The sequence below is a fragment of the Leptodactylus fuscus genome, chromosome 4, assembly GCF_031893055.1.
Source record: "Leptodactylus fuscus isolate aLepFus1 chromosome 4, aLepFus1.hap2, whole genome shotgun sequence".
NCBI classification, from domain to species: domain Eukaryota; kingdom Metazoa; phylum Chordata; class Amphibia; order Anura; family Leptodactylidae; genus Leptodactylus; species Leptodactylus fuscus.
In genome coordinates this window covers 168,115,490-168,187,578 of record NC_134268.1, presented here as the reverse complement: position 1 = coordinate 168,187,578, position 72,089 = coordinate 168,115,490, and positions in this window count along the sequence as shown.

Below are 72,089 nucleotides of genomic sequence, written 5' to 3'. Positions count from 1 at the left end.
ATGAGGGTATTTATAACCCCAATATATTCTTTGAATTCCCAGTCAGACAATGGCACTGTATACCAGTAGTAAAAATTGTGGGTGCACGTAACCCCAATATATTCTTTGAATTACCAGTCAGAAACTGGCACTATATGGCAGTAGCAAGAAATGAGGGTATTTATAACCCCAATATATTCTTTGAATTCCCAGTCAGACAATGGCACTGTATACCAGTAGTAAAAATTGTGGGTGCACGTAACCCCAATATATTCTTTGAATTACCAGTCAGAAACTGGCACTATATGGCAGTAGCAAGAAATGAGGGTATTTGTAACCCCAATATATTCTTTGAATTCCCAGTCAGAAACTGGCACTGTATACCAGTAGTAAAAATTGTGGGTGCACGTAACCCCAATATATTCTTTGAATTCCCAGTCAGACAATGGCACTATATACCAGTAGTAAAAATTGTGGGTGCACGTAACCCCAATATATTCTTTGAATTCCCAGTCAGACAATGGCACTGTATACCAGTAGTAAAAATTGTGGGTGCACGTAACCCCAATATATTCTTTGAATTCCCAGTCAGACAATGGCACTATATACCAGTAGCAAGAAATGAGGGTATTTATAACCCCAATATATTCTTTGAATTCCCAGTCAGACAATGGCACTGTATACCAGTAGTAAAAATTGTGGGTGCACGTAACCCCAATATATTCTTTGAATTACCAGTCAGAAACTGGCACTATATGGCAGTAGCAAGAAATGAGGGTATTTGTAACCCCAATATATTCTTTGAATTCCCAGTCAGAAACTGGCACTGTATACCAGTAGTAAAAATTGTGGGTGCACGTAACCCCAATATATTCTTTGAATTCCCAGTCAGACAATGGCACTATATACCAGTAGCAAAAATTGTGGGTGTATATAGCCCCAATTCTATTGCTAGGGGACTTGCAGGGTATTTCTGAGGTGAAGGTGGGGGGGCACACCGTTGGAACGGTGATTTGGGGTGTATATATGGGGTATACGGGAATACACTGTCAGTGTGTTCCATTCAGGATCCTGGGAAAGCTGGGTTGCGGCGATTGAGCCCGTCAGTGCCACGTTACACTGACAAGCTTCTCCCTGGAATTGAAGTTATATGTAAGCCCAATATATTCTTTGAATTCCCAGTGAGACAATGGCACTATATGGCAGTAGCAAAAATAGTGGGTGTATATAGCCCCAATTCTATTGCTAGGGGACTTGCAGGGTATTTCTGGGGTGAAGGTGGGGGGGCACACCGTTGGAACGGGTATCGGGGGTATATATCGGGTATACGGGAATACACTGACAGTGTATTCCATTCAGGATCCTGGGAAAGCTGGGTTGCGGCGATTGAGCCCGTCAGTGCCACGTTACACTGACAAGCTTCTCCCTGGAATTTAGCTCTTACAAGAGCTGTTGTGGTTGTCTTCTCCTTCCTATCCTAGCCTGTCCCTGCCTACCCAGAATCTAAGCCCTAGCTAGCTGGACGGAAACCTCCGTCCTCGGTGAATTGCAAGCTCAGAATGACGCGAACCTGGGCGGCGCTGTTCTTTTAAATTAGAGGTCACATGTTTTCGGCAGCCAATGGGTTTTGCCTACTTTTCTCAACGTCACCGGTGTCGTAGTTCCTGTCCCACCTACCCTGCGCTGTTATTGGAGCAAAAAAGGCGCCAGGGAAGGTGGGAGGGGAATCGAGTAATGGCGCACTTTACCACGCGGTGTTCGATTCGATTCGAACATGCCGAACAGCCTAATATCCGATCGAACATGAGTTCGATAGAACACTGTTCGCTCATCTCTAGTCCTAATCAAACATCCACATAACATAGTCATATATACATGCATATGTACATTCTGCTAGTTTACCAAACACCGATCACATGGAAAATAAAAACTTCATTCACGTCATCAGAAATTGGGAGAATACAAACATTTCACCGGAACAGAACACTCATATAACAGGGTTCTCTTTTGGGATGCAGCACATACTATATTTCAGCATATGGTTGGGCAAACTGTTTCTCACATATTTTCCTAACACAATCTGTGCAGACTTCCTCTGTGAAAATAAAGCTTTTAATTCAAAACAATAATAAAGGGTCTTTCCGTCAAGGGAGTGTTACTTCTAATCACCAAATACAGTAGAAATTATTCTGAAGCACCAGTTACACTAAAAATCACTTCCTATTTTCTCCCCTCTTGCGTATGTAAGATGTGATGCTGGATCCGGGATATCTTTTAACTTTCAAAATGTCATTAGAATTATGGGAAAGACTCTAAGGTTTCCCTGCCAAGATATTCAGCACAAAAAAATCTGCAAATTATTTAATTTTTGATTTTTAATTTTGAAAATTTTCCATCAACGTAAAAGTACAGACTATGTAACGCTCAGAATTCTCTAACGTTCTAATTTAGACTGATTTGCTTTTGTCTAGAGTAAATCTGATGCATAAATGCAGTATAGATAAAACTTCATAAATGCAACAGAAATACAGTAACAAGAAAACATTTGGAATTTTCGGGATTTCTGCTTTGACTACTAATTTGATACGGTCTGATTGTTATCCAAGCCATAGTTATGGACAAATACAATCGAAACAGTATAAATAACACACGATTATTATGTTAATGTTTGTTACTGAGTGCATTGGGGCAGGTTTATTATTAGAGATGAGCGAATACTGTTCGGATCAGCCGATCCGAACAGCACGCTCGCATAGAAATGAATGGACGTAGCCGGCACGCGGGGGGTTAAGCGGCCGGCCGACGTCAAAGCGGAAGTACCAGGTGCATCCATTCATTTCTATGGAGCGTGCTGTTCGGATCGGCTTATCCGAACAGTACTCGCTCATCTCTATTTATTATGACTTGTTAGTTTTCTAGCATACAGGGCTTAAAAAGTCAAAAAAATTTGGTACAAAATGCCCCCAAAATTGTGACTTTCTATTTCTTTTAAAAAAATTGTGAGCAATAGTTTACTGCTGCTTTATCGTCCAAAATGGGGCATGGTGAGGACAGGTAGGGGGCAGGGACATTGGCCAAGCCAGATTTATCCAAGAAATGTGGAGTTGCTTTCCCCTCCGTGTCCATCCCTAGTAACACCATTCTTCATACATGTGCCCCACTTAGTACATATCCAGAGTGTAGAGAGAAAAAGTGGATCCTTCCATTTTATGACCCATAGATCTTCCTATAATAGCACTCACCTCCACCAAATGTTGTACAATTGTACACGCAACAATTGTACAACATTAAGAAGGAATTTCAGACCCTCTTCTAAATGTTTCACACACTTTATTAGTAATCAAAGCAAAAATTGAAGTTCAAAGGGTTCACTTACTTTCTATTGTACCTGTACTTCATCATCACCAGTTGTTCTTCTAGTAACTAACAGCAAGATTGTTCCTTTGTGCCACAGTTTATGATTATTTTGATTTCTACTCTATCCATTCTCCCTTGTGTTTTATCACTTTTTTTGGATCCTCACCCATACAAAGTGGGGTGCTTTTTTACGCTTTACAACTTGAGATACCAAGACCTTGTGTAGATAGTTGTAAGATCCTATGTGGACTGCTCACTACAGATGTCATAGACTTCTAGGTTCACAGGTTACAACAGCAGCTCAAACATGCCCAGTTTGACATGTAAGACAGATCTGCAGGAAATTGCCAATACCCACCTAATTAACCCCTTAATGAGCACATGGCATAATAGTATGTCATGATGTCTCTGGAGCTCAGCAGGCAACTGCTGCTAACAGTCACAAAGGTTTCTAAAGCAATCACAGATGTTAACTCTTTAGATGCCTTCATCAATTGCGACCAAAGCATCCAAAGAATGGATGTCATGGATGCAACTGCATTGGACCAGCTACGGGGCCCCAGAACATCATTGGTGGGCATTGATATCTGTTACTATGACAGCCTGTTGGAGGCTTCCATGGTTGTCATCAGTTAACTTCACACTACTACAGTAGTATTACAGTATAATGTATAGGTCATAATAACCCTAAATATAAAAAAGTACCTAAAAGTAAAAACATTAAAAAAAAAACATTTTTAAAATCTAAACAATAAAAGTAAAAATTCAAATCACATCCTTTCCTATGTCCCATGTAAAAATAAATATAACAAATATAATACATTAGGTATTCCAGCATCAGAAAAGAAAGCAAGGGAAAGAAATGTTGGCAACTTTTTTAAGGTTTTACACTTTTTTTAAATAGCAAACAGGTAAAAAAAAAACTATAGAAATTTGATATTTCCATTATATTACTAACCTGCAGAATATAGGCATTAGAGATGAGCGAACACTAAAATGTTCGAGGTTCGAAATTCGATTCGAACAGCCGCTCACTGTTCGAGTGTTCGAATGGGTTTCGAACCCCATTATAGTCTATGGGGAACATAAACTCGTTAAGGGGGAAACCCAAATTCGTGTCTGGAGGGTCACCAAGTCCACTATGACACCCCAGGAAATGATACCAACACCCTGGAATGACACTGGGACAGCAGGGGAAGCATGTCTGGGGGCATAAAAGTCACTTTATTTCATGGAAATCCCTGTCAGTTTGCGATTTTCGCAAGCTAACTTTTCCCCATAGAAATGCATTGGCCAGTGCTGATTGGCCAGAGTACGGAACTCGACCAATCAGCGCTGGCTCTGCTGGAGGAGGCGGAGTCTAAGGTCGGACCTGAATGGAGACTGGTGTGGAGCGATCTTAGACTCCGCCTCCTCCAGCAGAGCCAGCGCTGATTGGCCGAATTCCGTACTCTGGCCAATCAGCACTGGCTAATGCATTGTATTGGCGTGATGAAGCAGTGCTGAATGTGTGTGCTTAGCACACACATTCAGCTCTACTTCATCGGGCTAATAGAATGCATTGGCCAGCGCTGATTGGCCGAATTCCGTACTCTGGCCAATCAGTGCTGGCCAATGCATTCTATTAGCTTGATGAAGCAGAGTGTGCACAAGGGTTCAAGCGCACCCTCGGCTCTGATGTAGGAGAGCCGAGGGTGCACTTGAACCCTTGTGCACCCTCAGCTCTGCTACATCAGAGCCGAGGGTGCGCTTGAACCCTTGTGCACACTCTGCTTCATCAAGCTAATAGAATGCATTGGCCAGCGCTGATTGGCCAATGTATTCTATTAGCCTGATGAAGTAGAGCTGAATGTGTGTGCTAAGCACACACATTCAGCACTGCTTCATCAAGCCAATACAATGCATTAGCCAGTGCTGATTGGCCAGAGTACGGAATTCGGCCAATCAGCGCTGGCCAATGCATTCTATTAGCCCGATGAAGTAGAGCTGAATGTGTGTGCTAAGCACACACATTCAGCACTGCTTCATCAAGCCAATACAATGCATTAGCCAGTGCTGATTGGCCAGAGTACGGAATTCGGCCAATCAGCGCTGGCTCTGCTGGAGGAGGCGGAGTCTAAGGTCGCTCCACACCAGTCTCCATTCAGGTCCGACCTTAGACTCCGCCTCCTCCGGCAGAGCCAGCGCTGATTGGCCGAAGGCTGGCCAATGCATTCCTATGCGAATGCAGACTTAGCAGTGCTGAGTCAGTTTTGCTCAACTACACATCTGATGCACACTCGGCACTGCTACATCAGATGTAGCAATCTGATGTAGCAGAGCCGAGGGTGCACTAGAACCCCTGTGCAAACTCAGTTCACGCTAATAGAATGCATTGGCCAGCGCTGATTGGCCAATGCATTCTATTAGCCCGATGAAGTAGAGCTGAATGTGTGTGCTAAGCACACACATTCAGCACTGCTTCATCAAGCCAATACAATGCATTAGCCAGTGCTGATTGGCCAGAGTACGGAATTCGGCCAATCAGCGCTGGCTCTGCTGGAGGAGGCGGAGTCTAAGGTCGCTCCACACCAGTCTCCATTCAGGTCCGACCTTAGACTCCGCCTCCTCCGGCAGAGCCAGCGCTGATTGGCCGAAGGCTGGCCAATGCATTCCTATGCGAATGCAGACTTAGCAGTGCTGAGTCAGTTTTGCTCAACTACACATCTGATGCACACTCGGCACTGCTACATCAGATGTAGCAATCTGATGTAGCAGAGCCGAGGGTGCACTAGAACCCCTGTGCAAACTCAGTTCACGCTAATAGAATGCATTGGCCAGCGCTGATTGGCCAATGCATTCTATTAGCCCGATGAAGTAGAGCTGAATGTGTGTGCTAAGCACACACATTCAGCACTGCTTCATCAAGCCAATACAATGCATTAGCCAGTGCTGATTGGCCAGAGTACGGAATTCGGCCAATCAGCGCTGGCCAATGCATTCTATTAGCCCGATGAAGTAGAGCTGAATGTGTGTGCTAAGCACACACATTCAGCTCTACTTCATCGGGCTAATAGAATGCATTGGCCAGCGCTGATTGGCCAGAGTACGGAACTCGACCAATCAGCGCTGGCTCTGCTGGAGGAGGCGGAGTCTAAGGTCGGACCTGAATGGAGACTGGTGTGGAGCGATCTTAGACTCCGCCTCCTCCAGCAGAGCCAGCGCTGATTGGCCGAATTCCGTACTCTGGCCAATCAGCACTGGCTAATGCATTGTATTGGCGTGATGAAGCAGTGCTGAATGTGTGTGCTTAGCACACACATTCAGCTCTACTTCATCGGGCTAATAGAATGCATTGGCCAGCGCTGATTGGCCGAATTCCGTACTCTGGCCAATCAGTGCTGGCCAATGCATTCTATTAGCTTGATGAAGCAGAGTGTGCACAAGGGTTCAAGCGCACCCTCGGCTCTGATGTAGGAGAGCCGAGGGTGCACTTGAACCCTTGTGCACCCTCAGCTCTGCTACATCAGAGCCGAGGGTGCGCTTGAACCCTTGTGCACACTCTGCTTCATCAAGCTAATAGAATGCATTGGCCAGCGCTGATTGGCCAATGTATTCTATTAGCCTGATGAAGTAGAGCTGAATGTGTGTGCTAAGCACACACATTCAGCTCTACTTCATCGGGCTAATAGAATGCATTGGCCAGCGCTGATTGGCCAGAGTACGGAACTCGACCAATCAGCGCTGGCTCTGCTGGAGGAGGCGGAGTCTAAGATCGCTCCACACCAGTCTCCATTCAGGTCCGACCTTAGACTCCGCCTCCTCCAGCAGAGCCAGCGCTGATTGGCCGAATTCCGTACTCTGGCCAATCAGCACTGGCTAATGCATTGTATTGGCTTGATGAAGCAGTGCTGAATGTGTGTGCTTAGCACACACATTCAGCTCTACTTCATCGGGCTAATAGAATGCATTGGCCAATCAGCGCTGGCCAATGCATTCTATTAGCGTGAACTGAGTTTGCACAGGGGTTCTAGTGCACCCTCGGCTCTGCTACATCAGATTGCTACATCTGATGTAGCAGTGCCGAGTGTGCATCAGATGTGTAGTTGAGCAAAACTGACTCAGCACTGCTAAGTCTCTGCATTCGCATAGGAATGCATTGGCCAGCCTTCGGCCAATCAGCGCTGGCTCTGCCGGAGGAGGCGGAGTCTAAGGTCGGACCTGAATGGAGACTGGTGTGGAGCGATCTTAGACTCCGCCTCCTCCAGCAGAGCCAGCGCTGATTGGTCGAGTTCCGTACTCTGGCCAATCAGCGCTGGCCAATGCATTCTATTAGCCCGATGAAGTAGAGCTGAATGTGTGTGCTTAGCACACACATTCAGCTCTACTTCATCAGGCTAATAGAATACATTGGCCAATCAGCGCTGGCCAATGCATTCTATTAGCTTGATGAAGCAGAGTGTGCACAAGGGTTCAAGCGCACCCTCGGCTCTGATGTAGCAGAGCTGAGGGTGCACAAGGGTTCAAGTGCACCCTCGGCTCTCCTACATCAGAGCCGAGGGTGCGCTTGAACCCTTGTGCAGCCTCGGCTCTGCTACATCAGAGCCGAGGGTGCGCTTGAACCCTTGTGCACACTCTGCTTCATCAAGCTAATAGAATGCATTGGCCAGCACTGATTGGCCAGAGTACGGAATTCGGCCAATCAGCGCTGGCCAATGCATCCCTATGGGAAAAAGTTTATCTCACAAAAATCACAATTACACACCCGATAGAGCCCCAAAAAGTTATTTTTAATAACATTCCCCCCTAAATAAAGGTTATCCCTAGCTATCCCTGCCTGTACAGCTATCCCTGTCTCATAGTCACAAAGTTCACATTCTCATATGACCCGGATTTGAAATCCACTATTCGTCTAAAATGGAGGTCACCTGATTTCGGCAGCCAATGACTTTTTCCAATTTTTTTCAATGCCCCCAGTGTCGTAGTTCCTGTCCCACCTCCCCTGCGCTGTTATTGGTGCAAAAAAGGCGCCAGGGAAGGTGGGAGGGGAATCGAATTTTGGCGCACTTTACCACGTGGTGTTCGATTCGATTCGAACATGGCGAACACCCTGATATCCGATCGAACATGTGTTCGATAGAACACTGTTCGCTCATCTCTAATAGGCATGTGTTATTTTTACTGCATGGCAAAAACCATAAATACAAAATCTGCAAGAAAATAGCAGAATTGCATTTTTTTCTATTTCAATCAGCTCAATTTTTTTTCTAGATTCTCAATACATTGTACAGGGTATGTAATTGTGCAATTATGGAATGCAATTTGGCCCACAAACTATGGCTTTTGGAAGATGGAGATCAGAAAATAAAAACACAAAAAGGAAAATAGTTGGGTCCAAAGTTAATAGCTAAGATGTATTTTAAATAAGGCAGTGACCACCTATACCTAGGTATGATAAGGCAGTGACTACCTATAACTAGGTATAATAAGGCAGTGACCACCTATACCTAGGTATGATAAGGCAGTGACTACCTATAACTAGGTATAATAAGGTAGTGACTACCTATAACTAGGTATAATAAGGCAGTGACCACCTATACCTAGGTATGATAAGGCAGTGACTACCTATAACTAGGTATAATAAGGCAGTGACCACCTATACCTAGGTATGATAAGGCAGTGACTACCTATATCTAGGTATAATAAGGTAGTGACTACCTATACCTAGGTATAATAAGGCAGTGACTACCTATACCTAGGTATAATAAGGCAGTGACTACCTATAACTAGGTATAATAAGGTAGTGACTACCTATACCTAGGTATAATAAGGCAGTGACTACCTATACCTAGGTATAATAAGGCAGTGACTACCTATAACTAGGTATAATAAGGCAGTAGCTACCTATACCTAGGTATAATAAGGCAGTGGCTACCTATACCTAGATATAATAAGGCAGTAGATACCTATACCTAGGTATAATAAGGCAGTGACTACCTATACCTAGATATAATAAGGCAGTGGATACATATACCTAGGTATAATAAGGCAGTGACTACCTATACCTAGGGACAATAAGACAGTGGCCACCTATGCCTAGGTATAATAGGGCAGTGGCTACCTATACCTGGGTATAATAAGGCAGTGGCTACCTATACCTAAGTATAATAAGGCAGTGGCTACCTATACCTAGGTGTAATAAGGCAGTGGCTACCTATACCTAGGTATAATAGGGCAGTGGCTACCTATACCTGGGTATAATAAGGCAGTGGCTACCTATACCTAAGTATAGTAAGGCAGTGGCTACCTATACCTAGGTGTAATAAGGCAGTGGCTATCTATACCTAGGTGTAATAAGGCAGTGGCTACCTATACCTAGGTGTATTAAGGCAGTGGCTACCTATACCTAGATGTAATAAGGCAGTGGCTACCTATACCTAGGTGTAATAAGGCAGTGGCTACCTATACCTGGGTGTAATAAGGCAGTGGCTACCTATACCTGGGTATAATAAGGCAGTGGCTACCTAGTCTCCCCCCGTACATAAGTCATGTTATTAACTGTACAGGGGACTATTACAGTAATAGTGCTCCCTCCAGAAGTAATAATCCCCCCTCTCCCCACTTGCTTTCCTGTCTACTTTGAACTATAATTATATCCTACTCGTTGTTCACTTATGCGGAGCCCAGAACCCTGGAGGAAGGGGCACAAGAGACAGTGAACCCTGGTCTGAAACCACCCACTGTCCCTTCTGAAACCACCCACTGTCCCTTCCTGCTTTCCGGTCCTATCCTAGGTAATAGGCGACAACTGGACGACAAAACCCTTCCTAAATACTTGACACACAAAACGTGTACAAGACAAACAACAACAAGGGAAGTCAGCTAGCCAGGGGTCAGTAACAGTCAAGCAATGCAATGTCAAAATTGGTATCCAAAAGAGTTGTCAATAGGGAAAGCCAGAGGTCAAGGATAAGAATAGAAGAAATAACAGCTAGAGAAAAGCCAGCACGCACAAGGCAATAGCAAGCACCAATGTGAATGTGAGCCAAGCATATAAAGGTAGGATGAACCCACCCTGGACCTGATAGGAGGGCCAGCTGTCAATCGCAGGGCAAGACTAAATTTAACCATTAGAGGAGCAGAGGGAAATGAAGGTGAAGGCAGACGGGTGTGATGGAAAATCAATTACAGAGATTGCATAGTGTGAACACTGCTCAACGAAAAACACTAAGCAAAGAATCAAACTGGACATGCCTCCTGCGCCGCAGTGTGAGAGCGGAGGGTGGCGCAGAGACCAGAACAGGCAAAGGCGTTACAATATGTTAACAGTAAGTAGGATATAATTACAGAGGGGAGGGAAGGGGGGGATTGTGCTCAGAGACATCTCAAACATTGTGGGAGCGGAGGGTGATGCTGGGAGAGAAGTGCAGGCTACAGCTCAGATGCAGACAATGGTGCAGCTTGGCATTCACTGTCTGCATCCGACCCGCTTGTCCCCAGCCCCTCATGGAGCCCTGATGAGACAAGTCAACCTTTGACATACCACCCCATATTCTGTGATTGCTGCTGCACTATGGAAGAAAAAATGCCTCCCACTTTTAGGCCCTACACGGATGTTACACTGTGTCTTTTTATGCCCAGGCATGTAATCTGATGCAAGGTGGGAAGGGGTAATTATTGGGAGTACACTAGTATTACTGTAAGTGAGGGCAATCTGGTGACATTGCTAATGAAGATGCCCTGGTAGTACTGTAATAGAGTTACTCTGATGGCACTCTAAATATGGGAAGTCTGGAAATACTCTAAATGGAATAAATTGATGAAAATTCTAATGGGGCACCGGGGGCACTCTGATGGTAGGATCAATGGAGAGCACTGCTATAGCTAAGAAAAAGGAGGGAGTTCTCGTACTGAAAAACAAAACATTATGACTCTCAGACACAAAGATACATGATGGTTTTTTTCAAAAACCTCTTTTATTGCATTTATAAGAATTTACTGTATAAATTTATACACATTGAGCTCTGCCAAACTTGTACTGGCCTGCAGAATAATGTTAATACATCATATGTACTGTATGGTAAGTATCGTAAAAACAAAACTGAAACTACAAAACAGTATTGCAGTTTTTTTTTCCATTCCCCGCCCCCCAAAAATGAAATGAATGAGTTTTCTATACGCTATGTTATATCATTTTGCTATTAAAATTACACTTTAACTTGCAAAGAAACAAATCCTCATATATGTCAATGGAAAAATAATAAATAACTTTCTTACTGCCCAAAAAAGGGAATTAAAATAGAAAAAGAATGAAGATAAAAAAATAAGAACCAACTTATTAAAAAGACCTATTTGTTATTATGTTAGATCTTTTAAATTTTCTTAGTAGATAGTAGAGTAAATCCAGTAAATCATTTACATCAGAAAAAATAAAAATAAAATGTAATTTTAAATATGACTTTATGCTACATTTAATCGTATTATTTTGTGTTATACATATACTATTTTTTATTATATACATATTATAATATATATATATATATATATATATATATATATTTAACAATGTAGTTGCTACTTATTTATATAGTTAATTTTAATTTGTATTATTTAATGATGTATTATTATAATATTACGCATTACTGTACAGACTATATGATGCCGATGATAAATATCTTACAGGATGTTGTTGTGGCTATACTGTATTTTGTATATTTTGTTATTCACACTTCTTTGCCAGCTTCACATGCATACAGCTGTCTTGTAAGTCAAATGGAAACAAAGCTGATGAGCACCCAATGAAAGAGGCTGTACATAATCGAAACAGCATATGGTGGGAATGGAGAACATCTTTTCTTTTGTTGAATTTTTTTCCCTTTTTTTGTATTTCTTTCTGGCATTCTACTTTTCTGTTCCTGAAATGGGGCTAATTACAAAAAAAAGTTGGAACTGGTAGCTAGATATCTTTAGAGCCATTGCTTTTAAGAATGAACAAAAGAGACATGGTCGGAACCTGATAAAAAGAAAAGAGAAAAAAATCTAATGAGGATGTTGCAATAAGTGCTAGCAAGGAAAGTTGACATAAAAGAGCTTTTAGTCTCCGATTCATAAATAGATCAGCATCAGATAGGCACAGAATATCCTGACAGCCATATGCATGAGATTCATATTCAGGTTTCACTCGTTCACCTAATATCTTGTAATATATAAAGGGATATTTAATGAATACATGTGATCAGTTCTGAGAAGGTGGATGATTCAATTACCACGGTGAAAGTATACACTGGATTGTACATTATTTGCATCTGCCCTGATGAGCTCATCTCTTAATAATATATAGCAAGACATATAGGGGAGAACAATGCAAGGTGTTATTCAGATATTAAGAAATGGAGAATAGTGATGCGCAGTCAGTAAATTGCTTTAATGGAAGGAAATAGGATGATTATTGTACAGTTCTGTTTATTCGCTAATCTGGTAAGACTGAAGAATTCCTTACCACGGTTTTAATAAAATGTGCTGAGATGTTTTTAAGACTATTTCAGTCTGAGATAAACCTTAACGCAAGAAGAAAGGTGGTGCTTTAGGAGAATCTGTCGCCAAGGCTGAGTCCTGTAAATAAGATCATCTGCTCTATAGGAAACAGCTGGTACTATAGCATTCCTGCTTAAGGTGTGAGCTAGAAATGTGCTATATGTATATTACTCTGCCCCCGGTGGTTGCACTGACAACTCCTTCAGGCAAAAAAGTGATGAAAGATGATGTGCAGTGATTATCATGTAGTGTATATACGAATATTAATCTGTCACCCCAAGACCAAAGCTGGGTCGGAAACTAAAGGGAATGCATAACCAAGATTTATTCCAATTAAAACCAGATATTGATACATATTTATTGTCTTCTAATCATTCATTGATATATTTTGCAGCATTCATATGGACCATAACAACACGGAGTTCACTGAATTCTTTGGGAGAATTTTCTATGCATTCTTTGTGTAGGGGGGGGAGGGAGGTTGTGAGCTATCTCCTATTGTAAATGGTGGATCATGTGTTACCTATATATAGGTTGTACCTTCATTGTAATCGTGCCTGTGAAGAGCTAACTACTGGAAACTGATTTCTAGAACAGAAGAACGGCCTGACTTTTAGGAGCTGCCCCAAAATCATGGGAACAGAAAAGGAGGAGGAATCAGAAGTGGATGTCTGCCCTAAATTCCTCTTAATTTATTTCCCACCAAAAGAACATACCCTTATAAGGCTCAGTGGCCACTGCAAAGGCTGCAAGATTTTAATTTTATTTTGGGCAGTATAAAAAAAAACTAGCTTTTTTAAAACATCTTTGTAAGCCCTTGTGGGCAGGGTCCTCCATCCCACTGTACTAGTTGGTCACTGTTAGTAGTGCATCATGGAATTAATATAATAATGTACAGCACCATGGAATTAATATAATAATGCACAGCACCATGGGATTAATATAATAATGCACAGCACCATGGGATTAATATAATAATGCACAGCACCATGAAATTAATATATTAATGTACATCCCCATGGAATTAAAATAATGACCAGCACAATGGAATTGATATAATAATGTACACATGGAATTAATAAAATAATAACCAGCACCATGGGATTAATATAATAATGTACAGCACTATGGACTTAGTATAATAATGTACAGCAGCATGGAATTAGTATAATAATGTACAGAACCATGGAATTAGTATAAAAATCTAAAGCACCATGGGATTAATATAATAATGTACAGCAACATGAAATTAATATAATAATGTACAGCACCATGGAATTAATATAATAATGTACAGCACTATGGAATTAGTATAATACTGTACAGTAGCATGGAATTAGTATAATAATGTACAGCGCCATGGAATTAATATATTAATGTACATCCCCATGGAATTAAAATAATGACCAGCACCATGGAATTGATATAATAATGTACACCACCATGGAATTAATAAAATAATAACCAGCACCATGTAATTAATATAATAATGCACAGCACTATGGAATTAGTATAATAATGTACAGCAGCATGGAATTAGTATAAAAATCTAAAGCACCATGGGATTAATATAATAATGTACAGCACCATGAAATTAATATAATAATGTACAGCACCATGGAATTAATATAATAATGTACAGCACCATGGAATTAATATAATAATGTACAGCACTATGGAATTAGTATAATAACGTACAGTAGCATGGAATTAGTATAATAATGTACAGCACCATGGCATTAATATAATAATGTACAGCACCATGGAATTAATGGCTCTATATAATTAAATAATAATAGCAACAACAACATAAAACTTATGTTATTCTCTGACGATATGTTCCTTTAAGCCTATGTAAAACCACTCATTGAAGTATCTCGTGTAGAGGGTCTAATTGATGCTCTTAAACAGGTCTGTTTTGTAGACAGATTTCCTGTTATGGCAGCAGATGCTTGTAGTTTTGGCCTTTTCATATATTGAACTATCACTACCGCTCACAATTGCTTATAATCACAGATCCATCTGTTGTTTTATTTATGCAAAGACTGGATATATGCTGAGGCTAATTGGGGTGTTATTTCCACTTTGCATGTATTTATTCAGACAGGCCACTTTTTTCACTTGGACCAACTCTATTACATTGGGTATAAGCAGTACAGCTTTTCATAAGTTTCACCCTCCATAACCTAATATTTGTGTACAATTACTTTTTTTATAGTGATGGTCTGGGATGACATATCAGTAGACTATTCCATCATTTACTGATTGGTGAAGGCTGCCAGGACCTCACTGAACCTCAAAATCAACGAAGAGCTGGGCTAAGTTCTAATGCTTCTTTACAGACTTTTTTCCATGGCAGTCATCGTGCATACTCACTGTTCAGGCATCTTACCCTTCATTCACATCTGCTTTGGTATTTAAATCTGGGGGAGTCCGCATGGGGACCCTTCGATCAGAATACCAAACGCAATTTCAAGTGTTGTGCAGTAAATGCACACGGACCCCAAACTATAATGAGGTCCATGTGCTTGCCACGCGCTGCCTGCACGTATCATGCGGACAGGAAAGTAGATTGTGAACTACTTTCCTGCCCACTTGATTGCTGTGGAGATCTGGCGGCAAGTACACATACCCCATTATAGTCTATGGGTCCGTGTGCTTTCAATGGCACACTGCTTGCAGTTGCGTTCGGTATACCAACGCAGATGTGAACGTAGCCTAACACCGATCCATCATTTGAATTTTACAGAAGCCCCTCATTTCCTATGTTTTTGGACCCACACAGTTCATCCAGAATAAAAATAAATTTAGAATTAAAATAGAAAATAGGTATCTATGAATCCCTTGTAACGTCTGCGCCATAACAATATGTGATGATAATTTGATCAGGATCTACCACACAAACAACTTAGGGTGGGTTCACACCAGCGCTTGAACTCCATTTGGGGATTATGTTCTCCTTTCCATTTGTAAAATGTGGAGAGAAAAGTGTTGCTTGCTCGCATTTTTCCCCCTTTTTGGGTGGAAAATGGAGGTTTCCGCAGGTAACCACTTTTTTTTAAGCGGAATAGGTTTGCATTCAGGCGGTCCCCAAGTGGACCCCCGAATGGAAACCCAAACGCAGATGTGAACCTAGTCTTACAGATGTGTGAAATATAGTTCTGACACTTCAAATGTGATTATTATAATGTAACTAAAATATAATATCTAGAGATGAGCGAACACTAAAATGTTCGAGGTTCGAAATTCGATTCGAACAGCCGCTCACTGTTCGAGTGTTCGAATGGGTTTCGAACCCCATTATAGTCTATGGGGAACATAAACTCGTTAAGGGGGAAACCCAAATTCGTGTCTGGAGGGTCACCAAGTCCACTATGACACCCCAGGAAATGATACCAACACCCTGGAATGACACTGGGACAGCAGGGGAAGCATGTCTGGGGGCATAAAAGTCACTTTATTTCATGGAAATCCCTGTCAGTTTGCGATTTTCGCAAGCTAACTTTTCCCCATAGAAATGCATTGGCCAGTGCTGATTGGCCAGAGTACGGAACTCGACCAATCAGCGCTGGCTCTGCTGGAGGAGGCGGAGTCTAAGATCGCTCCACACCAGTCTCCATTCAGGTCCGACCTTAGACTCCGCCTCCTCCGGCAGAGCCAGCGCTGATTGGCCGAAGGCTGGCCAATGCATTCCTATGCGAATGCAGACTTAGCAGTGCTGAGTCAGTTTTGCTCAACTACACATCTGATGCACACTCGGCACTGCTACATCAGATGTAGCAATCTGATGTAGCAGAGCCGAGGGTGCACTAGAACCCCTATGCAAACTCAGTTCATGCTAATAGAATGCATTGGCCAGCGCTGATTGGCCAATGCATTCTATTAGCCCGATAAAGTAGAGCTGAATGTGTGTGCTAAGCACACACATTCAGCACTGCTTCATCACGCCAATACAATGCATTAGCCAGTGCTGATTGGCCAGAGTACGGAATTCGGCCAATCAGCGCTGGCCAATGCATTCTATTAGCCCGATGAAGTAGAGCTGAATGTGTGTGCTAAGCACACACATTCTGCACTGCTTCATCACGCCAATACAATGCATTAGCCAGTGCTGATTGGCCAGAGTACGGAATTCGGCCAATCAGCGCTGGCTCTGCTGGAGGAGGCGGAGTCTAAGATCGCTCCACACCAGTCTCCATTCAGGTCCGACCTTAGACTCCGCCTCCTCCGGCAGAGCCAGCGCTGATTGGCCGAAGGCTGGCCAATGCATTCCTATGCGAATGCAGACTTAGCAGTGCTGAGTCAGTTTTGCTCAACTACACATCTGATGCACACTCGGCACTGCTACATCAGATGTAGCAATCTGATGTAGCAGAGCCGAGGGTGCACTAGAACCCCTGTGCAAACTCAGTTCACGCTAATAGAATGCATTGGCCAGCGCTGATTGGCCAATGCATTCTATTAGCCCGATGAAGTAGAGCTGAATGTGTGTGCTAAGCACACACATTCAGCACTGCTTCATCACGCCAATACAATGCATTAGCCAGTGCTGATTGGCCAGAGTACGGAATTCGGCCAATCAGCGCTGGCTCTGCTGGAGGAGGCGGAGTCTAAGGTCGGACCTGAATGGAGACTGGTGTGGAGCGATCTTAGACTCCGCCTCCTCCAGCAGAGCCAGCGCTGATTGGCCGAATTCCGTACTCTGGCCAATCAGCACTGGCTAATGCATTGTATTGGCGTGATGAAGCAGTGCTGAATGTGTGTGCTTAGCACACACATTCAGCTCTACTTCATCGGGCTAATAGAATGCATTGGCCAGCGCTGATTGGCCGAATTCCGTACTCTGGCCAATCAGCACTGGCTAATGCATTGTATTGGCGTGATGAAGCAGTGCTGAATGTGTGTGCTTAGCACACACATTCAGCTCTACTTCATCGGGCTAATAGAATGCATTGGCCAGCGCTGATTGGCCGAATTCCGTACTCTGGCCAATCAGTGCTGGCCAATGCATTCTATTAGCTTGATGAAGCAGAGTGTGCACAAGGGTTCAAGCGCACCCTCGGCTCTGATGTAGCAGAGCCGAGGCTGCACAAGGGTTCAAGCGCACCCTCGGCTCTGATGTAGGAGAGCCGAGGGTGCACTTGAACCCTTGTGCACCCTCAGCTCTGCTACATCAGAGCCGAGGGTGCGCTTGAACCCTTGTGCACACTCTGCTTCATCAAGCTAATAGAATGCATTGGCCAGCGCTGATTGGCCAATGTATTCTATTAGCCTGATGAAGTAGAGCTGAATGTGTGTGCTAAGCACACACATTCAGCTCTACTTCATCGGGCTAATAGAATGCATTGGCCAGCGCTGATTGGCCAGAGTACGGAACTCGACCAATCAGCGCTGGCTCTGCTGGAGGAGGCGGAGTCTAAGATCGCTCCACACCAGTCTCCATTCAGGTCCGACCTTAAACTCCGCCTCCTCCAGCAGAGCCAGCGCTGATTGGCCGAATTCCGTACTCTGGCCAATCAGCACTGGCTAATGCATTGTATTGGCGTGATGAAGCAGTGCTGAATGTGTGTGCTTAGCACACACATTCAGCTCTACTTCATCGGGCTAATAGAATGCATTGGCCAATCAGCGCTGGCCAATGCATTCTATTAGCGTGAACTGAGTTTGCACAGGGGTTCTAGTGCACCCTCGGCTCTGCTACATCAGATTGCTACATCTGATGTAGCAGTGCCGAGTGTGCATCAGATGTGTAGTTGAGCAAAACTGACTCAGCACTGCTAAGTCTCTGCATTCGCATAGGAATGCATTGGCCAGCCTTCGGCCAATCAGCGCTGGCTCTGCCGGAGGAGGCGGAGTCTAAGGTCGGACCTGAATGGAGACTGGTGTGGAGCGATCTTAGACTCCGCCTCCTCCAGCAGAGCCAGCGCTGATTGGTCGAGTTCCGTACTCTGGCCAATCAGCGCTGGCCAATGCATTCTATTAGCCCGATGAAGTAGAGCTGAATGTGTGTGCTTAGCACACACATTCAGCTCTACTTCATCAGGCTAATAGAATACATTGGCCAATCAGCGCTGGCCAATGCATTCTATTAGCTTGATGAAGCAGAGTGTGCACAAGGGTTCAAGCGCACCCTCGGCTCTGATGTAGCAGAGCTGAGGGTGCACAAGGGTTCAAGTGCACCCTCGGCTCTCCTACATCAGAGCCGAGGGTGCGCTTGAACCCTTGTGCAGCCTCGGCTCTGCTACATCAGAGCCGAGGGTGCGCTTGAACCCTTGTGCACACTCTGCTTCATCAAGCTAATAGAGTGCATTGGCCAGCGCTGATTGGCCAGAGTACGGAATTCGGCCAATCAGCGCTGGCCAATGCATCCCTATGGGAAAAAGTTTATCTCACAAAAATCATAATTACACACCCGATAGAGCCCCAAAAAGTTATTTTTAATAACATTCCCCCCTAAATAAAGGTTATCCCTAGCTATCCCTGCCTGTACAGCTATCCCTGTCTCATAGTCACAAAGTTCACATTCTCATATGACCCGGATTTGAAATCCACTATTCGTCTAAAATGGAGGTCACCTGATTTCGGCAGCCAATGACTTTTTCCAATTTTTTTCAATGCCCCCAGTGTCGTAGTTCCTGTCCCACCTCCCCTGCGCTGTTATTGGTGCAAAAAAGGCGCCAGGGAAGGTGGGAGGGGAATCGAATTTTGGCGCACTTTACCACGTGGTGTTCGATTCGATTCGAACATGGCGAACACCCTGATATCCGATCGAACATGTGTTCGATAGAACACTGTTCGCTCATCTCTAATAATATCTATTGATAGAATTATTATGACAGATTTTTGCACATTTTGCATGCTATTTTAATTTTATTTTAATTGTTGAGACTAATGCAACACTAAGAACATTTACTAATATTAAGCCCTAACAGAATATTTATCATAAATGTAAAGATTGAAAATGAATAATGTGACAGATATAACAAAAGTTTCGGGGTGACGATACTCGGTTTTTGTTATACACTTTCATATCTCACCTTTGTTGTAAAAATTAATTGAACTTAACGGATTTCAGTAAATGATTCATTTATCTAAAGTGGCGCCGCTTCATCAGTCGCATGTTTGATTAAAACCATTTCAGTGTTCTTCCATAAAGTCCTTCTGATTTCCCGAGAACAGACTGTTGTAGTCTTGGCCATTGGTGACACTGGAGCCCCGGTGGGACATCCGTTATTTCCTTCTTGTTTCAGCGTATTTTCTGTCACTGCTAATTCCTCTCTGTGGCTTATCCTTCTGTGACTGAGCATTATCAAGTGTTTTACGGCTCTCTGCATTAGTCTATAAACCAATTAGTGCTCGCAGTACATGATACATATAGCTATCAGAGCACAAGGTTCAAAGGCAGGTCAATATTCTCTAGGCTTTAGTCAATAGGAAATATAGACCTACACAATGTCAGCCATATTGATTTGGAAAGATGACTTTGTCTTTGTCACTCTTTGCGTTACAGAACTTACTTTGATTTCATGGTTAATAACTAAGACCAATATTAAACATGTAATGAAAATGTTTTTAATCACTGAACCTTTTATGGATTTTTATGTGTAAATATGAAACTCCTAACTGGTTGCTCTGAGCTCACATCCTGCATCGATCAATCTCTACTTGTGACTTTACTGTGCTTGCTACTGACTAGACAGCCAGGCCTTAGCACAGAATTTTGCTTTCTGAAATATTATTAGAACAATTTAAATATATGTGACTAGAAAATTTTGTAATTTCTGGAAACCTGATCTGAGATCTGAACTGATGATCTGGATGAGCTATATATATCAATGGTCATGTTTTCACTACTGAACCAAAGGTTCATCCCATTCCCTGGTAGAAGCTAAGCTGCAAAACCTGTTGGAGTTATGGTCCCTATTTAATGCTCATCCCTATACGTTTTATGAAATATTTGCATGTAATTTCATATTATGTATTGTATACAATATTTTAGGTGTATGGGCTAAATTTGGGACAGTATAAAGTAATCAAATTTACTAGTTTTGGGCTTGTAGTTTTTTGTGGGTAATATTTGTGGCTGTTTACGTGAAAAGGGCCCAGATCGTCGATACTAATTATAGAGAAAATAGTCCAAAACATATTTGGGTAAAAAAATCACAATTTTGTTTTATGCAAAAATTTTATTTAAAAATATGTCAATTGTGCTTTCAATAAAAATTTTTTTGCTGTTTCGGACAATGTTACACCATAACCGTTACAATGATACCAAGAACTCCATATCGACAATGTGGGCCCTTTTCACATAAACAGCCACATTTATTTGTCTGGTTTTATGAGCTTATATGGGTTGAAATAAAGATTAGAGATGAGCAAGTAGTACTCGATCGAGTAGGTAATCGATCGAATATTACGGTATTCGAAATACTCGTACTCGATCGAGTACCACTCGCTATTCGAATGTAAAAGTTCGATTCAGAACCAGCATTGATTGGCGGAATGCTATACAGTCGGCCAATCAACGCTGGTTCTTCTCCTACCTTTAGAAGTCTTCTCCGTGCAGCTTCCCCGCGGCGTCTTCCGGCTCTGAATTCACTCTGCCAGGCATCGGGCCTGGGCAGAGCCGACTGCGCATGTCTGCTTGTAGTGCGGGCATGCACAGTCGGCTCTGCCCAGGCCCGATGCCTGGCAGAGTGAATTCAGAGCCAGAAGACGCCGCAGGGACGCTGCACGGAGAAGACTGCTCGGAGGATCCAGCCCGACCCTCACTCGTGGACTTGGTAAGTATAATTTGATCGAACGTTACCTACCCCTGACACGAGCATTTCCCCCCCATAGACTATAATAGGGTTCGATATTCGATTCGAGTAGTCGAATATTGAGGGGCTACTTGAAACGAATATCGAACATTTTACTGTTCGCTCATCTCTAATAAAGATGTTTTATGACGTATGGCATCCTGTGTTTTATTATTTGGTGGATATCTTTATAACGGTACAAAGGCGAACTTTGGTGTGTATAAGCCCATTGATATATTTTGATGTATTTTATTAACCCTCTTCACCAGGGTACTTCACCACTAGTATACCAGGATCTAATGGGAGTATTGAAATGGCAAACATAGGGAACTGATGGGAATGCCAGTCACCATGACAAACCCATTAAATGCTGCATTTAAGTGGTTAAACAATAGGAGTTGTAGTTATCTATAATCCAAACAGTTACAGTATGACCCTTACTATCAGTTACACATAGGCATGTATCTATAGTATAAGCACAGGCACAGAAGATTCACCTACCAGTTACTGGCAAAGATTGTTCAGAACCTATGCTGGCTGTGAAACGATAAAATGTTCTTGTTGTCTAAATTGCCAAAACCGAAAATCTCTTCTTACCGTGTCTAACACAGCTGCATGACTTTTTAGTGTATATTCACACATAAATTTGTGGCAGAAATGTCTACAACTAAAAATGTGTTACATTGCATGGGGATGTTTAATGTGAAATACATCAAATTCTGCAAGCTCCATTTAGATAATTAGGACAGTTTAAGAAAATTCTGCTGCAAATGAATATACCCTTAAAACACAGCAATTGTTATAATCATTTGCCAAAAATCAGTAGTACATGTGTCTATAGGAATCTGTGTAATACCGTATATCTTATCATGGAAACGTGGCATCCTCATCATCTTCCAGTCACTTGAGATGACCTATCCCCATATTTCCGTCCATCCTATAGACTGTGATTCGAGCAGTAATCATGCACTATGGCTCCAGTCACACAGAGAACTCAGAGATCAGTGAGGATCCCAGGTCATTTTAGAGATCGGTGAGAATCCCAGCAGTCAGACATTAATGAACATATATTTATCACCTATACACCTATGGAAAGCCCCTTTAATCTATGTTATGTGATCCCAAACCTGGGTTAGGGCCCCTTCACACGGCTGAAACGCGCACGTTTTTTGCACGTTTTTTTTACGCGTGTAAAAATGAAAACGTCGCGTTTACGCGACGTTTTAATAGACGGCGCGTAAACACGGCGTTTACTGTGCGTCTTTTGACTGTCTATTAAAACGTTGCGTAAACACGACGTTTTCATTTTTACACGCGTAAAAAAATGTGGAGGAGAGAACCATAAAAACCACCAGGTACTAAGGTTTTAGACAAAAATGCAAAAATTTTTTATTGTATAAAAAACTACATATAACAATACAACATATAAGAAATACATAAAGGGGCAACTGAAATACCCAATAGACGGAGTGAAGATGGGCATAAAGGTAAGTATGCACAGTACAAAACAAGTTGGTATAACTAGTATAATAATAGGCCAATAAATATAGGTATATATAAAAATAAATGTGCAAACGGATATACCACAACCGCAGCAAGGAAAGGGCAAAGTATAGTGCTAGAATTGCAGCAGCCACATATCACAGTTGCAAGTCACCCGTCAAGGTATAACAAACCTAAAGGCCCATAAATGATGGAGAGGTAAAGAATTATGAAAACAATTGCATACAGACTGTATAGGCCCGAGGGTCAAATGTCCCACTCCACTCCACACCCGACGCGCGTTTCGCCCGTTAGGGCTTTGTCATCCCTTGACGCGCGTTTTGCCCGTCTGGGCTTTGTCATCCCTTGTGTCTAGCCTAGAGATGAGGTTCAATGGTTACTGATACAGTTATTACCCAATAAGTCTGATCCAACTGGAACGGGCACTAAATACTGGAGTCTATTCTACCTTCACCAAATCACACTAAGGCTAAGGTTATGTAACATCTCTGCCTGTTCTTGTCTCTGCGCCACCCTCTATTTGCACACTGCATCGCAGGAGGCATGTTCAGTTTGGTTCTTTGCTTAGTGTTTTTAGTTGCACTGTGTGAACACTGCTCTATCTTTGTAATTGAATTTCCACCACACCCTTCTACTGCATCTTGTTTCCCTTTGTTCATCAAATGGTTAATTCTAGCCTTGCCTGTGTGACTGACAGCCTGTCTTCCAATTAAGTAGCCTAGGGCGGGTCTTGGGCTTTCTATATATAGGAGATCAGCCCTCATTGACTTGCTGGCTATTGAGACTCTGTCCTTAGACCTTGTCCATGCTAAGCTCCTCTGTCTGCTACTATTGTATTACTGACCTCTGGCTTACCCTATTGATTATTGTCTTGGATTCAGATTCTGTACTGCGTTGCTCGACTGTTAATGGACCCTTGCTAGCTAAACTCCCTTTGTTGTTGTTTGTCTTGTCTTTGTTCTGTGTTGTCACTTATATAGGAAGGACCTGTTGACCAGTTGCCACCTATTGCTTAGGATGGGAACAGCAAGTAGGAAGGTACAGTGGGGGGAATTCAGCTTAGGGCTCACTGTGTATTGTGCTCCTCATCCCAGGGTTCACCACCAGCTACTGAGGAATTGCTCTGATTTTCTTATAGGTTACATCTGCACCAAAATCACCAGAAAATAGCGGAGAGAAAAGTCCTGCACGTACTTTTCTCTCCACATTTTCCGTATAAAACAAGAGAATATTGCAAATGCAGTTCTAAAAGGGAAACATAAAAAGTTGTAGGTAAATGTTATACATTGAAATGTATACAAGTAAATGGGAAATATCCGAATTTTATTTTTTAATTATTTTTTTCATATTTTTATCTGTTTATTTATTTATTCTTATATAATATTGACATACACCACAGTGCTGTAGATAGCATGAAGAATTCTGTCTTGGCACCAAGTTGATTATAGCACATTTTCTTTTCAACATTTTATATATTTCTAATTATTGGCACAAAACTCTAGTTTGTAACATTTTTATTTTATTTTTCTCTTTTAATTCAGTGCTCTAGAAAATCTTCTGCTCTTTGGAAATTAAGCTAATGTCTCCCAGCTGTATAGAATAAGTGTGAACAACTCTGTCAAATGAGCTACCCCGTCCTTTTTTACATAGCAACTTGTATTCTGGCAGTCACATCACATTTACCATTTCAGCAACTGTGATGTAGATGAATTTTTCTTGCCTATAGGACAGATTTTCTGAGCAGTAGAAAGCAGGTCTTTCTGCTACTAGGACAAAATGGTTTTATTCACAGGATTTTGTTGCTGGTGAAAAAATAAGGATTGCTGACAGAATACCATGGGTACATACATCCTTATCTATGGCCTAAAGGTGGCTAATTGAACTAGTAGCATTGAACAGGGATGTGTTCTGTATCTTGTCAAGTTTCAAATAGTAGGAAATAAAATATTAAGTGTGAACTTGCTCAGGGTCATGTCCTTTAATTGCCGCTTAGTTTCTATGGATGATAGTTGAAATATAGAATCTAAGATTCTTTTTTTTAAGTAATTTTATATACTAGACTTATTTACAGACTAAACCCTTAGGCTCCTATGGTTCTCATCTCTTGCTGTAGATTACTAGATGATACATCTTCTATATATTACTATATGTTTTATTTTATATTCCACTTTGCAAATTGTATTAAGTACAACACAAAACGTGCTATATTGTATTGGTCCATACATGAAGGTTTATAACAGGTTATTGAAAAACATAATAATTAACTGCTATTTTCAGCAATATTAGGTTTTTGTTAACAATAACAGGGCAGATTTACTATTGTGGTTATGTCGCAACTATGGCATAAAATGCATGTTGGTATATCTACTTTTAGATGAAATTATTCTATCCTACTCATCACTTAGGTATAGTTATTAGAGATGAGCGAACACTGTTCGGAACAGCCGTTCAGAACAGCACGCTCATAGCACGCTCCCATAGAAATGAATGGAAGCAGCCGGCATGCGGGGGGTTAAGTGGCCGGCCGTTGGCAAAGTCTGCGTGCCAGATGCTTCCATTCATTTCTATGGGAGCGTGCTGTTCGGATCGGCTGATCCGAACAGTGTTCGCTCATCTCTAATAGTTATGCAAGAATCATGGCTTGAATACCCCCATATTATATTTTTGTCCAATGTAAGCCAACTAATAAGTTGTATAAATGTAGATTAGACATCCTAAATATACACCAGGTTCATTATCCAGCATTAGCCAATGTAATAACTTTAATTTTCAGTTTTGCACTGTTTGGTAGTAAATATGAGTCAATGTTTTTCATTCAGTTGCACAGTTTATATGTTTAAATGCAGAATTTCCTAAATATAATGTGAATGGAGCCTATTCATAATCTATTCTCATGTGATATATGGCACAAGGATGTCAAAATTATATATACAGTACTTTGCACCCCCTCCCATCCCACCAGAGCTACAGTCCTATGAAAAAGTTTGTGCACCCCTATTAATCTTAATCATTTTTAGTTCTAAATATTTTGGTGTTTGCAACAGCCATTTCAGTTTGATATATCTAATATCTGATGGACACAGTAATATTTCAGGATTGAAATGAGGTTTATTGTACTAACAGAAAATGCGCAATATGCATTAAACCAAAATTTGACCGGTGCAAAAATATGGGCACCTCAACAGAAAAGTGACATTAATATTTAGTACATCCTCCTTTTGCAAAGATAACAGCCTCTAGTCGCTTCCTGTAGCTTTTAATCAGTTCCTGGATCCTGGATGAAGGTATTTTGGACCATTTCTTTCTACAAAACAATTCAAGTTCAGTTAAGTTTGATGGTCGTCGAACATGGACAGCCCGCTCTCAAATGATCTGAAAACAAAGATTGTTCAACATAGTTGTTCAGGGGAAGGATACAAAACGTTGTCTCAGAGATTTAACCTGTCAGTTTCCACTGTGAGGAACATAGTAAGGAAATGGAAGACCACAGGAACAGTTCTTGTTAAGCCCAGAAGTGGCAGGCCAAGAAAAATATCAGAAAGGTAGAGAAGAAGAATGGTGAGAACAGTCAAGGACAATCCACAGACCACCTCCAAAGAGCTGCAGCATCATCTTGCTGCAGATGGTGTCACTGTGCATCGGTCAACTATACAGCGCACTTTGCACAAATAGAAGCTGTATGGGAGAGTGATGAGAAAGAAGCTGTTTCTGCACGTACGCCACAAATAGAGTTGCCTGAGGTATGAAAAAGCACATTTGGACAAGGCAGCTTCATTTTGGAAACAAAAATTGAGTTGTTTGGTTATAAAAAAAGGCGTTATGCATGGCATCCAAAAAGAAACAGCATTCCAAGAAAAACACATGCTACCCACTGTAAAATTTGGTGGAGGTTCCATCATGCTTTGGGGCTGTGTGGCCAATGCCGGCATCGGGAATCTTGTTAAAGTTGAGAGTCGCATGGATTCCACTCAGTATCAGCAGATTCTTGAGAATAATGTTCAAGAATCAGTGACGAAGTTGAAGTTACGCCGGGGATGGATATTTCAGCAAGACAATGATCCAAAACACCGCTCCAAATCCTCAGGCATTCATGCAGAGGAACAATTACAATGTTCTGGAATGGCCATCCCAGTCCCCAGACCTGAATATCATTGAACATCTGTGGGATGATTTGAAGCGGGCTGTCCATGCTCGGCGACCATCTAACTTAACTGAACTTGAATTGTTTGTCCAAAATACCTTTATCCAGGATCCAGGAACTGATTAAAAGCTACAGGAAGCGACTAGAGGCTGTTATCTTTGCAAAAGGAGGATCTACTAAATATTAATGTCACTTTTCTGTTGAGGTGCCCATACTTTTGCACCGGTCAAATTTTGGTTTAATGCATATTGCACATTTTCTGTTAGTACAATAAACCTCATTTCAATCCTGAAATATTACTGTGTCCATCAGTTATTAGATATATCAAACTGAAATGGCTGTTGCAAATACCAAAATATTTAGAACTAAAAATGATTAAGATTAATAGGGGTGCCCAAACTTTTTCATAGGACTGTATTAGCTAGAACAGAGAGACACTAAGTAGATGGTAAATCTGGCTCATTCTTGTATTAAGCCTTGTTGACATCTGCATCGTAAAGGAGCTTCACTTACACATTCTGTAATGAATTACAGTCAAAATAGTATTTTGGACACCATCACCTAAACCAAACAGAAACCATCATAGTCAATGAGGTCTATCAGATGATGTTGGTGTCCACGACAGATTGCTGTTTTTACTCCCTTTTTTGTTCCTATAACACAGGAATGTGAACTTACCTGTAATGTTACATTTCATCTAATGCAGGGGAACTATATTTGTTGCTACAACTGGTTGTCAGGGTCTTCAGAAACCAGACCCATCTCAATCAGCAAAGTTTCATACCAAAAGGGGCTTGTCATTGCAGGACAGTATTTTAATCGAGTTGGAAGAGATGATTGATCATCAGACATTGTTACATTTTAGATAATAATAATAATAATAATAATAATAATAATAACTTCATACTAATCAAATCTATTAAAACATTTGGGAGAGGGTCTGGCACTTTTCCTAGATGTTGAATTTCTGTAAATCAGATTTTCTAATTCATGGATTGCTTTCTTCCTCTTAGCCACGTCTCTTTTCCAGATACAGTTCACAGCTGTTGAGGAGGCATCAACGGTATTTAAACTACATTAAAAAATTTTCCACACCATGTATACCCCATTTTTGGCACAATATAATACAGAGTTATGGTGCATTATGCTAAGTAAATGTTCCCAACAGATAACTTGAATATGAATATTCATATCCAATATCATGAACGTTTATTTAGTAGTTCAACTTTTTTCAAATTCACAATTTAGTGACTTCCTCTACAAGCTGACCACTGAATGATCAGTCGTGTTACCCTTCCATTTATGACTGGAAAAATCCATCAGTGAAGCTTAAAGGGGTATTCCCATTTACATAATCATATCTATATTTGTAGATAATTGAAAGTTAACCATTTTTGCAAATATAAGTAACTAAAAATTCTGCAAAGTTTTAAAGATTTGCTCTGACTTTCTTAGTGGTGACAGTCTGTTATCTTGATCGGTGGCCATGGATATGACCACTAATGCACAAACTTTCTGTGGTCTGGGACTTGTCAGGAACCCAGCAATGATTTTATTATTGTAGCCGGGTTATCAGACAGGGACACTACATGTATGAGAAGATATCCGACCACAATAAAGAAATCATGGCTGATTTTCTGACCTTAGAAAGTTCCTGCATTCATGGTCATATCCACTGGCAACCGATCAAGACCACAAGACTGTGACCACAAGATATTTAGAGAAAATCTTTAAAACTCTGCAAAATGTTTAATTACGTATATTGGAAAAAATGTTTAACTTTTAATTACATACAAATTTAAAAATAATTATGTACATGGGAATACCCCTTTAAGCTACTAGACTCATTTAGAAGAAAGACAACACTATAGACTTATTTACTCCTATTAATAATTCTTCAGACATATTTGTATTAAACCCTCATTAAGAAGATAATAAACAAAGAATGAAAACAATCTTTTATGCAGGATTATACAACCTTACAGATATTATAAGCATGCCACAAACAGTATGGCAGTCACTAAACTGAGACATATTTACACTAATTAATGAAATATTTCTCCAATTATTTTTTACATATATATATATATATATATATATATTACATTAATATTATACATAAATCTTAAACAAAATTATTATTATTAATAATAATAATAATAATAATAATAATAATAATAATAATACATATTGGTAATATTTTTTTTTATAGAAAAGATGAGTTTGAAGTACATTTCAATTTAAGTTGGCAAATTCTGAGCTAACTTTCCAATCCACTTGACTAAATACTTTTCACATTTCAGCGTTTTCTAGTCTAAACTCATTCTTTTTACACATCTTTTAATTTGCTTTGGTTTACAGATTATATCCAATTTAATCAGATTATGGTCACTTGACCCCTGGGGCTCCACTTTAATTTGCTTCCACATTCTGGGATGTTGGTTAACCAGATGTAGACATGAAATGTTCCTGGCAGGGTTCCTTACACATTAGTTAGAAAAACCATCATCTGCTATATCCATCAGCCCAATCATATCCTCATGACCGCATACAGAAAGAAAATGAAAATCTGTATAGCAAAGCCAACACTATTAATATTGCCAATACTGATTATTAAGGCTTCTATCTATCTATCTATCTATCTATCTATCTATCTATCTATCTATCTATCTATCTATCTATCACATAGCATGCAGTATATCGTCTTACACAGATATTATTATTAGGATTCACTTTAGTGTTTTACAATTACTAGTCTAATTATTCACATTTTACAAGTATTTGAATTGAATATAAAAATGAACATGTCACCATTAAGTACTTTCTCCAAATAAATACAAATACTGAACTCAAATATTTGACTTGTTCATAGATGTGATAGAAAAATTATTGCTAGGTGTGAAATTTATAGCGGATGAAAGTGATTCATATTTGTAGACCACTTTTTATTTACTGTATATTACAATTTATTATTATAGGTATACTACAACCAAATGATTTGCTACCTTGAACCCACCAACCTGCAGAGTAGTTGGTGATGACTGATCTTATCATCCAAATATTTTTATCTTTATTTTTGGCTTGTGTATATAAAATACAAGACACTTTAGGGCTAGTTCACACGTGGGCAAAGGGGCGGATTTTGACAGCGGATTTCGCTTCAAAATCTGCCCCTTTACAATGGTAGTCTATGTAAACCATTGGGCTTTTTTTTTCCGCTAGCGGCCTGCGGCTTCCACCTCCGGCAGCTCCCTCCTATGTCGGCTCATTCATTTGAGCCGACAGTGGAGGGGAAAGCCGCGACCGCGATGGTCGCGGCAGGCGGGTTTTGACAAGAGAGAGACGCGGCTCGCCGCGGCTCTCTCGGTGTCAAAACCCGCGCGGGCAGTTCACGTGTGAACTGACCCTTATAGTTTAAAGAGGATCTTTCACTGATTCCAAGTTCAGTTATTTGCATCATTTAATAGATACCACAGATGAATACAAAGTTGAATTTTTTTCTCTAGCTCCTACTGTTCCGAAGCAGTCAATGCTGTTAGTGTTGGTACCTGATGTGCTATTTAGTCTCTGTACTGTCAGGAGGGCGATGTCAGGCAGGAGCAGGCAAGGGGTGTGATTCTGAGCTCTGACACTGGCTGCCTCTGATTGGAGCTTTGAATCACACCCCCTCCCTTCTGACATTATAGAGATTACATAGCACATCAGCAAAACTAACAACATTTACTGCAAGAAAAATGTCCGCTTACACAGTAAGTAAGCGGCCATTTTCTTGTGGCCTGTGGGCATGCACAGACAGTTCTGCACAAGGCCTGAGGCCTACAAGTTTCAAAGACTGCGCTGGAAGAAGACACAGAGAGATGACGTTCCTGACGAAGATAGAGACAGCGCTGGAGAGTTCTCTGGCAGCATTGGGGATGCCCTCAGTGCTGTTTGAGCACTGGGGCCTGCTCCCAGTACTGCGAGATAACTCATTTGCATATTGACAAAAACTGGTATTTCGGGGCTACACGGTGGCTCAGTGGTTAGCACTGCAGCCTTGCAGCACTGGAGTCCTCGGTTCAAATCCCGATCAAGGGCAAAAAAACATCTGCAAGGAGTTTGTATGTTCTCCCCGTGTTTGCATGGATTTCCATCCCATACTCCAAAGACATACTAATAGGGAAACATGTACATTGTGAGCTTTATGTGGGGCTCACAATCTACATTAAAAAACAAACAAACAAAAAAAAAAACTGGTATTTCAAGCGAACGGTGGCCCGTAGAAGACATCTAAAGATAGGAGAGAAAGAGTCTTTCTTAAGGCTATTCCGACATGGTAGGGAGAAAAAAATGTGTTTAAATGATAGGATCCCTTTAAGTCACTTGGCTATCACTGGTCACAGCAGTCATGCACTGTACACGCAAGCATCAATGCTGAGGCCAGTGACTGATTGCAACTGTCATGAGAATGATGTATGCTATCTACATAATCACTGACAGGAACCACTGGAGTGGCAGCTATAGAACAGCAAATGGATAAGAAATAATTCATTTTTTATACCATTCCCTTAGCGCTCTTAGGCAATTTTCTTACAATGTTGGACAACCTCTTTAGTATCATCCAAATTATGACACTAAAATATTACAAATCTAAAATATTGAACAAATCTGTAAACAGCAACTCCTCAACCATTTCTGGGTATACAGTCATGGTCATAAGTGTTGGCACCTCTGACATTATGTTGTGCCAACTTTCTTTCCTTTATCTGGTTTTAGGTGTGATTTTTTTTTTATTGCCCACACCTGTTACTTGCCACTGGTGAGTTTTAACATACCTTGCTCACTGTGTAAAATAAAGAAAAAAAATCTTTTATAATTCAATGTGTCAGATCAATACTATTGATAAAATCGGTATGCGACCTAGCCAAGACAAAGCCAAATACATCAACAGAGCAAATTTAGGTATAGAAAAAGGACGTCTGTCATGAGAACCCAGTATATCAATCAACCCAGCCACAAAGATAGATTAGGGTCTCCTGAAAGATGTTACTCCCTTGGGAATTGTTGTTTCCACCACTGAGATGTTGCCAATTCTGTCAATATACACATGAGCTCATTGGAGCAATGAGGGTGTTGCTGTTACCTCTTTGGAGCAACAGCAATGTTTTGCTGCTCCAAAGAGCATACTGTCAAAAACAGCAGTATCTCAGCAATGGTAGAACCAATTCACAAGGGGAAAACAGTGTTTTATTCAGCTGGCCGAATCTATTTGCCGGGCTGCGTTAATATGCTGGGTCCTGGTATTAGACCCATTTAAATGTGTCACACTGTAGTCCAGGCTGCTTAGCTCACAGAGCATTATCCACTTATCATAGGAGAATAAGAGCCCTCCATACATTATGTCATTTGGTGTGAATCAGAATATTATCATTCACTCACAGCAGTGATCTTGCAAATGGCAAGGTACTGAATCACAAATGTATATTAAAAATGATTATTTAAGCTTTATTATCATAAAATCAGAAATGGCTAGTAAAATGAGAAATGTGATTTTTGCATGGATGCATAGGAAACATTAACACATAATGCACAATATACAGTAACCTACATGAAAGTCTTTTTGCTGTGTTTCATAAGAAAGCTAACAATAGCTTTCTGTTACTTTTAATATTAGCTGTCTATTAGCTGACAGTTGAGATTCTTGGAGCAGTTGTCTTTAGTCATGGTGAGATATCCCTGCATTTATCATTGCAAGACAAAGCAACAGTGATATAGTGTATCCTACAGATCCGTATATAGCCTCTAAGATAGCTCGGGGTCACCATGACATTTTCATCAGTATCTATGTTGACAGCTCTGTAGTTAATGTAAAGGAAAGATGAGTAGACACGTTACATGACAGTCTCACAGCTTCCATGTGTCCTTTTAAATACTCTTTATGCCTTTTCTACTATTGCTATAATTATGAAATATCTGCAAGTCTAATATTTCAGAACCAATGCATATAAGGTGGAAGTGTTGCCTATAGCAAATAACCAGCAACTGTTTTGCTGTTTGATACATTTCTCCCATTGTTTTCTATAAGGTGTCAGAGATGTGTCCATTGGTGGTTGTCTATGTAGTCACAATCTTTTAAAAGACATTGTAGAATTAGCTTTACGTAAAAGTGTTTAAGACAGTGGTTCTTAATCAGGATTCGAGCAAACCCTATGCCCGGTTCATTTTGTGTACCAGTATAAAAAACATATACCTATGTCTTGAATTTGGAAAAAATCATATTTGATCTATCACTAAAGAAGGGTTCGGTGAATGTGCATATGAAACTGGTGGGTTCGGTACCTCAAACAAGGTTAAGAACCACTGGTTTAAGATTTTAGGCAAGGGCCCCACATGGGGAATCACTGCAGAAAAAAATGCTGCTTTTTACAGTAGCAACAAAGTCAAAAGATTTAATGTCATTTAATTCACATATTGTGGGGGAAAAAAAACTGCAGAAAGAAATATGTTGATTTTAGCTGCAGAATTGCAAGTGTTTTACCTATAGATTTAATAGAGCTGCCACCAGATGAAAACACAATTGGGATTAGCAGAAGCTGCCACACAGAAAACAGAACCCAATGAAGTCAATGGGAATCTTTATTTTTCAACGCTGATTCTTATGGAAGTTATCATGCCAGAATCAGCACCAACTTCCTCCGTGTGAATTCCCCCTTTATTGTTTGAATGGGCCATAAGCTGCATCACTGCCAGTTCATTTATATGGAATTGCAAAGGAAAACTATAGTGCTTGACTGTCTCCAGCAGTTCTACAGAGAACCATTGCCCCATTTATGTGGAGTTGCACATGAATTTGCCCAGACACATGGAATTTATAAGTAAAGTTCAGATGAAAACCCTTATTAAGAGCAAGAATAATTCTAATTCTCCCCACGAACATGGGGAGAACATACAAAGTCCTTGAAAATGGCCGCGGGCATGAGCAATTGGCCCTGAGGCCCGACGGCAGATCCAACTGTGCATGCCTAGAAGTTTGAAGCCAACGCTGGAGGAAAATGCAGGGAGAAACTGTACCAAACGAAGATGGAGGCGGCGCTAGAAATTTCTCTCGCAGCATTGGGGACACCCTCAGTGCTGTTTGAATGTTCGGGACAGCCCCCAGTGCTGCGAGAGAACTCACTTGCATACAGAAGAAAAAATTTCTACTTCACGGGGGCGCGGAGAAGACATCTAAAGCTATTGCTACATGTTAAGGACTAAAAATAGCATTTTAATGATTGAATCCCTTTAAAGAACCAATAAGCACTAATAGTCATACCAATAACGCCAGTAGGGAGCTCTAAAATGGAATATTTAAGGACCATTGTTAGTCCCTAGCTGCCATAGCCACCCAATCATATCAAAGGGTGGCAATGGCCCCCTATGCCCATATGTGTGCCATAGCTTCTTCTGGATATGGCATCTAGGGATTAATCGGCCAGGATAGGAGCCATTTGTGGTCCCAGCTGGTCCAGAAGTTGTAAGTCCAACACTGCAGATAACATATATATGTGATTTATATTTAGGGATTGAATAAATACTTGTTGCAAGCTATCATAGTCTTTGATGCTTTAAGTTTTGTTCGCAAAACAACCGAATGTAGAGCCACAACTTAAGGCAAATAAAGCGAGTGGGGAAAAAAAAGTATTATTGTATAACAAGTCAATAGTATTGCTACCACTATGTTTCTTAGAAGCGGAAATGTGGGTTTACCAGATGGGGCTTCTCTCCTACAGCCTCACAAACAGGGTTATTTCCCCTGACTCATACCTATGACGCTTAGTAACTAGGGCATACTGTGGAACATAACAGGTGCTTTGAAATCTCTGAACAAATAAATTACACGTATTGTGAAAAGAAGTTTAAAGGTTCATTAGAAAATAACCTTATATTGCCATCATACTAAGAAACTGGAATATATTACCTTTACATCACAAGACATTGCATCTGCAGTGTGTTCACAATATTAAAAACGCAACAATAAACATTATATGACAACTAAAACAACTGTCATAAGGATCCTGGGAAGTTAACCCTTGTAGAAAACCTTTTAAAGCAGGGGTCCCATGAACACGCTGTGGTTTGGACATGGTGGAAACACAGCTGCAAAAACCCGCAGCATTTTACAATCCCTGCAAAGTGGTGAATTCCATCTATACATTGCAGAAAAATATGCGTAATGGAAATGCTGTGATTTCCAAAACCATTGCGCTTTGGAAATGTCAATTATAGCTACATGCTAAATGCTGGTGGTTTCTCTATAGATAAAATTGAAGCAGAAAGTTCGCAGAAAAAGGAACCCATTGAAGTCAATGGAAGGCTGAAGCCGCACATTGCGGAAACGCAGCTTTTTGTTGTTGCAGATTTTGTTGCGTTTTTTTGAGCCAAAGTCAGGAGTGGATTGAGCAGAAGGGAGAAGTATAAGAACTTTCTACAGAGTTCCCATTCCTTTTATAGCCATTCTTGGCTTTGGTTAAAAAAACACAACAAAAAAAGCTGTGTTTCCGCAATGTGGGGTCTCAGCCGAAGGCTTTTTTTCAGCACTGAATCTGAGGCGGATTCCACACCAAATTCAGCAAATTGCCGCTGTGTTTCCACCATAACCAAACCTCAGCATGTTCACTGCGTGGGACCCCTGCCTTAAAATGTTTTCTGCAAGGGTTAACTTACCAGGATCCTTTATGACAGATTTTCTAGTTGTCATATTCACACGGAGGAAAATGGTGAGGAATTTGGTGTGGAATATCAGCGCTGTAAAAAAAAGCCTCCCATTGACTTCAATGCAGAAAAAAAAAACATTGAAGTCAATTGGAGGGTTTTTTTCAGTGCTGAAATTCCACACCAAATTGCTCACCATTTCCCTCCTTGTGAATGGACCCTAAAGTGAACTAAATTGGCTGAAAATCCTTTGCAGTATTGGCTATTCATGATAGAGTAGAAGGAGCTGAACAGATTGGCATAGCTCCGCTGGCAAAATATTGTAGACCAGGTGGTAAAGATACTAAAAGGGGTTATGCCACAAAAAGTATTTGTACATAGGACAGAGCAGGGGTAGGGAACCTTCGGCTCTCCAGCTGCTGTGACACTACAACTCCCAGCATGCTCCATTCACTTCCATGGGAGTTCCAAGAACAGCAGAACATGTATGCATGCTGGGAGTTGTAGTTTTGCAACAGCTGGAGAGCCGTACGTTCCCTACCCCTGGAATAGAGTATAATACCTAATTAGTGGGGTTCTGATCTCCTGAGACCACACCAATTCCAAGTATGTAGGGGGTCTTTTCCCCTTCTGTGCATTCAGCCTGACCGTAGTCAGACTGAAAGTAGTCATATTAGGGTCAGTGTACACAGAGCTTTTTTGACCTCAAAATCAGCCTCCAAAAAAAGCCTCCCTATAGAACTCTATTGGGAGGCTTTGTTTGAGGCGGATTCAGCCTCAAAATCAGTGCCAAAAAACTCCATGTGCACTGACCCTTAGGAGGTGGATGGCACTCCCATTCACTTCAGTGGGAGCACTGTAGATAACTATAGTACTATGGAGGATAAATACTTTTTATGGTAGAACCCCTTTAGGCTAAAGCCCCACATAGCGGGCAAAAAATTATGCGAAAAAGACTGTATCGGAATCGCATAGTGCCTTTTTCAATGAAAGTCAGAAATTGCCAGGTTTCTTGGTAAACTACCAATTGGGAGTAATGTTCACTAGTCCCAGATTATACACACTATCACTTCATTGGAAAAAGCTTTATTCACTTTAAATCTTCATCTATATTTATTTTTCTCACTTATAAACCCCCCATGCATAACAGCATACATTTATCCTCTTTATTCTCGGGAGTTTCCTTAGTATCAGCTTTTTGGATCAGATATTTTTCATTACAGTATTGTAAAGATCCATTTATTAATTTAATATGTTGCCATTGTTTGTGAGACAAGATGTTAAACCACTGAATAAATATTTTCACACTTTTATATAGCACCTCAAAAAAGCCAATAATCTCTTTATACAATCTGACACTAACAAAATGCAGGGATGTCTTCATTTTCCAAACATAGGAAAGCACAATACATTAGAATTAGAGATTGGCAATCAGTTCGCAACTAACTGGATTTGACCCGAATATTCGAAACTGTTTGTTTTAAACAGAACTGAGCAATTTGGGATTCATCTTTAACACGGTGACATGCATTGCAGTAAATTATTATACTCTGGAGTGTCTTCATACTAGCTGCTGAATATTAGATACCAAAAAATTATACAAAAGAAAAGAAGAAAAAAGTGCCCTCTTACTTCAGCCATACTGTTCCCCTCTTTTTAGGCTGAGGCCTCATGTGGTGGAAGTAAGGGTGGGTTCACATCTGCACCCAATGTCTGGTTTAGCCAATCCGGCGGGTTTCCGTCTTCTGCCCCGAGAGTTTGGACAGGGGACGGAAACCCAGCAGTCACTTTTCAAACCCATTCACTTGAATAGGTTTACAACGTGACCGCCCGTGAGCGTCTTGTGTCCGTCCGCGGCAAAACTGTTTTTTCAACCGGACACAAAGTCCTGCATGTCTGACTTTGTGTCCGGCTAAAAATAATGGTTTCACCGCAGACAGGGAGAAGACACTCACAGGCGGTCACTTTGCAAACGCATTTAAGTTTGAAAACTGACCGCCAGGTTTCCATCTCTTGTCCAGTTTCTCAGGGCAGAAGACAAAGACCGGCCAAATTGGCTAAAGTGGAGACCGGGCGCAGATGTGGACCTGCCCTAAAGTGTTTTTAGCTGTTGTTTTATAGTCTCAGCAAAGTGAATGGTATTTCATTTAATTTGATCCAATCACTGTGGATAGTAAAGCTACAGAAATAATGTTTACAAAAAAAAATGTATGTTTTTGTAAAATGCAGCATTTTTTAAATTTTTTTCCTGTGTAAGGCCAGGGCTCCACATAGCAAGCCGCAGCAAAAAATGTGGAAATGCATCGTGATTTTTCTGAAGCATTTTTCACAGAAAGTCCACAGAGTTTTCTGCCCCTATTATAGCTCTATGGAAAATGCCAGTATATCCGTAGGCATAATTGATAAGCCGCGATTTACAAAAGCGTTTTTGAAAACACAACTTTTCCGCTGCAGAATTTTTTCTGCAATGTGTGGATGAGACTAGGCAGAATCCTATCCACTCTGGAGGTAATGTAAAACACAGCCTTTTTTGCTTGCAGCAGGTCTGATGCAGCCAAAACTCAGTTTTTTGCAACGTGGGGCCCGGCCAAAAAGCGTTTTCACCTTAGACATATAAGGGGGAGGCAAAAAAAAAAAAATACAGTGGAAGAGCATTAAAAAAAACCAAGTGTTTTTTCTGCAATTCTTTCTGCTGCATGTCTAGTTTTTCCTTCTGCATTTTTTTTTTTTTTTTTAGATGCATCAGGCTATGGTCTTAGCCTTAGGCCCAATATATTCTGAGTACAGCTCTGTTCACACCATGGTGGTTTGTTAAGCTCATTTAGCATATACAATGAGAATTCTGCCAACATACTGTGTACGCTAAGCTTGTCTATAGGCTGAAATGTGCCATAAGCCTAAAACAATGCTCCGAGTGTCTAAACTTCTCAATATAGAGGGATTTTGCTAAATAAAGACGCTGTATGCTTCAGACTAAATATCGTAGAAGTATTCACTATATATATATATATATATATATATATATATATATATATCTAACCTACCTAAAATAAATGCCATATACAGTGAATAACGTGAATAGAGCTCATTGTACAAAACTTTGTATTATCACCTTTAAATATTTGTTCTCAATTTATAATGGCTGAACAGCTGTGACTTTACTAAGATTGACAACTCATTGATTTATTTATTTTGCTTATATAGTGCCACCATATTCCAAATCACTTATACAGATACTGTCATCACTCGTTCTCACAAGAAGGTCTCATATTCTAAATTCCCAATCAATATGTTTTTTTATACTGTGCAAGGAAACCCATGAAAACATGGGGAGCACATACATACTCCCAGGGGTGACCTAGTCTTTCTATAGAAAGGTGCCCCCCCCCCCCCCCAAAAAAAAAAAAAAAAAAAAAAAAAGATACTTTCCTGGTTATCTTTGGTTGTGAATTTGGGCTCCCCTAATTAGGACATGCCCCCTATTGGCAGATCAAAAACTCCCCTTACTTGGACCCAACTTGGTATAAAAGCCCCTTTTTTTTGTCCCCCACTCGATATACAACCCTCTTCTTTTTTCCCACCACATGATACATGACCCCCATTTTTTTTTTTGCCCACAACACAATACATGACCTCCTTTTTCTGGCCCCCCCACACAGGATATCACTTCCTTTTTCTGGGTACCTGCACAGTATATAACTCCCTTTTGCTGGCCTTCCACATGGTATATGAACCCCTTTTTCTGGTCCCCCACATGGTATATGACATCCCTTTTCTTTGCTCCTCCACACAGTATATGACCCCCTTTTTTGTCCCACCATGCAGTACATGACGCCTTTTTTTGCCCCCCCCCACACAGTATATGACCTCTTCCCCCCCCCCCACGGTGCATGACCCTGCCTTTTATATCCCCTCAGGGTATATCACCCCTTTCTTATGTCCCCCTCACAATATATGACCCCTTTTTTGCCCCCACACAGTATATGACCCCTTTTTTTAAAGCTATCACTCAGTGTATGACCCCCTTTTTTACATACACTGTAAAACCACTAAATTTAGAACCCAATTTTTCCCCACACAGAGAAACGGACGATCATTCTTACTCACCTGTCCTGGCCAACATCCACTGCCTTGTTGACGCTGAAGAACGCCAGTACGCTGTATGTAGCATCTTTGAGTTCTTCATCATCATGACGTAAGTATAGCACCACCTAGAGGTGCCAGCGGAGGGCAGCCAGAACGTGTGAATGGACAGGTGAGTAAAAATGTTTGCCTGCTTCTTATTGCAATAACACAATAAGTAGCAGTTGATTAAAAAAAATGTCGCCCCCCCCCAAGTTTATTTCATGAGGTGCTGCCTGTGGCCATCGCCTCAGGTCGCCTCATGAAAGATGCATTCCTGCATACTCCAAGTAGATGTTGTTTTTGGTTGTACTTGAAGCCAGGACTATAACACTGCAAAGCAACAGTGCTAACCACAGAGAAAATACATAAATTATGAACATAGCTTTACATGGTTACCTATAGGGATTAGTTCTCAATCCAAAATGGTTAAAAAGCTACTATACATAGCTTACAAGAAACCCATGACTTTGTTAAAGAGGTTTTTTGGGCAAATTTTAAATTTTTTTTAAAAAAAGGTCTTAGTGCTATTAATGGGTTAATAAGTGCACCCCTATACCTGTAGCAGTAATTTGAGTGATTTCTGGCTTTCTCTAGGAGCTCCTGGCATCTTATGCATTTATCTACATGGTGTAGTTTCCTGTGCTTCCATCCTACAACTACCATAATGCTTTGCTACCTGCCCATCCCTCCCTACCTGCACACCCCCTCCCTGTCTCCCTAGCTAGCCCGCCCACTACTAGCCCTTCTCAAATAACTAACTCAGCTCACTGACCAACTGACTCTTACAACAGGATGAAAAAAAATATTTTCATAGAAGTGACATAAAGTCATAAAACTTATTAAATGAGTTTCCCATCTTAAGAAAACTTATATTGCTGCATTAATATAAATTAAATATATGGTGGAGTGCAAAGGTTTTAGGCAGGTGGAAAAAATGCTGCAAAGTAAGAATGCTTTATAAATAGAAGTGCTAATAATTTGTTTTTGTCAATTAACATAAGTATATGAGAAAAGAAAAATCTAAATCAAATATTTGGTGTGACAACCTTTGGAGGAGTCCAGGAAGTCATAATAGGATTCTTTCAGAGCCCTGTTCTCAACATCATCAAATCTGTCCACGATTTCTTGAAGAAGTTGAGTAAGCCACATTTACTAAGGTGGATGAACCTTGAACGTGGCCAAAAATACGCCTTATCCTGGTGCATTTTTGGAGTACGCGGTCCAACTCAACCGCTGCACACACCTAAATACTGGGGCAGGAATCTAGGTGGGTCTGGGGGGCGCACCAGATTTACTATAGCTCTTATAACTTTTGTACATTCACTTCATGTTTTAACTTCTTTGTTACAAAGTAAACTATAAAAACTTCTAATTTTGAAAGCATTCCTAATTGGCAGCATATTTTACATATCTGCCTAAACCTTTTGTATGGTACTGGAGATCCTTTCTGTCACATTTCATCAACCAGTATGTAAAACTCACTGTATTGTGAGAAAACACAATTAAAACACACCAAAGATTGTAATTGTACATACCTGTATACTGTACATATTTATAATGAAAAATAATTATAAAAAACTTTTTTGCATGTTTTAAAGATTCTTGACATTAAGAAATAAAGTCTCTTTACTTTACTTTATCTTTGGGGACATTATATTTATGTCTACTTGTATGTTTCACATTGATATTAACATAAGGCTTGGAGTGTATACCCTATATGTGTTTTTTCGTGATTTGCATGCTTCTTTTTCATTAGATCCTTTATCATATTCCATTGTTTTTAGTAACTGCTTATATTTTCTTAGCAGCAGCCATAGCAATTCAAAGTGAGAGACAATGGAGTAGGGGTTTGACAACTTATCAGGGTTGGACTCGTTCTATTCTGTATTTTTTATTGTTTTTATCTATGCGTCTTTATGTAATAAAAATACTGTTTACTTAAGGAATGATTGTGAATTTAGATTATAGAAATTTAATAACAAAATACATTTTTTGAACAGCTGCTTTATTCATCTTATACAATTTAGAAATTAGATTAATTGATCAGTAAAGAATAACCTAATTGTGACCATTCAATAAAGGAAACTTAACTAGTTGTTACATATTCAGGGCCTTATAAGGATAAATATAAATATATTTAATGCAACTGCTGATGCTACTAGTTGTGAAAAAGGTCAAAAAGCAACCTTGGGGTAAAATGTGACTCTATTGGGATATGTGTTAAGTGCTTGAAGACATTTCATATTTGCACAGCATCAGTTATATGTCTGATCCTAGGCAAAATAAATCATTGACTGGAAATCCGCTGACATAAAGTATCAGCCAAAATATTTAAACAAGTGAAATGTTTTTCTTTTCAAACAAAAGTTAATCTGATAAAACACTAATATAAGAATATTTGAAGACATTTTCAGAAAAGTGTTTTGATCTAACAAAGCATCAGTTTAACCCAAGTGACCTTACTTATTACATATTATTAGCTTATATTAATTCAGTACTGTATAGATGGTTACTAATTATTATAAAACCTTTGGTGATTTTGTTAGTGTGGATTTTTTTATGACAACTTTCCTTCTATTGCAATGAAATTCACCGAAAAGCATTTTTTCTTGAATAACTTCACATCTGACAGATAAACTACCAAATGTCAAAAATACAACTTATAACTATAATCAATGGAAATGATTAAATTTCATGAATGAGGACACACATGGTCTGGTTGTTGTGGATACCTTGTAGACACATAGATGTGTGCTAACAAAATGGTAGACAACTTCTAATCGATACAATTTGCAAAGTTGTTGTTTTTCAATTTTCTAGATGCGTTGATGCCAAAGAAAGAATTGTGTAAGCAAACCCTTGGTGCTTCTCGTGGCATTTTCAAGTGTATATTTTTTAAACCTACTTTCGTTTAATTGCCCAAGGGCCTTAAGTGTTCATTTGACTTTTTTTTTGCCTATTTTACATATTTGTATAAATTGTATACGTAATTTAGGAATTCAATGGCTCATTTCAAATTCTAAACATCTATGGATAAAAATAAATATAATGTAAAACCTTATTCCAGTGTTACTATTAATACGTATAATATAAAAATGCTCAAAAAATAAGTAGATTTTTTTGAGACAATATAAAGAAAATGAACATCAACCAAGCCTGTCTGTTGATAATGCCGCTCTGTAAGCATGGCCCTGGCATCTGCTGGCAGGTTACATGGGATTTGGCAGCCAGCATGTCTAGTTCATGTTTCTGTAGAACCTGCCTACAACTGTAACCTCTATTTGGCTGATTAACTTTAATATAATTTTAATTAAAAACCACAGTGTCAAAGGGTTTAGCTGTTTGAGAAATGAGGACAGATTGTGGCACAGTGGCAATGGTCACTGAAAAACGGAAATACAACCTGACAATGCTGTGCAAAGGGCAAGCAGGCAAGACTGCATTTAATGTGCTTGAAGCTCAGCTTATTCCTTGTATTCTATTTAATACATTCACTTAAAAATCTATAATATCTTTTATAGCCTCTTTTAATACTTTATTCTATTTTACTATATTTTATTATTTCATAGGGTAAAGAATTAATAAATGTGTTAGCAAATGACCATACTATCAGTACTAGGCGTCTAGGAGTCTCATAAAACATAATAATTAATAGTAATGATACAATTGGAAGTCAATGAATTATTATATTATATTATCTAATATTCTATTTTTTTTATTTAAAATGTGTTCTGTAACTTTTAGGACTAATTATTGGTGTTGCAAAAAAAGAAAAAAAAATTCCCTAAAGACTGTCTAATTTGTAAAAATGTGGGATGCCAGAATGCCCCAGTCAATATCTCACCCTATCCATTCTTCAAAGAATCTCAAATACTATATTATTCCCCTTCATTACCATTTACTGTAAACTACTGCTATAGTGCTGTACAAGCTCTTAATATAAGTCATATCTCTGAAATATAGATAGGCCCCGGGGATGCATATAAAAAGTGATTTTAGTGAATATGCCAATGGGATCCATGGAGCACAGGGTCGCTGTCTTCAATATCCAAGCACAGTCACCACTCCCATTATGATTCAATAAATGCAGGTTATATACAATTGGTTTGTTGTCATATATGTTTTAATCATTGTTTATCAACTGCATTTTATGGAGAAGAAACTAAAATATATTTGATTTATATTTTTCCAAAATTTAAAGGCAACTTAAATTTCTTATTGAAATCATTAGATAGAAATAGTCAAATTATTCTTTAGTTTGCACTGAAAAACTGATAGATGAGAGCTAGAAGAAGTTAGAAGAAAGCTAACCGCACCTATTTCCCTTGTGACCTTTGTAAATCAGTGACAAAAATGCCAAAATATAGTGGCTCAGTGGTTAGCTCTGCAACCTTGCAGAGCTGGAGTCCTGGGTTCGAATCCTGCCAAGGACAAACATCTGCAAGGAGTTTGTATGTTCCCCTGTGTTTGCATGGATTTCCTCCCAGATTCCAAAGACATACTGATAGGTAAAGAATGTCACAATTTTTTTGGTAAATATGACTTGCACAAAAATGTTTGGTATACAAAAGATTCCCCCGTACTACCTTTCACTAGCAAGATAATACACGTCATATATGTTGTGTTACATATATATATATATATATTTCTCTGACATATCAGCAGTTACAGGACCTTTGGGATTCGTGCATAGAAGAAGGCTTTCATATTCTTGTCTCCCTTAAGCTTTTTATGTATTACCTTCTTAAACCCTCGCATTTATCCTAAGTCTGGCAAACTTAACATAATAAATAGGCTTTTTCTACACAGTTATCTTGTAAGGCAAGAGTAAAGTGCCTGAAGGGTGAGCAGCACAAGCCATGGATAAAATAAATGTGCTACTGCTTGCAAACATGAAAAGCATCTTCTGACTTCGGAGCTTGGCTGTTTTCTGTGCTTCTGCTCTTAAGTGAATACTCTGATGGGTTAAGTAAACCAAAGACAAAGTAGCTGGATGCAGTGTTAAAATGAATTAGCACCAAAACACAACTTTTGTTTCATGTTTCGGAGGTTGCTGACTACCACTGTTAGATATCTGATTGTAGGATAATCTGTAAAATGACTTGATTAGATGATTTTTATCAAATATATAGAATAATGTTCTATATTAATGTTTTTTGGTATTTTGTGAAATTGGAACCCAATAATACATACTTTCAACTTGTTTCCATAATTTTTATACTTTTTTCTTAACTAGAATTCATACATAGACCACAATATATGGGTAAAAACAGGATCCCCATTTAGGTAGCGGGGGCCCAACACCCATTCCGACTGCACCTATTAAGTCTCCTCTTACTACAACCTACTCAAGGACATCTCAGTTGAACTACACGCTCATATTGTATAGTGATGTCGCGGCTAAGAGATTCACTTTACTCAATCAGGCACACTATCATCAGCATTTACTGAGGTATGTGATGTTCAGCACATCAAAGGTTAACATCAGTTGCTCAGAAATAGGAAACAGCCAGGATAAACATCATTGATCCACATGACAGGGACAGAACTCTTGTGTAACATCTCTGCCTGTCCGGGTCACTGCACCACCCTCTGCTCACGTGCTGTGCTGCAGGAGGCGTATGCAGTTTGGTTCTTGGCTTAAAGTTTTTGGTCATACTTAGAGATGAGCGAACACTAAAATGTTCGAGGTTCGAAATTCGATTCGAACAGCCGCTCAATGTTCGTGTGTTCGAACGGGTTTCGAACCCCATTATAGTCTATGGGGAACAGATACTCGTTAAGGGGGAAACCCAAATCCGTGTCTGGAGGGTCACCAAGTCCACTAAGACAACCCAGGAAATGATGCCAACACCTCTGGAATGACACTGGGACAGCAGGGGAAGCATGCCTGGGGGCATCTAACACACCAAAGACCCTCTATTACCCCAACATCACTGCCTAACAACTACACACTTTCCACATTCAAAAAAACCTCTATCAAAGTGGGAAAATACCTGGAAACCTTCTTTACTCCCCAAATGGATGGACACAAACCCCAATTTAAGCTCAACAAACAGTAACAACCACCCCTTTAAATCACGTTCCCCATGACAACCACAAATGGAATAGGCAATGGGAATTCCAAAAGCCCTCACCCTTAACTGTCATTTTGAGTGTGTGTGTGTGATGTGGTAAGACCTTCCAAAATTCACTTTTCTAGCCCTTAACATGAGCCCTTCCAAACAAAGTTACATGACCTTAAGCTGAGCTACCAGCAGAGATTGAGGCCCTTGGCATGAGTAGAGCCTTGCACCAGCAGTGTTTTTGGCACTTAGGGTGAGTTGAGCCTTGTACCAGCGTGTGTCCCTTAACATCAGGCGGGCCCTAAGTTCTGCGCTTTGCACAAAAGTTCCACATTAACTAGGCTGAATGGTACAAAGATTAGTAGGCCCGAGAACCAGGAACAGGTCTTGCAATGGCTGTCGGATAACGCTTAAAGCACATTGTCCACCAGCCAGTCAGCCTCTACCTCCTCTTACCCAACAGTCTTGTCCTCCTTCCACCCAAAATTCCCAATCTTCTCAGAACAATAACCCCAACTGTCCCTGCTCCCCAGAGCTGTTCTCCCTTCCTTTGACTGTACCGCAACCTGCCCCTCCATTTCGCGATTCCACGGACCTAACAGACGAGTATCTGTGTCCAGATGCTCAAACACTAGAGTCTCCTCCATTCCATCTCCGGTCGATTTGGTGGCGGATGACCAGCAACCCACCCTCATCGACGACGATGAGACGCAGTTGCTGTCAGGGCAGCCAGTTGACATGCGCATTGTGCAGGAGGAGGAGGCGAGACAGGAGTTGGAAGAGGAGGTGGTGGACGACGAGGACACCGACCCCACCTGGACAAGGCAGATGTCAAGCTGGGAAAGTAGTGTGGATGTTGAGGCAGGTGCAGCACCAAAAAGGGTAGCTAGAGGCAGAGACATGTCCAGAGGCAGAGGTCAGCTGCTTTGCCGAAGCCAGGCCAGACCCGGAATGTCCGAAGATGTTCCCTTTTGTACCCAGCCCAGAAAAACTCCCCCATCGAGGGCATGTTTCTTGAAGGTGTAGAGTTTTTTCAAGGAATGCGCCGAGGACAGATATAGTGTCGTCTACACAATTTGCCTCTCGAAATCGAGTAGGGGCCCTGAGAAGAGCAACCTGTCCACCACTTCAATGCACCGTCATTTGGAATCCAAGCAATGGAATCAGTGGCAGGCAGCAACGGCAGGACAAACGTCGCCCGCCGTTCATGCCACTGCCTCTGCTCACAGTGCTGGCGATGCACTCCAGAGGACGAGCCAGGACATCACTTCATCTGCCTCCGCCACTTTGTTGACTTCTCCCTCATCCTCCCCTGTTTCTGTCTTATCTCCTTCTCCTGCACCATCAAAGGCACCATCAGGCGCTTCTTTACAACAACCCACCATCTCTCAGACATTGGAGCGCCGGCAGAAATACACCGCTAACCACCCACCCACGCAAGCCTAGAACGCCAACATCGCTAAACTGCTGGCCCAGGAGAGGTTGGCGTTCCGGCTTGTTGAAACTCCCGCCTTCCCGGACCTGATGGCAACTGTGGCACCTCACTATGCCGTCCCTAGCCGTCTCAACTTCTCCCGGTGTGGCGTCCCCGCCTTGCACCAGCACGTGTCACTCAACATCAGGTGGGCCCTTAGTTCCGCGCTTTGCTGCAAGGTCCACTTGACCACCGACACTTGGACAAGCGCCTGTGGTCAGGGATGCTGCAGTGCTTATCTTTAATGACAGGCAGGGTGAATGTGGTGGAGTCTGTTCCCCGGGTGCAAACTGGGGTGGCCTATCTCCTCTCCCAGGCCAAAATTCATGGCAGGAGTAGACTGAAACCCTACGACGCTGCAACCTCCACCACAGCTACTAGCGGCAAACGCTAAAACACTGGTGTGGGGAGACGTCAGCAGGCGGTGCTGAAGCTCATCAGCTTGGGGGACAGACAGCACAGTGCCTCCGAGGTCAGGGATGCCATCCTGGCTGAGATGGCATTTTTTTTTCCCTGCTACACCTGGGGCCTGGCATTTTTACGCCTGTGATAATGGCTGGAACCTGGTAGCGGCTCTGGAGCTTGCCAGCCTCCAACACGTTCCATGTTTGGCCCACGTCTAACCTAGTGGTGCAAAGTTTTTTAAAAACATACCCAAATGTACCGAAGCTACTGTTGAAAATGCGGCGCTTGTGCGCCCACTTTTGCAAGTGCACAGGAGTCGCTGCTAGCCTAAAAACACTCTAGCAAGGCCTACATCTGTCCAAACACAGGCTGTTGTCCGTCATTCACACACGCTGAAACCCTACAATACCATATCTTGAGCAGGGTGTGTGAGCTGCACAGACCTTTGATGGAGTTCCATCTACAAAACCCAAGGGTTCCTCAAAGTCAGCAACCAAAGTTTCTGCACCATGAGTTTCCAGGGGTGGCAGAGTTATGGCTAGGGGAAGAGGCATGGATAGGGATGATGTCTAGGGGCAAAAGCAGTGTGGATGTGGAGGCAAGCTAAGCAGGAAAAACTGGGGGTACAAGCTAAGGCATGGACTGGGGTGATGTCTAGGGGCAAAAGCAGTGTGGATGTGGAGGCAAGCTAAGCAGGAAAAACTGGGGGTACAAGCTAAGGCATGGACTGGGGTGATGTCTAGGGGCAAAAGCAGTGTGGATGTGGAGGCAAGCAAAGCAGGGAAAATGGTGGCTAGAGGCAAAGGGATGTCCATAGGCAGCAAGGGCAAAGATGCAAAACTCTCCCGTTTCAAGAATTTTCCTGACTTGTTTCCCCACAAAACATTCCTGGGAGGAGGGCTGAAACACCACCCTCCTCCTCCTCCGCTGTTAGATTTACCCCAGCTACGAGCTGAAAACGCTGCAACACTGGTGTGGGGAGACGTCAGCAGGCTGGGCTGAAGCTCATCAGCTTGGGAGACGGACAGCACACTGCCTCTGAGGTCAGGGATGCCATCCTGGATGAGATGGCAATTTGTTTATCCCCGCTGCCCCTGGGGCCAGGTTTTTTAGCTTGTTGGAGGGCTCTGGAGCTTGCCAGCCTCCAACACGTTCCATGCCTGGCCCACATGTTCAATGTAGTGGTGCAATGATTTTTAAAAACATACCCCAAATTAGCTGAGCTAAGGGTGAAAGTGCGGCACTTGGACACCCACTTTCCCAAGTCTACAGTACCTGGAGCTAGCCGCAATACACTCCAGCAAGGCCTACATCTGCCTGAAGCACCTACTGTTGTGCGAGGTCACCACACGCTCTAACCCTAGATACCGTATGTTCAGCAGGGTGTGTGAGCAGCAGAGACCTTTGATGGAGTACCAGCTACAAAACCCAAGGGTTCCTCAGAGTCAGCTCCCTCACTTTCTGCACCATGAGTTTCCATGGGTGGCAGACTTATGGCTAGAGGCACAGGCATGGATAGGGGTGATGTGTAGGGGCAAAAGCAGTGTGGATGTGGAGGCAAGCTAAGCAGCAAAAACTGGGGGTACAAGCAGCCGGTGACATCATCACTGACAAGCACAGCTGTCTGTCAGCTGACAGGCTGACTTTCACCAAAATGAACAGACAATGGATAGACTCATCATATACATGTCAGTTACATGACAAATTTAGTGCAATTTGCAAGTCCAAGATGGTTTGGAGATCTGCGGAGAGGAATCTCACCACCTCTTGCGGGTGCCATCATTTGGAAGGCAAGCCCTGGGCTCAGTGGGTGAGAGCAAGCGCAGGATAATCGTCGTTTGGCCTGGCGGCCACTGCCTCTTCCACTGTTGACAGGGCTGGCGCTGCAGTCCAGACCAGGAGCCAGGACACCTCCACATCTGCCTCTGACACTTTGGGGAGTTCACCCTTATCCTCACCTTTTCCTGCCATTTCTCCTTTTGCCCGCGCCATCATGCGCCTCTTCCCAGCAACTCCCCATCTCCCAAGCCTTTCATTTCATGCTAAAGTACAGCGCAACCCACCCACATGCCCAAGGCTTCAACGGCCTCATCTCAAGAAATCTGGCCCAGGAGATGTTGGAATCCCGGCTGGGGGACACTCTGCCCTTTTTGGGCAGAGTGTCTACTGCGCCACCGCACTGTGCCGTCCACACCAGCACTTTCCCCCAAACATGAGGCGGTCCCTAAATTCAGCGCTTAGCCCTAAAGTTCCATGTGACCAGTTACGAATGGACAAGTGCATGCGGACAGGGACGCTACCTTTCAATTTGGGCACAGTGGTTGAATGTAGTTGAGGCGTGGACCGGGTCGCAAAATGTGGTGGCCTGACTTGTCTCCCCACACAACATTCCTGGGAGGAGGGCTGAAACACCACCCTCCTCCGCTGTTAAATTGACCCCAGCTACGAGCTGGAAACGCTGCAACACTGGTGTGGGGAGACGTCAGCGGGCCGTGCTGAAGCTCATCAGCTTGGGGGCCAGACAGCACACTGCCTACAAAGTGAGTCATGCCATCCTCGATGAGACGGCAATGTGGTTTTTGCCACTGCACCTGGGCCCAGGCATGTTGTCATGTGTGATAATGGCCGTAACCTGGGATTGGCTCTGTAGCTTGGCAGCCTGCAACATATTCCATGCCTGGGCCACGTTTTTAACTCATTGCTGCTAATCTTTTGAAAAAGGTACCCCAATGTTCCTGAGCTACTGGTGAAAGTGTGGCGCTTGTGCGGATAGTTTTTAAAGTGTATAGTTGCCGCTGCTAGCCTCTATGCACTCCTACAACGCCTGTACCTGCTGGAACAACGGCTGTTGTGCGACGTCTCCACACTGCTGGCACTAAACATATCATGTGTTGAGCAGAGTGTGTGAGCAGCACAGACCTTTGATGTAGTTCCAACTCCAAAACCCTCGGGTTCGTCAAAGTCAACTCCCTCAGTTGCTCAACCATGAGTGGCCATGGGTGGCAGACTTATGTGAAATCCCATCCCATCCATTGCACTGGACACGAAACATTAGCATGCGCTCAGCACAACTTCGGATATGGCAGATGCGTTAAGCAGGGTGCAGGGTACAACACAGACCAGGCCCGAGCACCAGGAACAGGTGTTAGAAATACTGCAGCATCTGCCATTTCCTTCCAATTTTGGGGTTTTGGACCCGCCACCGACTTGTCTGGACCTAAGTGGGGATCATGAGACACAGTTGCCATCAAGGCAAGCTGTGGTCATGTGCGGTTTGCAGTAAGGGGGCAGTGCGCAATTGGAAGAGGAGTTGGTGGATGACGAGGCCACCGACCCCACATGGACAGGGGTGATGTCTAGGGGCTAAAGCAGTGTAGATGTAGAGGGAAGCTAAATCAACAAAAAACCTGGGTAGAAGCAAAGGCACAAACTGGGGTGATGTTTAGGGGTGAAAGCAGAGTAGATGTGGAGGGAAGCTAAGCAGCAAAAACAGTGGGTAGAAGCAAAGGCATGCAAAACTCTACCCTGTTGGAAGACTTATTCCTAGGTCTGGAACACGTTAATGGCCCCCCTGGACAAATTACTGCCACTCAGGGGCCTAGTGTCACCAGGAGGGACAAGTATAGGCGCATGTTGTGGGAATACCTGGCCGACACCAGCTCTGTCCTCTCCGATCCCTCTGTGCTCTACAGCCTAAACTTATTTTCTCATCTTTTTTTCTGAACTGCACATCTCTTGCCTGCTTCCTTTGGGATCTTAGAAATGGTGGTCCACTTCCACAGATGGTAACTTCAATAGACAGTGTAACGGGAGTAGCTGAGGGATCGCTGTCTTAACCACTTTTTGGCACAAAATTAACTTCCAAAGCCAAATATGGTGCAAGTATATGATGCAAGGACACCTACACACCTATCTCTGACACATTGGGGAGTTCACCCTCATGCGCCCTTTTGGCCTGCACCATCATGCGCCTCTTCCCAGCCACTCCACATTTCCCAAGCTTTTCATTGCAGGCAGAAGTACAATACAACCCACCCCCATGCCCAAGCCTGTAACAGCCTCATCGATAAACTGCTGGCCCTGGAGATGTTGGTGTTTGTTTATGCTTCTGGAGACCCAGGCCTTCCGTCAGCAGATGGCAGCTGGGGCACCTCCCTATGCTGGGCCTAGCCGTTACTACTTCTCTTGGTGTGCTGTCTCTGCCTTGCGCCTGCATGTGTCCCATAACATCAGTCGGGCCCAGAGCTCTGCGCTTTGCTGCAAGGTCCACTTGACCACCGACACATGGACAAGCGCCTGTGGTCAGGGATGCTGCAGTGCTTATCTTTAATGACAGGCAGGGTGAATGTGGTGGAGTCTGTTCCCCGGGTGCAAACTGGGGTGGCCTATCTCCTCTCCCAGGCCAAAATTCATGGCAGGAGTAGACTGAAACCCTACGAAGCTGCAACCTCCACCCCAGCTACTAGCGGAAAACACTGTAACACTGGCATGGGGAGATGTCAGTAGGCCGTGCTGAAACTGATCAGCTTGGGGGACAGACAGCACAGTGCCTCCGAGGTCAGGGATGCCATCCTGGCTGAGATGGCATTTTTTTTTCCCTGCTACACCTGGGGCCTGGCATTTTTGCGCCTGTGATAATGGCTGGAACCTGGTAGCAGATCTGGAGCTTGCCAGACTCAAACACGGTCCACGCATGGCCCACGTTTTCCAACTTGTTGGTGCCATGTTTCTTTGAAACCTACACCATTGTGCCTGATATACAGGTCAAAGTGGGGCCATTTTCGTAAGTGAGAACTAGCCTCTGCTAGGCAGAAAACATTCAGAGCACACTCCTCTCATCTTCGCACCGTTGGCTGGCGGAGGAAGACGAGGGGGTTGGAGTGGCATCTGATGTCCCTATCCCACACGAGGCTAGAGGGTGCACTTCAGTGCATCCCATTGCTTCACCACAAATGGTGTGAAGGGGAGTGGAAAATGGAGGAAATGGAGAGTGACCCTTACAGTTGGGGCCAGCAAAGGCATGCCAAGTAACACACTGGCACACATGGCTGACTTCATCTTGGGTTGCTTTTCAACACATATTTCACATCATGAAGAACAAATAATACTGGATTTTTTCAAGCCTCGAACCCCGGTCTAGGTCTAATGTCTGTTCCTTTCTTATATTAGGGGAGAGGGAAAAAAAATTACTTCAGTGATACGTTTAGCGTACATAGACTGACTATTAATGTGTATCCCACTTAGTGTTGTTAGGGTTACACACCGTCACAACCTGGCTAAAGCTTCTATAGCTGTTAATAAAGTCAACATAACTTTACGGTATCCAAAAAGACAGCTGGTACCGACAGAGAGCAAGACAAATGTCACCCGAAGCTGTGAGCTCTGAACACCCACAGTGACTTTGGCGTCATCATCATTATAAGGGAGCGGGTGGTAATAAATAACTTGGCAGTGCCTAAAACCCAAAAAGCTTATACAACTATATTTACATTAAGATACACAAATGAAACTTTTCAGTAACATGTCATGAGACAAGCTGATAAGCTCTTCCTTTGTGCAGTGCTATTTGAAAGTTAAACGCTGCCTTTATTTTAATTCTGGAGAAGGTGCAGACATTAGATTTAGAACATGTTGTCTTCATTGTCCAAATCCTCTATATAGGTAACGTGTTTTTCGGGCCGAGCTGTCTGGGAACGAGCTGGTGCAGCACTGACAACCTGGGTGAATATGGCAAGAGCCTGAGATGTAGGGTGAATGAATCCCCAAATTATTTGTGGAATTCCCAGTGAGACAATGGCACTGTATACCAGTATTAAAAATTGTGGGTGCACATAACCCCCATATATTCTTTGAATTCCCAGTCAGACAATGGCACTGTATACCAGTATTAAAAATTGTGGGTGCACATAACCCCCATATATTCTTTGAATTCCCAGTCAGACAATGGCACTATATACCAGTAGTAAAAATTGTGGGTGCACATAACCCCAATATATTCTTTGAATTCCCAGTCAGACAATGGCACTGTATACCAGTATTAAAAATTGTGGGTGCACATAACCCCCATATATTCTTTGAATTCCCAGTGAGACAAAGGAACTGTATAGCAGTATTAAAAATTGTGGGTGCACGTAACCCCCATATATTCTTTGAATTCCCAGTCAGACAATGGCACTGTATACCAGTAGTAAAAATTGTGGGTGCACATAACCCCAATATATTCTTTGAATTCCCAGTCAGACAATGGCACTGTATACCAGTATTAAAAATTGTGGGTGCACATAACCCCCATATATTCTTTGAATTCCCAGTCAGACAATGGCACTATATACCAGTAGTAAAAATTGTGGGTGCACATAACCCCAATATATTCTTTGAATTCCCAGTCAGACAATGGCACTGTATACCAGTAGTAAAAATTGTGGGTGCACATAACCCCCATATATTCTTTGAATTCCCAGTGAGACAAAGGAACTGTATAGCAGTATTAAAAATTGTGGGTGCACGTAACCCCCATATATTCTTTGAATTCCCAGTCAGACAATGGCACTGTATACCAGTAGTAAAAATTGTGGGTGCACATAACCCCAATATATTCTTTGAATTCCCAGTCAGACAATGGCACTGTATACCAGTATTAAAAATTGTGGGTGCACATAACCCCCATATATTCTTTGAATTCCCAGTCAGACAATGGCACTATATACCAGTAGTAAAAATTGTGGGTGCACATAACCCCAATATATTCTTTGAATTCCCAGTGAGACAATGGCACTGTATACCAGTATTAAAAATTGTGGGTGCACATAACCCCCATATATTCTTTGAATTCCCAGTCAGACAATGGCACTGTATACCAGTATTAAAAATTGTGGGTGCACATAACCCCCATATATTCTTTGAATTCCCAGTCAGACAATGGCACTATATACCAGTAGTAAAAATTGTGGGTGCACATAACCCCCATATATTCTTTGAATTCCCAGTCAGACAATGGCACTGTATACCAGTATTAAAAATTGTGGGTGCACATAACCCCCATATATTCTTTGAATTCCCAGTCAGACAATGGCACTATATACCAGTAGTAAAAATTGTGGGTGCACATAACCCCAATATATTCTTTGAATTCCCAGTCAGACAATGGCACTGTATACCAGTATTAAAAATTGTGGGTGCACATAACCCCCATATATTCTTTGAATTCCCAGTCAGACAATGGCACTATATACCAGTAGTAAAAATTGTGGGTGCACATAACCCCAATATATTCTTTGAATTCCCAGTGAGACAATGGCACTGTATACCAGTATTAAAAATTGTGGGTGCACATAACCCCCATATATTCTTTGAATTCCCAGTCAGACAATGGCACTGTATACCAGTATTAAAAATTGTGGGTGCACATAACCCCCATATATTCTTTGAATTCCCAGTCAGACAATGGCACTATATACCAGTAGTAAAAATTGTGGGTGCACATAACCCCAATATATTCTTTGAATTCCCAGTCAGACAATGGCACTGTATACCAGTATTAAAAAATTGTGGGTGCACATAACCCCCATATATTCTTTGAATTCCCAGTCAGACAATGGCACTATATACCAGTAGTAAAAATTGTGGGTGCACATAACCCCAATATATTCTTTGAATTCCCAGTGAGACAATGGCACTGTATACCAGTATTAAAAATTGTGGGTGCACATAACCCCCATATATTCTTTGAATTCCCAGTCAGACAATGGCACTGTATACCAGTATTAAAAATTGTGGGTGCACATAACCCCCATATATTCTTTGAATTCCCAGTCAGACAATGGCACTATATACCAGTAGTAAAAATTGTGGGTGCACATAACCCCAATATATTCTTTGAATTCCCAGTCAGACAATGGCACTGTATACCAGTATTAAAAATTGTGGGTGCACATAACCCCCATATATTCTTTGAATTCCCAGTCAGACAATGGCACTGTATACCAGTATTAAAAATTGTGGGTGCACATAACCCCCATATATTCTTTGAATTCCCAGTCAGACAATGGCACTGTATACCAGTATTAAAAATTGTGGGTGCACATAACCCCCATATATTCTTTGAATTCCCAGTGAGACAAAGGAACTGTATAGCAGTATTAAAAATTGTGGGTGCACGTAACCCCCATATATTCTTTGAATTCCCAGTCAGACAATGGCACTGTATACCAGTAGTAAAAATTGTGGGTGCACATAACCCCCATATATTCTTTGAATTCCCAGTCAGACAATGGCACTATATACCAGTAGTAAAAATTGTGGGTGCACATAACCCCAATATATTCTTTGAATTCCCAGTCAGACAATGGCACTGTATACCAGTATTAAAAATTGTGGGTGCACATAACCCCCATATATTCTTTGAATTCCCAGTCAGACAATGGCACTGTATACCAGTATTAAAAATTGTGGGTGCACATAACCCCCATATATTCTTTGAATTCCCAGTCAGACAATGGCACTGTATACCAGTATTAAAAATTGTGGGTGCACATAACCCCCATATATTCTTTGAATTCCCAGTGAGACAAAGGAACTGTATAGCAGTATTAAAAATTGTGGGTGCACGTAACCCCCATATATTCTTTGAATTCCCAGTCAGACAATGGCACTGTATACCAGTATTAAAAATTGTGGGTGCACATAACCCCCATATATTCTTTGAATTCCCAGTGAGACAATGGAACTGTATAGCAGTAGCAAAAATTGTGGGTGCACGTAACCCCCATATATTCTTTGAATTCCCAGTCAGACAATGGCACTATATACCAGTATTAAAAATTGTGGGTGCACATAACCCCCATATATTCTTTGAATTCCCAGTGAGACAATGGAACTGTATAGCAGTATTAAAAATTGTGGGTGCACGTAACCCCCATATATTCTTTGAATTCCCAGTCAGACAATGGCACTGTATACCAGTATTAAAAATTGTGGGTGCACATAACCCCCATATATTCTTTGAATTCCCAGTGAGACAATGGAACTGTATAGCAGTATTAAAAATTGTGGGTGCACGTAACCCCCATATATTCTTTGAATTCCCAGTCAGACAATGGCACTGTATACCAGTAGTAAAAATTGTGGGTGCACGTAACCCCCATATATTCTTTGAATTCCCAGTCAGACAATGGCACTATATACCAGTATTAAAAATTGTGGGTGCACATAACCCCCATATATTCTTTGAATTCCCAGTCAGACAATGGCACTGTATACCAGTAGTAAAAATTGTGGGTGCACATAACCCCCATATATTCTTTGAATTCCCAGTGAGACAATGGCACTGTATACCAGTAGTAAAAATTGTGGGTGCACGTAACCCCCATATATTCTTTGAATTCCCAGTCAGACAATGGCACTGTATACCAGTATTAAAAATTGTGGGTGCACATAACCCCCATATATTCTTTGAATTCCCAGTGAGACAAAGGAACTGTATAGCAGTATTAAAAATTGTGGGTGCACGTAACCCCCATATATTCTTTGAATTCCCAGTCAGACAATGGCACTGTATAGCAGTATTAAAAATTGTGGGTGCACGTAACCCCCATATATTCTTTGAATTCCCAGTCAGACAATGGCACTGTATACCAGTATTAAAAATTGTGGGTGCACATAACCCCCATATATTCTTTGAATTCCCAGTGAGACAATGGCACTGTATAGCAGTAGCAAAAATTGTGGGTGCACGTCACCCCAATATATTCTTTGAATTCCCAGTCAGACAATGGCACTATATACCAGTAGCAAAAATTGTGGGTGTATATAGCCCCAATTCTATTGCTAGGGGACTTGCAGGGTATTTCTGAGGTGAAGGTGGGGGGGCACACCGTTGGAACGGGGATTTGGGGTGTATATATGGGGTATACGGGAATACACTGTCAGTGTGTTCCATTCAGGATCCTGGGAAAGCTGGGTTGCGGCGATTGAGCCCGTCAGTGCCACGTTACACTGACAAGCTTCTCCCTGGAATTGAAGTTATATGTAAGCCCAATATATTCTTTGAATTCCCAGTGAGACAATGGCACTATATGGCAGTAGCAAAAATAGTGGGTGTATATAGCCCCAATCCTATTGCTAGGGGACTTGCAGGGTATTTCTGGGGTGAAGATGGGGGGGCACACCGTTGGAACGGGTATCGGGGGTATATATCGGGTATACGGGAATACACTGACAGTGTATTCCATTCAGGATCCTGGGAAAGCTGGGTTGCGGCGATTGAGCCCGTCAGTGCCACGTTACACTGACAAGCTTCTCCCTGGAATTTAGCTCTTATAAGAGCTGTTGGTTGTCTTCTCCTTCCTATCCTAGCCTGTCCCTGCCTACCCAGAATCTAACCCCTAGCTAACTGGACGGAAACCTCCGTCCTCGGTGAATTGCAAGCTCAGAATGACGCGAAGCTGGGCGGCGCTGTTCTTTTAAATTAGAGGTCACATGTTTTCGGCAGCCAATGGGTTTTGCCTACTTTTTTCAACGTCACCGGTGTCGTAGTTCCTGTCCCACCTACCCTGTGCTGTTATTGGAGCAAAAAAGGCGCCAGGGAAGGTGGGAGGGGAATCGAGTAATGGCGCACTTTACCACGCGGTGTTCGATTCGATTCGAACATGCCGAACAGCCTAATATCCAATCGAACATGAGTTCGATAGAACACTGTTCGCTCATCTCTAGTCATACTGTGTGAATTCGGCTCTAGTTCTGTGATTGTATTTGCACCACACCCGTCTTCTGCCCTTGTTGCCTTTGTCCATTAGGTGGTTAATTTTGTCTTGCCCTGTGATTGACAGCCTGCCTTCCTGTCAGGTTCAGGGCGGGTTCTTCCTCCCCTATTTAACCTTGGCTCTCATTCACACCAGTGCTTGCTATTGCCTTGTGCGTACTTGCTCCTTACTGTCACTATTTTTGCTTGCATCCTTATTTTTTACCTTTGGCTTTCCTCACTGACTATTCTTTGGACTCCGATTTGGCACTGCATCGCTCGACTGTTACTGACCCTTGGCTAGCTGACCTCTCTTTGTTGTTGTCCGTCTTGTCTGTGTTTTGTGTCTCACATATCCAGGAAGGGACTGTCTTTGTGGTACGTAGGATAGGGCCTGGCAATAGGAAGGGTCAGTTGGGGGCTTCAGCTTAGGGCTCACTGTCTCTTGTGTCCCGTCCCAGGGTCCAACAGCTACCAGGGAATGCAGTCCTAGCAATTCCCTAACATCTTGTCTTGGAATGAGTACATAGTGATTGCCCATGTACAATGAAGAAAACCATAACTGAATGACAAGGTGCACTACTGGAAGGAGATGGCTCCTGACAACGTATACCCACAATATACAGTGTATGCCATGAAACTATCAAAAAATGTGCTACAGTCTTTCATCAATTACAGTGTACAGTAACTTGACAAAAACTAAATCATACCAGATGATAATATAGTAGAAATGTAATTAATCTATAACATAATATACAGTCCTATGAAAAAGTTTGGGCACCCCTATTAATCTTAATCATTTTTAGTTCTAAATATTTTGGTATTTGCAACAGCCATTTCAGTTTGATATATCTAATAACTGATGGACACAGTAATATTTCAGGATTGAAATGAGGTTTATTGTACTAACAGAAAATGCGCAATATGCATTAAACCAAAATTTGACCGGTGCAAAAGTATGGGCACCTCAACAGAAAAGTGACATTAATATTTAGTACATCCTCCTTTTGCAAAGATAACAGCCTCTAGTCGCTTCCTGTAGCTTTTAATCAGTTCCTGGATCCTGGATAAAGGTATTTTGGACAAACAATTCAAGTTCAGTTAAGTTAGATGGTCACCGAGCATGGACAGCCCGCTTCAAATCATCCCACAGATGTTCAATGATATTCAGGTCTGGGGACTGGGATGGCCATTCCAGAACATTGTAATTGTTCCTCTGCATGAATGCCTGAGGATTTGGAGCGGTGTTTTGGATCATTGTCTTGCTGAAATATCCATCCCCGGAGTAACTTCAACTTCGTCACTGATTCTTGAACATTATTCTCAAGAATCTGCTGATACTGAGTGGAATCCATGCGACCCTCAACTTTAACAAGATTCCCGATGCCGGCATTGGCCACACAGCCCCAAAGCATGATGGAACCTCCACCAAATTTTACAGTGGGTAGCATGTGTTTTTCTTGGAATGCTGTTTCTTTTTGGACGCCATGCATAACGCCTTTTTTTATAACCAAACAACTCAATTTTTGTTTCCAAAATGAAGCTGCCTTGTCCAAATGTGCTTTTTCATACCTCAGGCAACTCTATTTGTGGCGTACGTGCAGAAACGGCTTCTTTCTCATCACTCTCCCATACAGCTTCTATTTGTGCAAAGTGCGCTGTATAGTTGACCGATGCACAGTGACACCATCTGCAGCAAGATGATGCTGCAGCTCTTTGGAGGTGGTCTGTGGATTGTCCTTGACTGTTCTCACCATTCTTCTTCTCTGCCTTTCTGATATTTTTCTTGGCCTGCCACTTCTGGGCTTAACAAGAACTGTCCCTGTGGTCTTCCATTTCCTTACTATGTTCCTCACAGTGGAAACTGACAGGTTAAATCTCTGAGACAGCTTTTTGTATCCTTCCGCTGAACAACTATGTTGAACAATCTTTGTTTTCAGATCATTTGAGAGTTGTTTTGAGTAGCCCATGATGCCACTCTTCAGAGGAGATTCAAATAGTAGAACAACTTGCAATTGGCCACCTTAAATGCCTTTTCTCATGATTGGATACACCTGGCTATGAAGTTCAAAGCTCACTGAGGTTACAAAACCAATTTTGTGCTTCAGTAAGTCAGTAAAAAGTAGTTAGGAGTATTCAAATCAATAAAATGATAAGGGTGCCCATACTTTTGCACCGGTCAAATTTTGGTTTAATGCATATTGCGCATTTTCTGTTAGTACAATAAACCTCATTTCAATCCTGAAATATTACTGTGTCCATCAGTTATTAGATATATCAAACTGAAATGGCTGTTGCAAACACCAAAATATTTAGAACTAAAAATGATTAAGATTAATAGGGGTGCCCAAACTTTTTCATAGGACTGTACATTTTCAAAATTTACTAAATTTATTTTAGCGATATTGCATATCACTGCACATGTCCAACTATGGCTACTTTTTTATATTGATTTCTGAAATAGGCTGTAATTTATTTTATTTTCCCAATTTATTGCTAATAATTATATAATACAGTAGACCCTTTTCTAAGGTATGTTATATGTTACGCACGTTTATAAATTTTGCTATTGGAATATCACAGAAGTGGGACATTGTTCTAAACTATTTTTTAGAATTTCAAAAATTGTCACAAATACATGTTCACAGCTTTATGTCATACTTGCTGTTAATCTCTGTTCTATAACACAGCAGACACCTAAATAGTGTATCTGCACCTAAGACATGGATTCCCAGGTTAGTCTTGTCAAAAACTGCATTAATCCCCAAAAATGCCAAGGAAAAAAAAATGGCGAGACACAGTCCCTGCAAAGTGGATCTAGCAAATCACATCCACACATTGTGGGAAAATATGTGCAGTTGCAGTTTTGGAAATTGTAGCATGTCACTTATATCTACAGAAACACCGGTCGTTTCCTTATAGGTATAATTGAAGCAGAAACCTCTGCCTACTTTCTCTGAAAAGCACTATTATTTAACATTTGTTTAAGAATTTGATCTTATATATGTATTGGATGCATTGCACAAGTCCGAAATTTACATTGTTGGTACTTTTCCTAACTTTTTCCATTTTAAAAATTGTTCACCTGAAAAACTAGTGTAGACATAATTTCATCAATTCTTTAAGATTTAATTAAATCCATCAGCCTGGCCCTTCATCCCTTAGGCAAAATTCTACATAACTCCTAATTAACAGCATTAAAAATTCAGAAATATAGTGTGTTGTTAACAGAATCAATTTACATCCAGAATGAAGTTTTACATGAGCTCACACTGACCCCTTACAATTCTTTTTTGCAATTTTTAAAGTATTTATATCATAAAAATCTCATCAATTTAATTCAGGACATAAAATTTTGATATTTCACACATGTGGAATGTCATTCAATTTGAACTTATAACATGACAGTAATTGTATAAATATTACTTTTTAAAGATATTACAAGTTCCTCCCTCTCCAAAAAGTTAGAAAGGTCCTTATCTCCTTGGATGCTCTGGTCCATGTTGACCATATCCTCAAAGTGGTTTTACATTAAAAAGTCAAATAATATTTATAAAAGTTGAATGCCTTAAGAAAAAAGTTAAAAGGGTAAAAAAAATCTCCTTACAGAACATTTTATTGAAAGAAAATATATTAAAAAATGACAAACAATTGCCACTGAATTAGTTCCTATAAAAATTCAAATTGTCCCACACAATACAAGGTCTTATAGAGGTATACTGATGAACCAAATCAAAAAGTAACAGGAAACTTTATAAAACTGCTGTAACACAAGAGGGTAAAATATTTTTATTGGCTTTAAAAGTTAAAATTAAATATGTCATTGAGTGGTTCAAATAAGCTTAAAGGGATTCTACCATTAAACTACTTTTTTTTCTAATTACCACGTCGGAATAGCCTTAAGAAAGGCTATTTGTCTCCTACCTTTAGACGTGGTCTCCGCCGCGCCGTTCCGTAGAAATACCGGTTTTAACCAGTATGCAAATGAGCTCTCCACAGCAATGCAGGCGGGCCCCAGCGCTGAAAGGCCGATGAGCTCATCCCCATTGCTGCCCTAGAGCTCTTTCCTGTGCCGCCTCCTTCTTCTGCAGCAACTCCACCTCTTCTGGCTTCTCTTGCTCTTGTAGTTCGAAACAGGAGCATAGAGAGGCCACCCTAAAATGGCCGCCAGCCAGCTCCTGCATTGAACTGCAAGAGCGGCTACCCAAAAATGGCCGGCGGCCATTTTTGGGTAGCCGCTCTTGCAGTTCAATACAGGAGCCAGCCGGCAGCCATTTTGGGGTAGCCGCTCTTGCAGTTCAATACAGGAGTTGGCCGGCGGCCATTTTGGGGTGGCCTCTCTATGCTCCTGTATAGTACTACAAGAGCAAGAGAAGCCAGAAGAGGCGGAGTTGCTGCAGAACACGGAGGCGGCGCAGGAAAGAGCTCTGGGCAGCAATGGGGACATGCTCATTGGTGTTTCAGCGCTGGGGCCCGCCCTCATTGCTGCGGAGAGGTCATTTGCATACAGGTTAAAACCGGAGTTTTGTGCCCAGTATATTTAGAGGATGCATAAATTAAAAAGCTACAATAAAAAAGTGACATTGCCAGGATGATTTTTACACTTTTAATGTGACTATTTAGGAGGGTTAGGGTAAGTTCACACAGGGATTTTTGGTCAGGATTTTGAGGCCGTATCAATGGGAGCTGGTCAGTTCTTTTTTCCAGGAGCTGTTTGTTCCGGCTCCTGGAAAAAAGAACCGACATGCTGATTCTTTCAGGCGGATTCACCTCGCGACATCTGCGTGAAGACACTCCCTCCCGACTAGGCTCATTCATTTGGGCCTAATCCGGAGCAGAGTGCATGACTGGATGCTGGTGCACTACAGCGGAATCCAGTCGCAGCTACCCGTATTTTTGTCCGGAACCTGAGGCGGCCTCCGTCTCAGGTTCTGGACCAAAAAACCCCGTGTGAACTTACGCTTAAAATCTTCGTGTCACTTAAAGGGGTATTCCCATGTACATAACTATTTTTAAATTTGTAGATAATTAAAAGTTAAACATTTTTGCAAATATAAGTAATTAAACATTTTGCAGAGTTTTAATGATTTTCTCTAAATATCTTGTGGTCACAGTCTTGTGGTCTTGATCGGTTGCCAGTGGATTCGACCATGAATGCAGGAACTTCCTAAGGTCAGAAAATCCTCCATGATGTCCTTATTGTGGCCGGGATATCTTCTCATACACGTAGTGTCCCTGTTTGATGACCCAGCAACAATAAGAAAATCATGGCTGGGATACTGACAAGTCACAGACCATAGAAAGTTTCTGCATTTGTGGTCGTATCCTTTGGCAACTGATCAAGACAACAGACTGTCACCACTAAGATGGTTAGAGGAAATCTTTAAAACTCTGCAGAATTTTTAACTAATTATAATTGCAAAAATGTTTACCTTTTAACTATCTACAAATATATTAATATGTTCATGGGAATACCCCTTTAAGGTGACTTTTCAGAATAAGCTGTCATGTGTGGACATATAGATTAACACTATTTGTAGTCATTATAAGACACATTTTACCAATTTTCCTTCAATCAGTTTTCCCTGAGCTAGCTGGTGGAGACTTGTTGATATGATGTCTCCCATACACTGCACTCAGTGAAGATCTGGCTCTACCATGTCCTTCAAGTCTACACCTCACCATAAAGGGCACATCAACCAAATTAAAGGGGTTGTCCCATAACAAGGATTCTATCTATACTGCTAGTTTATGTGTATTTAAGACTTTTCCTGAATACATTGCTTTATCAAAACTGCTTTTTTTGGCCGCTATCTTAATTTATTCACTTCATTGTTTACACTCAGTTTCTATGGCCACAGGGCTTATCTGCTCATTTCCCAAGTGAAGTGTAGCTGCCTGCTCTCAGGGTGGGAGGGAGGGGCTGAGTGCTCGGCAGCAGCTCTGAGCTGTTTATGTCTGACAAGTAATGGAGCTCCTCAGATAGGGGAGGGGGAGGTGAAAGTTCCGGGGTTTCTGAACTCTATCTTCAGCTCTTGCACTTATTAGCTGGTTTAATTGAATTTGGCTGATAAGGGCTGAGATAGGGAGTTCGGTACCTCTGTATGTAATGCAAGCTGACTCAAATCCAGCTCTGCTACATCAGCCTCTACATCAGCTTCATACTGTAATGCATTTACACCCAATCCCTCATTACTAACTGCAAACATAGCAGATAGCAGAGCAAGTGAAATCCCACCCTCCCATGTGCCGAGAAAACCAGGAAGTGAACAGAGCACAGAGCCTGCAGGTTGGTGAACAAGGGTTATGGGAATACCCCTTTAAGCAGAATACAATAACACCAGGTGAACTACTACCATCAACATCCTCACTTCCCCTTCATCACTCCACCAACCCTAAAGAGTGCAAGGAGTTTTGGTAGAGGCCAACAGAGCTACGGGGATCCTAACCTTGATAGGCTACTTCTATTCACATTCTCTGCATACCAGTCCAAGGAGTGGCTACACTATATGGACCATGTGGTCTTTTCCTGCCTACAATCTTCAATTATTTCTATGTTAACCCTTGCAGCACTTATTTCCAGTGGAAACAAATGATTGGACATGTTGAAATTCATGATGCTCAATACTTTTTCCCCCCCAACATTTGCTGCTGTAGGAGAATCATGAAATCCCCATGAAGTCTGGAGTGATCGCCATTCCCATCACAATACTTGCTTTTTTCCCCCCAGAACACTTATTTTAGCCATAAATGACCTTGTTTAATTTCATATATGTAAAACTGGAAACTTTTAGAACATTTCTAAGATAACTTTTCCTTTCCACTTAACATCTTGCCAGTGAACCTGAAATGGCTTTGGTACAGCTATAACTAAAAGAAATAGAATTGCAAGTGCTTTCATCATTATCATCCAGGGAAGTCACGTCCCAGCTTTTTTCACACTGCAGAAACTGCAATGAATAAATGTGTGTTTTGGCTCAGATTTTTTGGCTTGCTGTCCTTTTACCTCAATGCTGGCATGACTCCATTTCTAAATGTCCTGGCAAATCCATGGTCTAGCTCTCTGACTGATGTGGAAGTAACTGAATAAAAACATTGACATTTATATGTGCGTGCGATTTTCTGAATATAAACATAAATACTACATTCAGGTTACACAAGCATAAAATATTAGAGAAACCTATAAACATCCTACTGTCCAGACGTTATTTGATAGGGCATATTCTCTTCTATGTAGTCTGTTTCCTCACATTTGAACCTATATATAACTAATTCTTTAAAGGCTGTTAATCCTTCCACTGCTGGAGACATTGATGAATATTATTTTCCATTTCACCATACAGATTTGCACTTTTAGTATATTTTAAGTTCACATTGGTAAACATTCTTTATATATTTTCGAGAAAATGAAATAACTGTTCATTGGTTTTCCTTACAAGAAACCTGTCCAATTTGTAACAACATGTTATAGAGCAGAAGGAGCTGAGCAGATTGATATACAGGTGTGTGAAAAAAAGTTCTGTCGCTTGTCAATTAATTCATTAAAATATTTGCTCTTTCTATGCTGAGAATTAAAGTCCTATTAGCTTTTGTTATTGAGTAGAGATGAGCGAGTAGTGAAATATTCTGATTCAATATTTGTTTCGAGTAGAGCCTCAATATTTGACTCGACCGAATATCTAATCCCATTATAGTCTATGGGAAAAAATGCTCGTTTCAGGGGAAAACACTATTTGACTAAAGGAGAGTCACCAAGTCCACGAGTAGCAGGAGGAGAGTGTTTAGGAGGAGCGAAGTGCAGTTGAGGAGTGTTGAGGAGGAGTGCTGTGCAGTTAAAGCGCAAGGATCCCATAGACTATAACGGGGTCCGTGTGCTTGTAGCACATTGCCCACACGAATTGTGCGGACAGTACGTGGCAAGCACACGGACCCCATTATAGTCTATGGGCTCCGTGAGCTTTAACTGCACAGCGCTTGCAGTTGCGCTAATATTCCGTTTTTGGGGGTCCTCCTGCGGACTCCTTCCAGATGGGAGGCAAGTGCTAATGTGAACCGGCCCTAAAAGCAAAGTGGAAGGAGTAGGACATGGCGTGGGGAGAATGATAGACCCACAGGATAGTATTGCAGCATCCCTCCTGCAGAACCAGCGTTGATTGGCTGAATGCTATACACTGTATAGCACTCCCATCTGGAAAGAGTCCGCAGGAGGACCCCCCCAAATGGAATATCAGCGCAACTGCAAGCGCTGGACAGTTAAGCATATGGACACCATAGCATATAATGGGCTCTGTGTGCTATGGGGTCCGTGTGCTTAACTGTCCAGCACTTGCAGTTGCGCTGATATTCCATTCGGGGGGTCCTCCTGTGGACTCCTTCCGGACAGGAGGCAAGCGCTAATGTGAACCAGCCCTTACTTGTCCTGCAGAACCAGCATTGATTGGCCGAATACTATACACTGTATAGCATTCGGCCAGTCAACGCTGGATCTGCAGCAGGCTCGTCTTTGCTAGTTGGGAGAGCTGGCAGCTTGCAGTTATGCGGGAGCTGGCTTTTTCTCATAGGAATGCATTGACCAGCGTTGATTGGCCGAATGCTGTACAGTGTACAGCATTCGGCCAATCAACGCTGGTCCTACCGTAGGCTCGTCTGTGACGAGGCGGAGTCTAAGATTGGATCACAATGAAGACTGCTGTGGTCCGATCTTAGACTCCGCCTCGCCACAGACGAGCCTCTGTCAGAACCAGCGTTGATTGGTCGATTGCTATACACTGTATAGCATTCAACCAATCAACACTGGTTCTGAATCGAATCTTTACTGCGAATAGGAGTAGTATTCGATCGAGTACGAGTATTTTGAATACCGTAGTATTCGTTCAAATACCTACTCGATCGAATACTACTCGCTCATCTCTATTATTGAGCTCTAATAGCTATACTATAACTATAATAACTATAGTTATCTCCATGTACAGTCATAAAGAGGAGGTTGTCATTCACAGATAGAACCAACTCCTTGACTTCTCAACATAGGAAAAACAGAATCTTCAATGAGTAAATGACTGAATCTTCTGCCACAAACCTATACGTCAATCTGCTCAGTTCCTTCTTGCTTTATAACATTCTGCCTATAGATAAGATAATCCTTTAATAGTCCCACAATGGGGAAATTTCAGTGATACAGTTTCATAGATGGTACAGTAGTATATAACAAGAGAAACACATACAAGCACATGGCAGATAGAGAAATCCTAGGAATCATAGCAACTAAAAAGAAAGAAATAAAGACACACTGCAGGATCATTTAGTTCTCTGTGCGAAGTGATGTTGATAATACTGCAGTTGGAAGACACGAGGATGGGGGCACAGCATGTACTTGCAAAGGTGGGGGACATATGCAGTGTGGGGGTGGGTGATAGTAGGTTCCCAGGCTGTAGCAGAGTCTCATGTGTCCCCATTAAAAGAGAGAAATACCAGTCAGCTGTAGGCATCTTCACACATCAGCAATAGACGCCAAAAAATCATCTCCTTGAAAGAAGTCCACACTTCCATGCAGGAGTCTCCTCCATGCTTTGTCTGCCTCATGTTGACCATGCTGTCCTTAGCTCGTGGGGGAATGGTAACAGGCACATGTCCACACAGGAAATTCCAGTCGAGCAGGTCTTGTCCACGCTTAAACAATAGAAACAAAAGAAAAAAAATATTCCACAGGGTCTTCCATTCGATTTATAGTTGCTAGTTCATATTGCTAGTTTGCTTGAGTAGAAAATTCTTGAAGATGCAGACAAAAAGAGTGGAAAAGGAAAGATAAAGGTTGTTCTCAGCTTGGAGCTCTGTATCGAGGCTGTCACTCATGCGGCAAACACTATATATGTATGTATATGGCCTTCTGTTACATGAGGAAAGTTTGGTGTGTTTGCAACTCATGCGGCACCATCTTGAGAAAAAAAAAATTGGACTACATTTATCATTTGACAGGTTCCCTTTCATGCTGTTTATTAAAAAGTACTATTAAAGTCTCTAACAAACCTAAATAAACTGAACATTTTCAGGAATATATATATATATATATATATATATATATATATATATATATATATACAGTCCTATGAAAAAGTTTGGGCACCCTTATTAATCTTAATCATTTTTAGTTCTAAATATTTTGGTGTTTGCAGCAGCCATTTCAGTTTGATATATCTAATAACTGATGGACACAGTAATATTTCAGGATTGAAATGAGGTTTATTGTACTAACAGAAAATGCGCAATATGCATTAAACCAAAATTTGACTGGTGCAAAAATATGGGCACCTCAACAGAAAAGTGACATTAATATTTAGTACATCCTCCTTTTGCAAAGATAACAGCCTCTAGTCGCTTCCTGTAGCTTTTAATCAGTTCCTGGATCCTGGATGAAGGGATTTTGGACCATTTCTTTCTACAAAACAATTCAAGTTCAGTTAAGTTTGATGGTCGCCGAACATGGACAGCCCGCTCTCAAATGATCTGAAAACAAAGATTGTTCAACATAGTTGTTCAGGGGAAGGATACAAAACGTTGTCTCAGAGATTTAACCTGTCAGTTTCCACTGTGAGGAACATAGTAAGGAAATGGAAGACCACAGGGACAGTTCTTGTTAAGCCCAGAAGTGGCAGGCCAAGAAAAATATCAGAAAGGCAGAGAAGAAGAATGGTGAGAACAGTCAAGGACAATCCACAGACCACCTCCAAAGAGCTGCAGCATCATCTTGCTGCAGATGGTGTCACTGTGCATCGGTAACAATACAGCGCACTTAGCACAAGGAGAAGCTGTCAGGGAGAGTGATGAGAAAGAAGCCGTTTCTGCATGTACGCCACAAATAGAGTTGCCTGAGGTATGCAAAAGCACATTTGGAGAAGCCAACTTCATTTTGGAAACAAAGATTGAGTTGTTTGGTTATAAAAAAAGGTGTTATGCATGGCGTCCAAAAAGAAACAGCATTCCAAGAAAAACACTTGCTACCCACTGTAAAATTTGGTGGAGGTTCCATCATGCTTTGGGGCTGTGTGGCCAATGCCGGCACCGGGAATCTTGCTAAAGTTGAGAGTCGCATGGATTCCACTCAGTATCAGCAGATTCTTGAGAATAATGTTCAAGAATCAGTGACGAAGTTGAAGTTACGCTGGGGATGGATATTTCAGCAAGACAATGATCCAAAACACTGCTCCAAATCAACTCAGGCTTTCATGCAGAGGAACAATTACAATGTTCTGGAATGGCCATCCCAGTCCCCAGACCTGAATATCATTGAACATCTGTGGGATGATTTGAAGCAGGCTGTCCATGCTCGGCGACCATCTAACTTAACTGAACTTGAATTGTTTGTCCAAAATACCTTTATCCAGGATCCAGGAACTGATTAAAAGCTACAGGAAGCGACTAGAGGCTGTTATCTTTGCAAAAGGAGGATCTACTAAATATTAATGTCACTTTTCTGTTGAGGTGCCCATACTTTTGCACCAGTCAAATTTTGGTTTAATGCATATTGCACATTTTCTGTTAGTACAATAAACCTCATTTCAATCCTGAAATATTACTGTGTCCATCAGTTATTAGATATATCAAACTGAAATGGCTGCTGCAAACACCAAAATATTTAGAACTAAAAATGATTAAGATTAATAGGGGTGCCCAAACTTTTTCATAGGACTGTATATAGTGTCCAGAAAGTAAGTACACAAAATGTAAGTGTGGACTTTAGCCAGTATATGAAGCGTTTTTTATTAATGAACATGTGACCGGAAATACACAGTGGCGGCGCTGCAGGTAGACCGACACACAGAATGTAAGCTTGTAATTGTGAATTTACAGTAATTCTTGTGGGGACATATCAAGACCGTTGTGTATGCAACGCCTGTGCCAAACCGTGAAGAGCTCGTGAACCGCGTCTAGGCTGCGTTCATCCTGGTGAGGGCCATGCCAGGAGTCTGTACACAGGTGTGTCAATCCATCTCCCGCCATTGCACTGCTTGCATCGAGGCAGGCAGCCAGCAATTCGAGCAATTCTTGTAAATAAAGTAACAGTGAGTAAACTGATTTCCCATTAAAGCGCTTTCTCTTCCGTTTTTCTACTTTCACATAGTGCAGTGCGGGATAGGAAACCGACATCTCTGTCTCCTGCAGCGCCACCACAGTGCATTTCCAGTCACATGTTCATTGATAATATATATATTGGCTAAAGTCCACCCTTTCATTTTGTGCACTTACTTTCTGGACACCCTGGATCAACCCTCTAGGCACTGTAGGTATTGTAGGGTTATAGGTTGGACTTGATGGACTAATGTCTTTATCCAACCTCATCTACTATGTAACAATATATAGTTATTAGAGATGAGCGAACACTAAAATGTTCGAGGTTCGAAATTCGATTCGAACAGCCGCTCACTGTTCGAGTGTTCGAATGGGTTTCGAACCCCATTATAGTCTATGGGGAACATAAACTCGTTAAGGGGGAAACCCAAATTCGTGTCTGGAGGGTCACCAAGTCCACTATGACACCCCAGGAAATGATACCAACACCCTGGAATGACACTGGGACAGCAGGGGAAGCATGTCTGGGGGCATAAAAGTCACTTTATTTCATGGAAATCCCTGTCAGTTTGCGATTTTCGCAAGCTAACTTTTCCCCATAGAAATGCATTGGCCAGTGCTGATTGGCCAGAGTACGGAACTCGACCAATCAGCGCTGGCTCTGCTGGAGGAGGCGGAGTCTAAGATCGCTCCACACCAGTCTCCATTCAGGTCCGACCTTAGACTCCGCCTCCTCCGGCAGAGCCAGCGCTGATTGGCCGAAGGCTGGCCAATGCATTCCTATGCGAATGCAGACTTAGCAGTGCTGAGTCAGTTTTGCTCAACTACACATCTGATGCACACTCGGCACTGCTACATCAGATGTAGCAATCTGATGTAGCAGAGCCGAGGGTGCACTAGAACCCCTGTGCAAACTCAGTTCACGCTAATAGAATGCATTGGCCAGCGCTGATTGGCCAATGCATTCTATTAGCCCGATGAAGTAGAGCTGAATGTGTGTGCTAAGCACACACATTCAGCACTGCTTCATCACGCCAATACAATGCATTAGCCAGTGCTGATTGGCCAGAGTACGGAATTCGGCCAATCAGCGCTGGCCAATGCATTCTATTAGCCCGATGAAGCAGAGCTGAATGTGTGTGCTAAGCACACACATTCAGCACTGCTTCATCACGCCAATACAATGCATTAGCCAGTGCTGATTGGCCAGAGTACGGAATTCGGCCAATCAGCGCTGGCTCTGCTGGAG